General features: G+C 43.0%; 1 protein-coding gene across 1 annotated transcript; it reads left to right on the plus strand.

Annotated features, from left to right (window-relative positions):
* The first annotated feature begins 31138 nt into the window (after positions 1 to 31138).
* LOC118997899 (ferritin heavy chain-like) lies at positions 31139 to 31915 on the plus strand. The gene has a single exon (XM_037061787.1). The coding sequence runs from the start codon at positions 31333 to 31335 to the stop codon at positions 31858 to 31860; it is 528 nt and encodes a 175-aa protein (XP_036917682.1). The 5' UTR covers positions 31139 to 31332; the 3' UTR covers positions 31861 to 31915.
* Positions 31916 to 72089: the final 40174 nt, after the last annotated feature.

Below are 72089 nucleotides of genomic sequence, written 5' to 3' on the forward strand. Positions count from 1 at the left end.
ACAATTTGCAAATTGCTTCTTATTGTTATAGTTATTAAGGAGAGATTCCCATCTTATTTGGGGCTTAATAACAAATGAAAAATAACATCATACAAATTATGTGCTTAGTTGCAAGAATAACAGAAAATGAAAGATGACCAAGATTTGTGAGGAGAACAAAAATGCTTCTTTTATTGTCACAGAAAGTTAAAGAATTAAGAGGTGGAATATCAGTTAGCTGGGAGTATGAAATTCTGGGCAAAGAATTTGATTTCATATACTAGGAAACAGTGATTTGCTTTTTAAAATATTCCTGCATTAGTTATAAAATCTTTGAGAGTATAACTCTCTTCCAAGTGTACATTCATCCATTCAATAAACACTATGGTAGTATGGGGGATCAAAAATAAATAAGAAATAATCCTTGCTCTGCTACAGACTGTGGTCTACTAGAAATGAAATGATGTTTATAGAAAAATCTGTCATAGAAGGTGAACTGTTTTAAATCCCATTGCAGGATTCTGATATGAAGGATTACCTCCAGCTGTGTAGTATCAAGAAAGGCTTCATAGAAGAGGTGACACTTGAGCTAGACATTAGGGGATCGGCAACGTTTTGACACAGGGAGATGGAAAGAAGGACAATTCTAGTGCAGCTAAAGTGTTGGTGGCAGAAAAAAGAGACATATGTATAGAGAATAGAAAATAATCCCGTTTCCCTGGTCTATAAGCTCATTAAGTGGAAAAATAAGGTTGGAAACATAAGTTGGGGTCAGATTTTGGAGAGTCTGTTAGGTTTTAAATGAAGGCGCTTGGACTTTATTTAGTAGATAATGAGGAGCTATCGATGTTTTTTGAGTACCCGGTAGACACTGAACATGTGTTTTATGAGTGCGTGAGGCGTCATCTGATCTGAACCAGGCTATTTCTCTGCACACTCTGAAGTGCCTAACATGGTATTAGGGTGTAATAAAAGTTCAACAATATTTTAATTGGCTATAGAGAAATACATGACCAAGGAAGCCCTCTAAGAAAATTATTGAGAATGCCCGACATGTTCCAGGGAACAGACAAGGAGGGGACCAGATGCTGTGATGGCACTCAGTACTCATATCCACCCAGTCCAGCGTGTTCACTGTGTTACAGGGGCGGGACACTAACAACCACATTTCTCAGGCTCCCTTCCTTCCAGGGTTTCAGGTGCTCCCATGAGATTTGGACGGTGAAATGCAGGTGGAGACCACTTTTGTTTCTACAGCAGTGGCACATTCTGGAAGAAAAAAATTTTGCTGTGGACAGACTTCTTCCGACTGTCAAATGACCAGCTTCATAAATGTGGGATAACTGCGAAATTGGCAACAGTGTCCTGACCTCTGGGTGTTGACAATGATTCTGACCTCTGCCTCCCTGCTAACAGAGTTATAACCTCAAAAACTACAAGTGGCATGATATTTCTAACAGGCCTCACTTACATGTTTCCAGCCCTTCCAATGCTTTGGCAGCACCCAATGCCCTGTACTAAATTGCTTTCTACTTATGGTGCCTTAAATGGTTTCTGTTTCTTTCTCTGAACACTGACAGGAACGGGGGACAAGGAAACTTGCATAGAGGAGGGTGAGAGTTATTCAAGGACAAGTCATTACGGGATGAAAGGCAAGAAACTCAAGTCAGAGGTCTTCCGCACCACTGAGGGCATCCATATGTCTTTCAGTCTGTCTTGGTGCAGGACTTGTTCTCAGTCTTCTCTTTCCTTTACCTTAAAAACACTTTTCCCCAATTACAAAAATAATATATACTCATCGTAGAAAACTCATCCTATCCAGGGGTATGTTCCAAGGCCTTCAGTGGATACTTGAAAAACTGCGGATAGTACCAAACCCTATATATACTGTTCTTTTCTCTATATACATCTCTATGATAAAGTTTAATGTACAGATGAAGCACAGTAAGAGATGAACGACAATAACTGATGATAAAATAAAACAATTATAACAATATACTGAAGTAAAAGTAATGTGATAAATGGCTTTGGAATCATTATTAAGTAAAGTAAGGGTTACTTGAACACAAGCACTATGACAATGTGACTGTTGAGCTAATAACTTAGCCCCTAGGTAACCAATGGGGGGCAGCGGCATACACAAGGTGGATGCTCTGCACAAAGGGGTGATTCAGGGCCCCTGGGTGGGGGTGGGAGTGCATAAAGTGGGACCACATAAAATTTCATAATGCTACTCAGAACCACATGCAATGTAAAACTTATGGAATTTTCCATTTAATATTTTCAGATGGTAGTTGACCATGGGTGACTGAAATCACAGAAGGTGAAACTGGGGATAAGGGAGAACTGCTGTACAGAAAATTAGAAAGAAGGAGATAAAAATCGTCCATAATTCTGCCACTCAGAGATAATTTTTTGAATCAGTGAAGATGAGGTTCGTCTATAAATGCGACAGAAAACTCATTATAGCAGTAACTTAAGTGAAGCGGACATACGTTTCTTTCTTTCATGTGAACAACATTTATGGGAAAGCAAGCCAGACACAGTGTGGTGGTTTCGTGCGCATCAGGAACCCAGGCTCCCCTCTTGTGGTTTTATTTTTGGTACGTGCCTCTACTGCAGTGTTCAAGATGACTGCTCTAGCTCACTCTGTCATATCTGCATTCTAGGCAGTAGGAAGAGAAAAAGAAAAAAAGAGTTGGACCTCTCTCTTTAAGGAAATCACAAGTGACACTGCTTACATTCCTTTGTTCCCAATAGTCACATCTATTTGAAGAGGAAGGTGAGAAACACAATCTGTATTCTGTGTAGCTGTGTACTCAGCTGAAAATGGAAGGTTTCTTCCGAAGGAAGGAGACAAGAACAGATATTGGAAGACAGCTCTTGCTCTGCCACATCACTGTACCCATCCAGGGCCCCTCACGTGGAAGCTTGCAGTTTTCCTTTCCTTGGGCTCTCAGCTCCAACACCACCCCCATCCTGGTAATGCTACTGCTAATATCATTTTTTTGGTCACTTTGCCCTTTTCTTCCTGCCTGGAGTATTTTGCTTGGAGTACTTCTTTTAACATTAGTTATTTTACCTTTAAACATCTTTCTCTATCGGCCTACCCTGGACCACCTGACTTTCCCCCTCTCATCTTATATGTCTACCTGAAAATTTAACTAATGCCTCACTGGGCCCCTCAAGATAAGCCTCTGTATTGCCTCTTGTAAAGGCACCTTGACCTGAATTATAGATGCTTTTCCAGGAGGGTGTCAGGCTGTATTGCCCTTCTCCAGTCAGTAGTTCTTGGAAACAACCTTTGCCTTGAAGTTTTCTAGATCCACTGAGGCCCTTTGTGCATTTCGCATGAAGCTCTGATCAATGTCCCATGCTCTGTGCCTGACCAGGGATGTAGGTCACCTCTTGTTGTATAAACTGCGTCACTTCCGATTTCCAGGCAGGATTCTTTCAGGGTCCTTTTCAGTCTGTGAGTTTTCTCCAACCATATTTTTTCTTTTCCTTTTCTACTTTTTCTTCTTTTACATTAAAACCTTTTCAGGGACTGAAGCCCTCTGGCCACAGAAATATATGAAAATGGACATTTAATTCATGCATCCTGTTGATGAAATTTCTCTCTTCACTCCCTTTAGGTTAAGCAAGACTCAATGAACATCTCGTATTAGGTATTATCTACAACATTTTGGGCTTCCTGAAGCTTAAGGCTTTGAGATGCAGCCATAGACAGTCGACTTACAATGCTACTCTTTAGAGAAATTCCCTGGCTGTGAAAGTTCCTATTGCCTGATAAGGTGGGGATGCTTTCCCAAGGAAGGGGAGGGTCAGTTCAATATAATTCAACATCTACTCTCTGTGAGTGCAGGAGACAAGGAAAGGAGGTCTTCTGGGCCTTCAGCAGTTACAATAGTCTAGCTTAGCTACTACAACAGATTTGAAATCTCACTGGTTTTAAACCGAGAAAGTTGCTTTCTTGGTCATGCTACTTGTCCCTGGTGGGTAGGCAGGTGGACTCTGACATTATAGATGTTGAAAGACTTGGGCTGATGGAGGAGCTTTATCTTAAACACTGGTGGTCTCCAGTTCAGAGAAGAAAGAGAGCTCTGGAGAGTCTTGTGTCAGTAATTCACTAGCCCAGCCAAGAACAGACCCACGTCATTTCTACTCATTGGCTAGAACTAGTCATGTGGTCCTATCAAATCACAAAGAGACCAGGAAGTGCTATCTACCTTGTGCATGAAAGAGTGAAGAACTGGATATATTTAGAGAGCAACACCATTAAAGTTCCTAGAACCTAAGAAAAGTCTAGCCAATTGCGATTGTTAACAAGCCACTATTTCACCCAGCCTAACTTGAGGCAATTGCAGTCCATAGTTCTAAACCTCTTTATATTTTAATCAAAAGAAATCACTCAATATTTTGCCCCCAATTACTCTGTGTCCCTTTCAAATTGTTCTACTTCAAGGTAAGATGTTTTGAGAACCCTGGTTCAAATTCCCAGGCCAGTCTCAGCTTCTTTGCTAACATCATTGGCACTTGGGTTCTCCTTGAGCTTCCTCCCCACCCCCATAGCCAGCCCCAGCCTCACCCCACTTCCCATCACCCTGGGAGCTGCTTGCACGCATCAGTGGATGGCAGCAATACACAAGGGCACCTCATTGTTGGAAAGGAACTGCCTTCTGCCTGCCAAGGACAAATGCAGACACACAAAGCAATATCAAGCAAGACTTCACATCAAAGGGAACCCTGCCTGGGCTTGCCAAGGGCAGGGCTGCCTCTGCATCTCTCTCTTTAGTCTTGTTAGTGTTCTTGGGGCCCAAGGAGCTCACAGAGCTCCTTCCAGTCCTCCTCATTCACCCAGCACTCCTGTTCACTCTGACACCCGAAGTTTACTTAGACTGTCCCTGAATCTGGCCTCAACCACTTGCACAGTGCAGAATGCCAAGGGTTTAAAAATGTTGGGTGATTAGGAAGGAAAATCCACGAGAAACATTTACTCTGTGAACTGTGTTTGAGTTGGAGAGCAGAATACTTTATTCCATTTGTCCAGTGCAACCACACAGAGAGTTAAGAAGTCCATGCTGAAGGCCTCAGGGGAAACAACACAAGCAGGAATACTTAGCTATTGAGTAAGGAAGGATGCTCTGAGAACAGAGGCTGGGGGACTTTAGAACCGAGGCTGGAAAGAGCAGCTGTCCTGGGCATTCAGAGTTGATGGGAGGCGGTGTGCCAAACTGAAGCTCCAGAGAAACTTCAAAGTTCTGCTTTAGAATCAACACAACAATTCTTTTGCTTTAAGGGAAAGAAAGTTTCTAGTTGTGGAAGGAGGACGGGGACATAGGAAGATATAAACTTTATTTTAGAAAATAGGTAAGGTTGGGGGTAGGTAGGGCAGGGGAGAGCAGTGGGGGATAAAGGAGGACAACTGTAATTGAATAACAATAAAAAATTTTAAAACTACTATTTTGATTTTAAATGTAATGTACACACACAGTAAAAATGTATAAACAAATAAATAAACAGGTAGGGCTTTCTATGCTAGATGCTAAAGAACTCTTAGAAAGATACATTAATCATCCAAAGACAATGGATTTTTTTAAAGTTCTCAAGTCAAATATTGTGAAAGTTGTAAGGAGCTGTAGAGATTGTCTTTTTCAAAGTATTTTTTGAGTTAAGGAATTGAGGCTCAGGGCCATCAAAAGGCTTTTTCAAGGTCACACAGCTGGTTAGTGGCAAAGCTGTAGCTAGAACCTGGAGTGCCCTGCCCTCAGGCATGGCCGAGCGGCCCTAGACATGGCTTATGAGCAGGTCTGCAACTTCATCAAGTACAATATTTTTAACACAGTGGCTTCAACCCTTTGACTAAGATCTTCCACTGTGGCCAACCCTACCGCCGTTCCAACAGCTTCCCAGAATGGTAGTAATTAGAGCAAAAAAAGTAATGGATAGGGCCCAGAAAAAATGTCATATTTCTAGAAATGGGAGGAGGTGGAGATAATGCATTTATATAATTTCCTGCTTTCAGGGCTTCATGTAACCTTGGGTCCATGGGGAGAACTCAGGCATGCCATGATGGGGAAAAAAATTACATCTTTTACTAACCTCCCACTGAAAGGCAGCATTTCCTTTGTTATGAAATCACAACAGTATTTGCAGTACTTGGACTTTGTCACTAATAGAAATAATAAATATTCTCATATTATATTAATTGTGGTAAATGTCTTGAAATACTCTCATTACCATTTTGTAGTTGTGGTAGTTTTTATATCTGCCAATAGGTCTTTTATTTCCTGTTTAATAAATAAGCACAGGTATTATTAAGCCACAGATGTTTATAAATATTTTGATAACAAAATGTCAATATAATTAGATTCCTTTATAATTCTATGCATTTTGTTTACACTGTTACAGGCATTATTCTGAGAGGGGGGTTCTGTAGACTTCACCTGGTTTTCAAGGGAGTTCTGGCATGAAGATGAGGAATCCTTGAAGTGTGAGGGAAGAATGAGTGTTGGGTTGCCGATGGATACCCATGTCCCTGTCCCATCCTGTGGGCTGAGTGTGACAGAGATGCTCACTTGTCATTCTGGGTTGGAGAACAGCCAGTGTCTCTTGCTGTAGACAGTGCTGGTAAATCCAGGGTGCACCAGGCTTTGAAAGCTGGTATGACTATAATTACAAAATATGTTAGAAAAAAACCCCATTGTCTGGCATTATTATTAAAATGATGGATGACAGGAATTTTGTGACATTTATGGTAAGAAGGTTGTGTTCACATGTCCCATGGCAGGAGATTCTTCTAAGGGAGTCAGCACTCCAAAGTTCACTCAAAAGACAGTCATTTTTCTCAAGCACGGCAAAGCTGGTTTGGCATGGCAAATAACTGCTCAGAAAAATAAAATGTTAAAATATCAAGACACCATTTTCCACCTCTCAAATGGGCAAAGAGTTTTAAAGATGATAATTCTCAGGATCGGTGAAGAGTAATGACGTATTTTCATAAGCTGCCTACAAGACCAAGAGTTGACATAACTTTCTAGATGGCAGTTTAGGCTCTACATTTATGTGCTTTTCACTCAATAATTTCACTTCTAGGAATTTATGCTACAGAGAGAATTACAAAGATATTATTTTAAGAATATTTGTCATAATGTTATATGTAACAGTAAAAATTGGAAACAACTAAAAATATGAGATTGTTTAAAATAAATTATGCCAAATCTGGAGGACTAATTATTCTGTAGCTCATTTTTTAAAATAGCCATACCAAGAATAATTTAATGACATGGGAAAATACATAAATATAATGTGAGGCTTAAAATGCAGGACATAAATCTGGATGTGTGAAATAATCCTGTTTTTAGTATAAAAAACATTGGTTGTATCTTTGTAATCTTACATGCATATGCACGTAGCCTATGTATGTGTTTTAAAAAAAATTGGAAGAAAATGTATCAAAGTATTGGTAGTCTTTGGGTAGCTGTATTTTAATTTTCTTTTTTATACTTTTTGTATGTTCTGACATTAGGTAAAGCATAAGACGTTGTTCAATAAGCGATGAGCTGGTGCCACACGAGCTGATGGCTGTTTGCAGTGCTTTCTTGCGCCAGAATAAAGTTTGTTTTGCTGGTTGCTACCGAGAGTTATTGTTCTCCTAACCTTTGCGCTCTTTCCCCACCATTGGCTTCCAGATGTCTGATTTTACTAAGTTCAGGGCACTTTACCCATGTGTCTTAGCCCCCCCGAACTTGGATAGAAAATTTAGAAATTATATGAAAGCTGCCAATCTAATAGAGTCAGCACCAATATGTGTCAACCAGACACCTCTTGGCATAATGAAAAATAGTTCAATGGGGAATTTGAAGCTTTGTAAACAAAGCTAACGATCAAGCTTACAATAGGGTGAGAATTTGAGGAGGCATCTGCCCCCTTTTCTCCACCTCTGACTACTTCCTCCTACTTGTGCTTTGTGCCTTTTGGCAGCCTGAAAGGGGGATGAAAAATAATTCTTTCCAAGCCACTTAACTTATTTTTGCTGATATTTGTTTGGAAGCAATGATTATTTAGCATGTTGTGTATAAATTGGCTGAAAAAAATCTGTTCGGGTAGGTGAAAACATTTTTTTTATTGATTTTACCTTGAAAGTGGGAATTGTGAAGGTCGTTTTTTCTATGTGAAAGTTTGTCTGAAGGTTCTATTATTTGCAATGCCATTTTGAATTTTGAAAACACAGAAGTCTATAGCCCATTCCTTCTTTCTTTCTTAAACTTGGATCGATTTTCTCCTGTGTGAAGTTTAAAATAATAAAAGCTGAGAAACCATTTACTCAACGCCTTCTGTTGCATAGCAATCTAAACAAACAAGCCCCTTTCCTCTGTTAAGAACTTTCCAATAAAACAAATCACAAAGGCTGTGTTTTAAAAAGATGATTTCCAAGCCTTCTTTTTTTTTTAGCTTCCTTAAAAAAAATAGAAGCCAAAGATTTCAGGCAAAAAACTCAATTGAGTTTTTAGTGAGTCATTTCTCATGCTACTTCAGGGATCTGAAAACTTTTTTGTTTGCCATGAGGCCGGGGAGCTGAGCCGGACACAAGGAGAACAAGCCAATCAAAGCAGGGAAAACAAAAAAGTAATAATTACCATCCAGTGTTCAGTATCCTCTGTGTGCCAGTCACCATGCCATGTGAATGATCTAATCTCATAACACACCTCTTCTGTTGGATTTCCATTTGCACCCCACAGTATGCCCTCTACTCTTCTTCATCCTGTTCTCTGCTCAGAAACAATGGCCTGTGTGGAGATCGGCAAAGGGCTCTTTTATCCAAGGGCACTGGCAGGAGGGAGGAGGGAAAGAAGGCTATTCACTTTCCAGGCTGCTTATGGCAGGCTGGCTGTGTCCCTCCACCCAGAGTCACAGTTCCTGCCAGATGGCCCTCTTGTCCAGCTCCCCGCCCTGAGTTCAGAAATTGCTCCTCGCCCTCTGCCCCTTCAGGTCTTGAGGTGATAAAAGCTGCCTGCTGTTTCTAGTTCCAGAAGATGACTGTATCCCTGACAGTCAAGAACAGCTGTACCCAGATCTTGGCAAAGATCTTTATTAACCCTCTTCCACCACCGCTTTGGTTTCCTGCTTACCTGTTACTCCTGCTACCACCGTCAAGGACACCACTGATGGTTCTTATAAAGAAGATGACAATAGCCCTCTGACTCTTGTCTTCCAGCTTATTTTAGGCAATATTGCAAAGCAAATCTTTCTAAAGCACTGCTAAGACACTCAGTTGACCCCCACTGCCCACCAGAAAGTATTCAAACCTGCCCATTTCAGACTCCCCTGAGCTCTTAACTTCAGTCAAGACTGCTCCATCTCTCAAGCAGGTAGGCCGTTTTCTGCTTCCTATGAATGCTCACACAGCCAGCCCCACCCTTCCAGTCAGCCTTCTAGCCCTGATGTCCCATGTGGAATGTTGTCCTATGCAATTGTTTGGGAAATACATCAGATGCCACCTTGCCGTACATCCTCTGATGTTTTGGAAACATTATTTTAATTTTAAATGATTTGCTTTTCAAAATCATAGGCTTTGGCACAGAGTAGTTTTGACCTTGACTATAAACTCTGTCAACACTGGAAACTTGCCCAAGTTATTAACCTGGCAGAGGTCCTTTCACTCAAAAATGAAAGGGTAGGATGCTGGCTGGTGTAACTCAGTGGATGGAGCACTGGCCTGCGGATTGAAAGGTTGCCCATGCCAGGCAACTAACTGATGTTTCTCTCCCTCTTTGTCCCTCCTATCCCCTCTCTCTAAACATAAATAAATAAAATCTTTTTAAAAAGAAAAGGGTAATAATAATACTCATCTTACGTGGCATTGTGAGGATTAAGTTAACGTAGATAAAACTCATCACAGGGTATGACAGATTACTATTATTTTACTTTTTTTTTCCCTTCTTCAACTAGGGCTCAAAACTAGCTAACATTTATTGAGTGCTTATTATATGCTGTGTACTGTTCTAAGCATTTTGCACACAATGATTTACAGCAATCTTATGTACTAGCATTCTCTCCATTTTATAAATGAAGATAGATGCCCCAGGCTTACCAGAACATAAGATGGGAACATTAATTCATAACTAGATTGTAGACTTCTCGAGGCAAGTCCCCACTGTATATCAAATTTCTTTCTATCTTTCACAGGGCCTAAAATTATATCTTACATATAATATAGTCAGTGTTGAGTAAATGTTGATTTCATTCCAAGAGGCAGAACCAATTAAGCTAGTGTTGCAATAGGCAGGGGCTAAAATGCACACGGTCAAAGGAGCAGCTGCTTCTTCGAATGAAGCAGTAATGTGTGCAGCTGAGAAAAAGCTAGGATGCAAAGTCCAGGCAACTGAGGAATGCGCTGCTGCCGGATGTCAGCAAGCAGCCAGCTGGGGGAGAGGCAGGAAGAGGAGAACCTGAGCTGGGAGGCCAGCACTGTGCAAAGCCACACACATGAAGCCTGAACTCTCAGCAATCCCCCCGGCTCTGAGGAGATTGTAGATCTCACTCCAGCCTGAGGTTATACCATGCAAGCATCTTTAAAAACACTTAGACTCAAACTGATGGGCCTCTTCCTCTGGCTTTTCTTACCTGAGCCAGCAACCTCAGAGCTATGTGGGATTTCTGTTAAAAATACCCAGACTCCAAGAATCATCTTCCACCGACACAATTGTTGCTCACATCAAGCTTGGGACATATGGCTGAGCATCTGGGAGGGGACAGATTAGCCAGGAGTGCTGGCAAGCTGCACAAGCTTTCGTTGGAAGAGAGGTGTCACAGTAAATCAAGTATATGTTCCCTCCCCTTCTTTCCGCATAGCGAAACATAAAGGAGACAATTACCCAAAGCACAATAATGCTGTTTGAATATGCCGAAGCTTGTGCCTGAGACACTTATGACATTTCCTTAAATATCTGTTTAATATCTTGGCCAGGTCAGGCATACCAATGGCATTACAGAGCTTGCAAATCAATGCCCCAGCTGTTTTGGTTTTTTAATAAAAGTGAATGTGATCTCTTTTAAATGATTGCCTTCCGCCCCCCACCCCACCCCCACCCCTCACCCCCCTCCCTGGCTTTCTGCAGGGCTTTCAGAGAGCGGGGCTGTGGGCAGCCCTGGAGTCAGGACTTGGCTCTGAAAGAGTAGCTGTTCCTTGGGGGTGAAGGGGGGGGTGGGTGTCAGAAATCAAACATTTGCCGGATTATTGTCGTCATCTTTTCCAACCCCCTGCCTCACAAATCTGGTGATCTGTGTGATTCAAAAGGCCAATTTGTGGTTTGTTGCCATTTTATAAAAATGGATTTATTAAACTATCGCTGAACAATTTAAAGGTTTCAACTTCTGAAAAGCACATTGATTTGTTTCTGCATCTGGGATCAGTCCAGCTGATTTACTCATAATTTTATTGGAGATCTTTTTCCAGGGAAATTCTTTGTATCTGATAAAGTAATGGAAATTGCTAGAGGCCCTACCAAAATTTCAATCATATGCATGTGACCTTTGCCCCCTTAAAATGAAATATGTAAAACTATCATCAAAAGTAACCACCTTGGTCACTGGACACCTGAAGTCCCCCAAAACAACAGAAATTCCTCATGCAAATTCTTAGTCCTGTCAAATTTGAGGTCCCAGTAGGGGGAAAAATCCAATATAAGTGCTTAAAAATCAGAATCTAACAATACTAGCTTGACTGCTACTATGCGAGTCATGAATGTGACACCACCATAAAGTTAAGTTCCTTGAAGATGTATTTGAGGACTCTCTTACTGGCTTCAAGAAATTATAGTCCCTCCATCAGAAAAGTCTCAGCTACTTTTGCAACTTATTGATTTTATTGTCTGTAGTTTTGTTCCAGTATTTTGTCTGGGCTGCATTAGTGCAAGTTTGTGCTTTTCCTGGGCCTGCAGAACCACAAGCCAAATTAAGACAAACGGGGAGTTGGAGCCTCAGCTGGGCCCCGGAGAGGCCTCTTCCCACTGCCTCCCCACCCCTGATGGCTCACAAACCAGCTCCCAGTGAACCGAAATTTTCTTTCTTTCTTTCTTTCTTTTTTTTTCCTGACCACAAGCAAAATCTTGTCTCCTTGGTTCTCGAAAAGTTATCCATTCCTGAATTTTACCCTTAACCACAGGGGAGAAAAGGGAATAGCTGAGGTCAGGAAATATGGAAAGAATGCTAACAATTTACCACTAAAATATACATTAAGAATATTTTCAGCAAGTATAATCTCCACGTTGAACTTCTAAATCTAGAATTTGCCTGTCATGTGACCCTTGTCACATTTCCGTGTACCCCTTTCAGCCCTCGGTCCAGTCCTTCCTGAATGAACTCTCTGTGAAAGATAAAACTGATGAAAAATAGACAAATCAGGCTTCCAAACTGCCCTCCTTATTCAGCACTTGGCTACACTGAGTATAAACGTTAAAGTGGTTATGTTAAAATAGTTTTCTTTTGCATGAGCCAGTCCATAAATATTATCAGAGATTTTAATAGGCATAAAAGCAAGTGAAAATATGTCAACAGGTACATGCCTATAGTTGAATAGCTAGATCTGTTAACAGAGACCCAAAATCATAAATATTTTTGCTTTAAGATGATCATAGAATGTTAGCATTAGAGACTTAAAGATCCTTTCATTTAATCTCTCATTTTATATGGGGCACAATGAACAATAATTACCATTGCCAGTGTATATGTATTACTTCATTGAATCCCAACAACCCTAGAATGTGTAATCCCCATTCTGCAGGTGGGAAACAGACTCACAGACACACGAAGTGACTTGCCCAAACTGAAGTGGTAGAGGTAGTTTTCAAATTCAGCCACTCAGGTTCGTTCCTACCTCAAATATCAGGTTGAGAACCTCCAAGGACTTGAATCCTTATCTCAGACAATTGGCTTCTTTTTCCTACTCTGGGACAAGGGGATGGCTGCTACCTGCCTGGCTTTATCTGCTCTTTCCTTTTGACATGACTCTTCTTCATGTTGGTCTCAGGTTGGTCAGGAGCGACTGTCATAATTTGCAGTGAATCTGCCTTTGCCCCAAGAGCTACAGCCAGTTCCTCCCCAGACACGCATGCTGGGCTGCATCTGTCACTAATGGGATTTCCAGATTTCTGCCTCTTCGTGAGCCCCCACTTGGCAACCTTTCGGATCTGTGAGTCTAATGTGTGAGTCGTGCTTCTCAGCTGTTCCAGTTTGGCAGAAAAGTGATGATGTCTGTGGTCAGGTTAACGCTGGGGACAGGCTTACTGTGGAAAAAATGGCCCTCTTAGCAGAGTTTGCATTTCTGAGCCCATCTCCAGGGGCTGAAGCTACCTTGAGAATGCAGCATTCAAGGTCCAGCACTTGTCTTTAGTTTTTAAGTACTTCATATATTATTTCTAAGGAGAGTGAACTTTCCTCAAAGTTATTTTTCCTTTCCCCCTGATTTTTGTTAAGTGATATATCGTAACTTGGATGTCACTGTTGTATTTAACTTCGTTTTCTCTCTATTACATTACCTAGCATAGATGTAAAATATATGAATATATGGTGCAAAAGGTAAAGGGATTAAGAAAGTAAAGCCCTCTTTTCTTATCTGACCTGTGTAGTGGACTTTGGCCTTTCTTCGTTACCCACAATTATTCTATATCCCAACTCAGAGAATTTCCTCCTTCGTGGTGTGAGGCCTTAGTTAATAAGGCCAAGTAACCACTCTGAAAGTTGAAGGGGTAAGTCCCTGTCTCATAGGGTTGTAATGTATGTTTAATGAGTTCATTTAATCCTCACCTGAGAATATTTTTATTGATTTTAGAAAGAGAGGAAAGAGGGGAGAGAGAGGGAAACACTGCTCAGTTGCCTGCCATCCATGCCCTGAGCAGGGATCGGACCCACAGCCTTCTTTTGCTGTACAAGACAGCGCTCCACCTGACTGCGCCACGCAGCCAGGACATTTAATGAGTTCATTTAGAATGGCACCTAAAATACACAGTAACTAAGTATTAGCTCTTCTATTTTTTTATCGCTTTTCTTCATTGTGTTTCTCATTTGCCTTCTCATTTGTGTTATTATTTGATTACTATCTTCCTATGGCCGTCAGGACAAAGGCATTTTTCCTGAATGTGGCCACTCAAACCCTTTCTCCTGGCATATTAAATATTGTATGCTTGCTACAGGACAGAAAATATGTTGGATTTTTAAAAAAAATTTGAAATATAACAATACTTAAGGAAGAGTGCATTAAACTACATGAAATGTTTAAAAATAATTGCAAGTGCCTATGTAGTATCACTGGCAAGATTATTGATCTCATAAAGGCTCCCGTGTGCCCCTCACCGACCCAGAGCCTCTCTCTCACTTAGGGATGTCTTCACGGGTACGGGACCTGAGCAGGGTTGCGTGCTCATGAGTGTCCTGTGTGGTAGGGCCTACCAGTCCCAAGATTCCTGTTTCACAACCCCCAGACATGCCCTGTTTCCTTTTACTATTCTCCCAAAACATTCTGTTTTGCTTAGGTTTGCCAGTGCTGATTTCTGTTACTTGTAACCCAAGAAATATACTGTACAGTCTGTTAGCTAAAAGACTCTTGATAGAGAAAAAGACAGTGTGTGATATTTTGATTTTTTCTTTTCTGCACATATCCCAGTCTTATGAATATTTCATTGTTTGAGATTTATTAAAAAAACAACTAAAACCCAACCTGACAAATTTTTATTTTCTATAGGAAGAAATTGAAACTTGAAGTTGTGAAAGCCATCTCCATATTTAGGAAAATATTATCTTCAGGACAAGCCATGAAGCCCAAAGTACCTGCCAATGACACTTTTTTCTTTCCAGAAAAGTTGCTTTGGGTTGCTAATGGATGACCACTTTCTTGGCTCCTTCCCGCAATATGTCGCTGAGGTAGGGTACCAAACCCCTGCCTACACATTGTATCCCCATCCCTTAACGTCAGTGACGCATGCAGGGATAGGCATGTGACCCCCTCCACACACACACACACACACACACACACACACACAAATAATAATCCTCCAGTAGAAAGATTGAGAACCAAGAACCAAACATAACCAAGAGTTTTTTGCTTGAACTATCAGGGAAGATGATCTCTGGTCTTTGGGGATCCTGGAAAGATGCAGGCTTAAGGGTGCCGAGGTGGGTGGAAAACTTTTCTACAGCAGTGGAGCCTGGGGCCAACACATAAAAGGCTGTAAGCAGAAGCCATGGGGCAGTTGCAGCGATGAGGTATCCTGGGAGTTGGTAGCTGATGGTGGCATAAAAGCAGAAGCAGAGAAATGCTTGCTGCCACACTGCTCTGAGCCTGTTGGCTTACTGGGTGTCTTGAAGAACATTTCAGTGCTCCGTGAAGCTTAGCTTTCTCACGATCAAGATGGTTTCCTCTGCTTCGTACTTCCCCACATGTTCTAAAATAAACTTCCAACACCTGTCTCTCCCTCTGCTATCAGAATTGGTGCCTGGAATGAAGCATGTTTACAAGCCCTTGGTCATTTAAATTGAGACCCTATAAGGAACCCTTCTGCAGACTCTCTGTGCTTCACCAACTATTCATACTAACTGTGGAGCTTCCCTGTGCTCACTCCCTGCAGCTCAGGGGTAAATACACTACCAGCGATGTCAAAATGGTAACCCAATGAAGGGGACCTAGCAAGAACTGCCTGCAGCATCAGAGTACTGACTTGGTGAATCTTATTTTTTTTTCTTCATCTCCCCTCTCTTTACTGTATTTCAGGCTACTAGAACCCTTCACCTGGATCGAGGCTGGCCTCCCGGCTTGCAACCTCTTTTCCCTCAATTCCATTCTCTACAGGGCCAGTACACCAAACATTACAAAATTAATCTTAGTGGCTACTCATTGCTCTCAGGATATGCCTCCAAATTCTTAGTACACATTTCAGATTGTGATCTTGGCCCTTGCTTACTTCTTCATCTGTGTTGCTCTGCCTTTCCCCATCTCTGTCCTATTGCTTGCATTCTCTCCTCCAGAGCCACACCCATCTTCCCTGAACTCCCTTTTTTGACTGCTCACCTTGTACAATGAGTTTCCTCACTTGTCTCCCTTGCTGTTTTCTACTCTTCTTTAAGGTTTTAGCTTAAATGTCCCTTCCTTCAGGAGATTTTTCCTGAGCCCCAAAGACCAGAGTGCACAGCCATGCGCTTATAGAGGCCTTTATTTCAAATTATAACACCCCTTAACTTGTCTGTCTCTAACTTTGGCTGGATGTTCCTCAAGTGTGACTGGCCCATAGTTGGTGCACGAATGAATGTACAAGATCAGGAGAAACAATGGTACACTCCTCCTATCGCCAGGGCCCAAGGCTAAGGTATGGGTGAAGGGAGATGACAGAATTGGATGAGTAGCTGGGACAAAATGTGGCCAGGGTCCCAACAAGTGGTCTAGCCATGAATTACTTGGTAAACTACCTCCTTAATCAGTCTCATTTAAGGCAATTTAGCAAACCCGTCCATCTTGTTTTCTTGCATATTTTAACTGGAAAAATTAATAGCTCTTCTCAGTCAATACTTACATGTCAGACAAATCATCCATTTCGTAATATCTAAACAAGAAAGAAACACATCCCCTTAGAAAACCAGAGAAGGAAAAAATAACTAACCAAAATTACAGTCAGATGAGACTCTCGGCTTGGGAGTCCATTAATTGAAACCGGACTGGTGGAAGGACCAAGTGCAAATGCTTAAGCAGATTTCCTTAAATTCTGCTGAGTTAGGAGGAAAGGTAAGAAAAACCAGAAATGTCACCTCTGTCTTGGCCAGTGTGGAAAGTGTTGATAGGTAGATGACAGTATATTCTGAGTAGATAGGGAATGGTGGGTTTTTTTTTTCTTTCTTTTCAAAGACTTTCTTTAGGAGACCATGATATAAGCAAGCAGAATCCTGGAAGGCAACATCCTGTGCTTAAAATAGAGTTGAACTAAAAATAGGAGCCTGGGTAACTCACCTGACTTCTTGGAGCCCCGGTTTTCTTCATCTGTAAAATGGGAATAATGGTAAACACTCAGCCTTCCCTGCCTGCTGAGAGACACCACAGGAGACAGCATTTCAGAAACAGCTCTATAAAAACCAAAGCCAAAAGCAAGAAAGAATTGATCCTGCTTATGGTGGCTCCAGAGGGAACAAAGCCAGGGAAACTGAAGTGTTTCTGAGCAGAAGTTATGAGATCAAATTTTACGATGATAATAAGCAGGAGGGAAGCACAGGAATCATATTTTCTTTAGTCAAAATATTATTTTAAGTAATTTCCCCCTTCTACCCACACCAATTGTTCTCTAATGTTCCTGGGCATCCCAGGAAGTTTTATATAAGGTCAATTTGTGCTAAATGCTGCTTAATCAATTTAAAACAATAAATTGGCAAAATGCTGCAGTCACTAAAGTTTCCCTTTCTTTCTCCTTAGCACAGAGAAGGGACACAGAAGGAATGTTCAAGAATGTCTTTCTATCTGGGTCTCAATAAAGGTGGTGATTGGTACCAGTTAGGGCTGGACCAGTTAGGGCTGGACTCGGGACAATCAAGGGCATCCTGCAGTTAAATCCTCCCGGTCATACTAGACATCAGCAATCAATCACAGCACCTTTCCTTTCCTTATGCTTGGACAAGGCCTGCTGCAGAACCCTCCCCAACACAGTGGTAACTTGATCAGATCAGGCTGAAATCTATTTGTCATGCCTGGCCTAGGCACTGATTAGAAGCCTGACTCCATTACATGATGCCCTACTGAGAAAATTAAACCAGCAACTTACAGGCTTGTGACTTATTCTTTCATTTCAGAACACTTATTCATTGCCCTTAACTCAAAGCAAAGCAAACACAGTAGCAGAGTTAAACCAAAATGCCTGTATTGTAATAGAAGTTCCTCTCTTCTTCCAGCCACACAGGATATTTGATCCTTCTAATGCCATTAGCTGTTGGCTTCAAACAACTGTGAAGGAGAGGAGGAAACCTGACACTTTAGCTGGATGATGTTTATACAGATGCACCTCATCCTCGGCCTATTCCCTTAGAAGCTCAATGAGCTGGGTGGGGGCTGAATCTCAGGAATGTGTAAATAAAGTGACATTGACGCAGACCTTTAGGACATTTGGGAGCCCCATTCCAACCCCACTTACATCAGAAGTTCTTAATCTTTATTGGGAATGGACCCCTCTGGCAGTCTGGTGAAGTTTACCCACCTCCCCTCTCAGAATGTTGTCTTTAAAGAAGATAATAAAAGAAAACGTACTGGGGTATAAAGAAATCTTGACTATATTGAAATAAGTTATTGGAAAATTTTTAAAAATCTGTGATGTAGTAATATATGTGCTTTTTACTAAGCATTAAATAATAATACCTAACCGCAGGTCAAATAACTACTGTAATGAATAGAGGAAGGCAAATATTTTGAGATATCTGGGACAACTGTAATATTCTATAATATTATCTGTGATTTAGATTTGTGACAAAGCGACAAGTTCTGACTAATGATACTCTGTCTTTGTGATTACATTTAAAATAGAAAAAATGCTAAATTTTACAAAGATATTAGTAAAAATAAAGATAGATTTTTTCCCCTGTATCCAACTAGTTCACAAACCCTCTAAATCATGTCCAGGGATCCCAGGTACAAACCTTGGACTTAGACAAATTTGGACATGGGGGATCTCGAGGCTCTGAGAGACATTATTCCTACTTCTGGTTCTTCATTTAGAGAATACCTTATACAAAAGAAAAGGTTCCTATATGAATTGCTTTGCTTTGGTGAAGCCTGTCAAGGTCTTCTCTTCAAAAACAGGAATCTTCTCAACTTTCAGAGCTTTTCCCATGAGGCTCACATGCGGCTTCAACACGTTCTCTGGAGTAGGAACAGGAACCGTGAGGCCCATTGCAGGGGTGAGGAAATGGGAGGCTGAGCAGGTGAAGTAGCCTGACCTACAGAACTAAACACTGGGCAAGGCCATCGAATCCTGCAGTGGGAATTAAGCTCTGTCACTCATGGTCATTTTCTTTCCCTGGCAAGTTGAAGGATTAAGAAGGCCCAAAGCTCCTTCTACATGTGACTTAACTAGTGGTCCAGGAAAGGAGTCTCTCAAATAATGAGGGACTCCTCCTGGCCTAGTGGGGTTGATGCGACACAGGCTCTAACCTAGAACATTTCTGCAGGCTTCTGCAGGGGAGACTCTAAAGAGCTACGTGAACCCCACAAGACTATCTGGTGTTGGCAGCAACTGCTCTAACAACATATTATCGAAGCATTGTTAGTGCCAGGTACTTCTGGTTTGTGGCTGATTTTATACTAGATCAGGTGAAATCGTGGATGTGTTGGTGGAGCTGGGAGCTGGGTAGGAGGAATCATTTTAGAAAATATTGCCCTTGGGTACAATAGCTTTTGACACATTATAATTTAAATTCATATGAGAATTTAGATGATTTTTATGACAGTAATAAAATTGATTAATGACTTATTTTAATTGCAATTTTATTGCTATATTTATTCATAGGTAATCACATAAAGGTTCTCTAGAATTACTTACTATGGGAAAAATAACTCCCCAGGGTGAATCAAATTAATCGCCCTCTTCTAAAAATATGGAAGCCTGAAAATAAATCTGTTACTCCTAGAATACTAACTAACTTTGATGGTCTCCTTTTGGCTTCATTCATGATGACAATTGTAGAACTGAGTTTCAGGGCCATTGTGGATTTTCTTGGATTTAGGAATACAGAAATTTGCGGCATGAAAGGCATGAACAACGATGACTGTATAGGACTTCTTTAAAGAACTTTGACTTTTTATTCAATTGCTTTTTCACCACTAGAAAATTAATGACAAAAGTGCTATATGCTCAGGTAAAAATATAAATAGTACAGAAGTGAATAAAGATTGAGAGTCCTTTTCCTTTGCCAGTCTCCAATCCCACTCTCCTGTCCAGAAGCTCAGTATTTTTCCAGAACTTTTCTGGGTACTTATGTATGTGTATGTATGTAAATGCATAGAAAATACATAAATGCATATAAAATGTATTTCTTTAAATACATGGGAATATATTATAATTATACATAGTTTTCCATGACTTGTTTTTTTAACACTGTTCCTTAGATCTATCGTATTCTTTCTAACGACTACATGCTACTCCACAATACAGGTGGACATACCTTATTTGTTCAGCCATTTCCCTTTTTATGGACTTTTAGGTTGTTTTCAGGTTGGGTTTATGGTGGTTTATTTAATTGCCACTAAAAACAATACGCCATTATTATTCTACATCCTTAAAATTGCTAAAAACCCTCCTCAGTGTGATTTTTCTTTCTCTCTGAAGGCATGAGTGGGGCCAGCGGGTGTGGAGGGAGAGGAACAAAGGGAGGGGCACAATCCTTTTTCTTCCTGCTGATCACCTCCTTCCCGTCTCCCACCTGACTTCTGCACACAGTAGACAAAAAGAGAGCTCCCTCTGCTGGGAATGCGCCTCCCTTCCCCCCTGTCACCTGGGCAACTTTTCACCCTGTAAGTTACACTCACATTTTGTCTCCCCAAGGCCCCACCCCTCCACCCAGAGGAAGTAGAGGGCCCCCCTCCATGGCCCTGGCCCTTTCTGCATCCCATATTATTTTCCAGTTGCATGTCTATACTTATGGTCCCTGAGGGGTGGAAAGGAGCCTACCCAGCTCAGAATGTATCCTCAGCACCTTGTTCCACCCTGTTACCCACTCAGTGGGTAACAGGGTCCCAGTGACACAACTAGCCACCTGAACTGTAGGGCCTCCAGGTGTGTAGCACCTGACATGTTGTGCACTTGGCCTAGTTACCTTGAAGTCTGTGTTGAAGCCAACAACATTAAATTGGGAATCATCAGGTTGGTATCTGAGCCTGGGACAAGGTGTACAGACTGTAAGAATAGTACTTCAGAAAGGTTAAAATAACACAAATCGTGCTGGCCTTGGCCAGTCCCGGCTCTGGCCTTCCCCTCCCACACATCTCACGTCTATAGGGATCACTCTGATCTTGGCAGCACACTCCGGCAGATTCTATTTTTAATTTTCATTAAAAATTTTAGCTGTGCTTTGCCTGATCTTTCTCAGGCAGGCGGCTCTGGGACAACTGGGGCAGTTATGCCCTTTTTCTGACTGCAGCTCTGCCCAGCCCAGTGCCTCTGCGGGGGTTGGCAGGAGCTGACCGTCTTCCCAAAGCCTTCACACTTCCTCTTACTGATGACTCATAGCTGGGGCCCAAAAGGGATTACGTTGCTCCAGCCTGCTTGACCAGAGAGGGCAGAACAAAAAAGGAGCGAAGGCAAAGGTCACAGACAGGGCTGGAGACAGAGAGTCCACCTGGGGCAGCCAGTGGGCCAGACCCCAGGGTTGAGGTCGACATTTTGAATCCTGAAACCCTAAACTGTAAGGTAGCTTTGGGATCAGCCAGTTGGTGTTAGAGCCAAAGAGGGGCTTAGAGGAGATGGACGCCATCTTACAGAAAGCACAATACATGCTAAGTCCATCTTTTTGCTGGATTGCTGCTCCCCTACTTCAACCTATGTAGAAATTCAGGACTTTATTGGCAATAAGCCACAATTGTCTATTCTGGCTTATATAGCTGGCTAGTAAACTCTGATATCTGCACACTGTCCCCAACTGTGAGGGAAAAGGAAGGGAAGAGAGGGGATGATGGAAAGGAGGTGGGAATTGGCTCTTCTCCCCCTCTTTCATTCTACAGAAAATCAAAGTGACACCCAGCGAGGTGAAGGGTCAGGCCCAAGTCACTCAGCTGGTGAGCCAGTGAAGACCTCTGCGGGAAGTTCAGGTGCCCTCCATGCTGGTCTTGCACTTTGCTCTGCTCTGCATTTTAAGTAGGTAGAACAGGTGTCTGCCACCTCTGGTGAAATGTTTCTCTACATTTCACTTATTCTGTCTAAGGGAGAAACGTACTGTGGCTAAAATATCCCCTCTGCCTAACTTGATAATCCCAAAATATTACTTTTCTTTTTTGACCCAAGTTAGGTCCTTTTCCAGATGCAAATATCCCTGGAAGAGACAATGCAACCTCATTGGGAACAATTTTATGAAATATTTTCTGTAAAACACTTGAGCAAAGTAAGGGCTAGGCTACAGGGATGTGTGTGTTCAAGTTGCCAAAAGGGAAGAGGTGGCTCTGGATTTACTTTTTTTGCCTAGAGACTGTTCTAACATCAGGGGCTTACCCCCTGAAAGTGTTCATGGTCACTTTGGTCACAAAGTGAGATAGAGAGTCACCATAGTTTGCATCCTGAACTGGCTACTCCTACAACCGGAAACTCCCCTGACCCAGATTCTTCTTGGCAGCCCACGAGAAGGTGATTCACACTGATCATTAGATTAGTTCTTCAATGTGGAAGGCTGCCAGTGAGACATGTCAGCAGCTCTCCTTGGTGGCAGAAGATGGGAGAGCTTGTCTTGCCGGCAAGCTGTATCCTGGGCCAATTGCTTGTTCCATGCATGAAATGAGGAGCCCCTGTCTTCCCTCACAGGTGGCTTTCTAAGGTTATTACCTAACTCCCAAAGCAGGGGTGCCTCCAAAGCAGGGGTGCCTCCAAACCCTGACAACTAACTCTGTTCCACTGTCTCTACTTTTAATAGTTATTTTAGGTTTCTCCTAAACTTTGTCTAGCCTCCACATTTGTACTTGTTGTAGGATCCCAGAAAGGGAAACAAGGAACGTGGCACTACAGCCGCTGAGCATGCTGGGTAGACTATTTAAAGCAGTCTGACCCCTCTTTCTCTTTATGTCCCTTGCGAAGATGAATAAAAGAAAGTAATGTATCCGAAGCTCTCTGAGCTCCTTGGGGAGAAGGATTATGAATGCCCAGAATCTGTGGTTTCTGGGCAGGGCATTTAATAATGCCACTAACAGTTAGATTTTCCCCTCCTTGACAGAATTTGATTACGTGAATTTCCCAAAGGTCGTCTCTGAAATAGAATTTTGTAAAAGTCAACAAAAATGGAAAACATTGCCGTCTTCCAATAGTGACTGACCCTAGTCGAGGTTCTGCTAAATCTGGGGGAGGGGCTGCATTTCCTCTGGGATATGGAGAATTCCTCCTCTCTGGAAAGTCGAGGACTGGAGCGGTAATGGGAAACACAAGAGCGAGGTTGACTGCTGAGATTTAATAAGGCCTGACATTTCTATGCTTAATCCTCATATATATTCCATTATGGTGATTTTTCAAGACAGACCACTAAAACCAGGCTGCCTTATGTACAAGACGGGGGTGGGGGGAGGGGCAGGGTGATGGGAGGAAGGATGCGATCGTTATAAACACAAGAGCAATCACGAATAATCCCAACAGAACTTCTGGAAAAATAAACCTTGATTTTTATTTCTCGAAAATATTCTCCCTTTAAGTTATCTGCCAGGCTCCAGTAAAATCCGGAACTAAGTTCTTTCTATTTTTCAAACCTGAAATCCAATGTAAAATGAAACATTTTCAAAACAGATACATGAAATGACATTATGGGAAGCCAGGAGAAAGAAGGTTTGGTAAGTCAACTGTCCGTAGATATTTCAGCCTGCCCGGATCTAGACAAGAGAGGAATTTAGAACTCAGCAGCTCTTTCTGTGGCTGCTCAGACATTCTTCAGTGGCTCTGGTGGTAAAGAAACAAGAAAAGAAAAGAAGAACTTCTTACTTGCTTCAGAAAGACAAGGGGCTCCCATTCGTGACTATGAGAACTCCCAGAAAATTGAGGCTGTATTTACACTGGCCCAATCAGTGAAAGATCACACGTCTCATATAAAGGCTGCAGTGCCATCTACCCTCAAATAGAATGAGTAATTCTGTGCTATTTTTGGATGGTGCGGTTCTTTAAAACAAAGTGATAAATTAAAGTGACCTCAGTAATGCAGCAAAAATGTTAAGCTGTTTTAAGGCAAATGGAAAATGTGGTCTTTGTGTACAAAGAAGGAGTCAGCACATGGAAAGGTTTGAAGTTGGCTCCCAACTGAGTTCAAAAGAATTTCAGCCAGTCATTCAGTCTGGTATTAAACTTTGGAAACTACACTGTGCCCAGTATTGTGCCTGGGTATGAAGAATTATTCAAGAGAAATGATTTTTTTGTTTTGTTTTGTTTCTGAATCTCCAGTTAATGGAGAATTCCTTGAGACAGGCACATCACTTGTTTTTCCATAATACAACCCCAACTTGTCTAACAAAATTCATGTCCCACCTCCTACAGTTATCCCAGGCCTCTCAGAATGGCCTGTTTTTGGTCACTAGTGATATCCATCACCTCTCCCCAGTGCTAAGTCCAGGCTATGTTTCTCTACATTTCACTTAGCTAATTCCTACCCACACATCCTCCAAGGGCCAGTATGAATGCCTCTAGTTCCTTAATGACTTCAGCCTGTGCTGGTGGCTCCTCTCTCCCCTCTTCTATTGGGTTTAGTTTTGGACCACAAAGAGGTGTTTAGATGAGCAGCAGGGAGGAGGAGAACATCTCAGCAATGGCACAGAAAAAGCAGATGGAGTGTGCCCCAGGGACGCCAGTGAACAGGGAGAATGGACAGGAATAGGGGAGAAACGAGGAGAAAGGAGGTGGGTCCAGTTAAAATCCAGGTCCCTCCCGTCGAGCCCAGTAATTTGGAGGAAACAATGTCATGTCTGGGAGCCTCCCATTGCTTGATTCCCAAAGACCTCCCTCAAAAGGCTTTGTGAGTGACTGCCCATAGGATCTGTAAAACAGATAAATGAAATTGTGTTAAACTCATCGAACCTAAGTCAAAGTGGTACACTGTGATAAGGAGGGTATAAGGTAAAGGCCATGTGGGGGAGGCTTTCTGAATTAGGTGCCCCCAGCATGGGCCACACAGTGCAGGTCCTTTTTTTCTGTTGCTGCCCTACCTCATTGAGGCCTGGGGAGGTGGGTTTATGCATGGGTGTCTGGCTGCCTCACTAGGCTGTATGCTCCCAGGGCAGGTGAATGGTATTTGCATTCGCTGTTGTGTCCCCAGGATCCAGTGTAGTGCCTCAACGACTACGTTTGAGGTAAATGAATGAGTTCACCCCCAACGAAGGGTAACATTTTATTGTATTTATTTATTTATTTTTTTACTTTGTTATTGAATTTTATTGAATCTGTCAAACTCCTTAAAGCAATCCCCACACCATTGTTCATGTCCATTGGTTCTTTGGCTATTCCATTTCCTATACTGTATTTTACATCCCTGTGGCTATTCTGTAATGACCTATTTGTACTTCTTAATCCCCTCACATCTTCTCCCGTTCCTCTCTAATAGCTCTCTATATCCATGATTCGGTCTCTGTTCTTTTTGTTTGCTTATTTGTCTTTCAGATTCAATTGTTGGTAGATATGTATTTATTGTCATTTTCTAGTTCACAGTTTTGATCTTCTTTGTCTTAAATAAGACCCTTTAACATTTAATATAATAATGGTTTGGTGATGATGAACTAACTCCTTTAGCTTTTTCTTGTCTGGGAAGCTCTTTATCTGCCTTTTGATTCTAAATGATAGCTTTGTTGGATACAACAATCCTAACAGTAGGCTCACACTTTTCATGATTTTGAATATTTCTTGCCAATCCCTTCTGGCCTGAAAAGTTTTTTTTTTTTAGAAATCAGCTGCTAGTCTTATGGGAACTCCCCTGTAGGTAAATAACTGCTTTTCTCATGCTGCTTTGAGATTCTCTCTTTATCTTTAACCTTAGCATTTTAATTATGATGTATTTTGGAGTGGGTCACTTTGGTCCATCTTGTTTAGGACTCTGTGCTTCCTAAACTTTCATGCCTATTTCCTTCAGCAAATTAGGGAAGTTTTCTTTCATTATTTTTTCAAATAGATTTTCAACTTCTTGCTCTTTTTCTTCTCCTTCTGGAGACCTTATGATGTGAATGTTGGATTGCTTAAAGTTATCCCATAGGCTGCTTACACTATCCTTATTGTTTTGGATTTTATTTTACTTATTGTTGTTCTGATTGGTTGTATTTTTCTTAAGTTCCAAATCATTGATTTGATTCTCAGCTTCATCAAATCTACTGTTGATTCCCTATAAATTGTTCTTTATTTCAATTAGTGTATCCTTTGTTTCTGACTAGATCTTTTTATGCTGTTGAGGTCCTCACTAAGTTCCTTGAGCATCTTTATAATCAGTGTTTTGAACTCTGCATCTAACAGATTACTTATCTCTATTTTGTTTAGTTCTCTTTCTGGAGTTTTGACCTGTTCTTTCATTTGGGCCATTGTGTCCTCATTTTGGCAGCCTCCCTGTGTTTGTTTCTATGTATTAGGTAGAGTTGCTATAAGTCCCAGTCTTGGTAGCATGCCCTAATGTATTAGGTGTTCTGTAAGTTCCAGTGGCACAGCCTACCTTTTCACCCAAGTTGGATACTTGAGGTATGCACTTCATGTAGGCTGAGTACACACCCTCCTCTTGTAGTTGAGCCTTCATTATTGTTAGCAGGTCAATGGGAGAGATTTTCCCAGGCCAGTCAGTTGCAAGGACTGGCTGTGACTACTGACCACAAACCTCTACCCTCCGTAGAGGGTCAACTGTGTAACTGTGTAGGGGAAGGATGGTGGTACTCTGACATGGCCTATAGCTAGCCCCTGGATACCCTGGATCCTAGGGTTTCCCCAGGTGGTACAGGCCAAGGTCAGCCCCCTCCTGTGTTTTGCCTAGGGCCACCCTGCATGAGTGACAAAGCAATCTGCAGATGGCTGCTACTTGTGCTGGTTTTGAAAGTTTCCAGGTGAAACCAGCGGTGAACCTAGGCTGACTGCTGCTAGTGCTGGGCCTGGGGTCACTTAGCAAGAGGTATGGATGGGGTCAGGGGGTTCAGTGAGGCTGGTTGTTGCTTTTTTGAGAGAATTTAGGAAGTTGTCAAACATGAGCCAAACCCAGCCATTCATATGGCAAAGCCATTATTAACAGCTGGAGGCGGGGGTGGGGGGAGCTGTAAATTGAATGGGGCATAGCCTCAGGAATTCACCTGGGTGGAGAAAACAGTGTTATCCAGGTTGATGGAGTCTCAGATTTGGCTGCAGCCTGCTGGCTCTGTGGCTTTGTGGGGGAGGGTTCAGAAACAGAACATTGGCTTCTGCCTGCCCTTCTGTCTGGGAAAAAGCTGTCCTCAGCTCTTGCCTTTATGCCAGATACTTCAGTTCCTCCCTATATGCTGCTGATACCTTTTGAGTTGCTTTCCTGGTGCTGGGGCTCAGAGGGAGTTAGATAAATAAGTCTTTGTGCAGATTCTTTAAGAGAAACTGCTTGGGACTCCAGAAATTTCTTCCACTGACTCAACCATCACTGGTTTTTGCAGCCAGAAGTTATGGGGCTTATCTTTCTGGCACTGGAACCCTGGGCTTGGGTCCTGGTATAGGGCTGAGACCCCTCACTCCTGAAATATCCCTCCCAATTTTTTTCCACCCCACACAGGTATGAAACCAGCCTGTTCTGTGTCTCTGCATCTCTGCCCCTGTTATCAGTCTGGATGGATGTGGCTTCTTTAATTCCATAGTTGTTCAACTTCCATCCAACTCGATTCTTGACAGTTCTGAGTGATGGTTGTTCTATATTTTAGTTGTGATTTTGATGTGGTTGTGTGGGGAAGTGAGTGGGGTTTACCTACACCTCCATCTTGACTGGAAGCCTTCTAAGACTACGTTCTTAATTGACACTTAGTAATCTACTTGGTGCCTGTTTCCATTGAATATCTGTTGAACAACTCATTTAATTAATTGTTTTAAACACATTCTTGACTGTTAGAATGGTTTTCTGGAGAGAGGAAAGATCCTGTCTACCTGGTACAAAATGGGAATTGTATCAGGAGGGGCAGCAGGCTGTGGGTCAGGCAACTTTATTTGATTTTCCATTTCATCTGCAGGTTTCTCAGGGGCTGTGAGGACCACACCTGACCTTTTGAAGAATTCTAATTAATACTTTTGCACCTCTGAGAGGAGCGGCTCAGTTCAGCCCTCCATCCTCAGTGCTGCTCACTCTTCCTCCAGCGAGGCAAGAATGGGGAATGAGAAGCCATGGTGGCCAGGGAGCCCCTGTGACTGGCTCTGTCCCTATCATCAGGGAGTAGGCAGGGGGTGCAGTGCATCCGGAGTTACTCAGAAATAATGTTGATATCTGGAACCCATGTCGAACTTGTATGCAGGAAGAGTAACAATGATTGCAGCTGGGGATTTGCAGGAATTTGTTCCTTTGGGTGGACAGCACCCCAAGCACCACCTTCGAACCTGAGCTTTGGCAGCTGCAGCCGGCTGCAGCCAGCTGAAGTTACCAAGTTACCGTCTCCTGATGGTACTGCCGGCTTGGTGGGATCCCTCCAAGAGGTTACAGTCCACGAGGAACAGGAGGAAAGCGGGCAGTGAAGGAAAGGCGTGAGCAAAATAAGGGAAGTGGGTTATGATTCAGAACTATATGTGGCTGGAAATATGAAGATCTGGAGCAAAGGAAGTAAAAGCCAGGCATTGGCCATTTATAAAGTGTTTACGATTGATAGTCTCATTCAACAGGCATTGGGATGTGACTTCATTATGTCACAGGCTAAGTCTGAGAAGGCCCAAAGCAGGCTGTGGCAGAAAAATGTGGTGTGTATCTCAAAGCTTTTGTGTCATGCATGATACAGAAGGAAAAATTTACAGAGTTTATTTACCTTTTCAGGTTGCAAATGTTTGGCCCACCAAATACTGGTTGTGGTTCCAACGAAGCAGTTCTTCACAGAGGTGCCTCTACGATCCCCTGTAAACCTTTACCCACTATGCTCAGCACGCCACATCTACTAGATGAGATGCCCCATCTGTTTTGTAAGTCTGGAAGTCTTTCTGGTTCATCATGGGTGCCACATGTTGTATATCCTGCAGTGAAACACTCCATTGCAATGACCCATGACACTGCTCATAGGTCGTGTCTGCATGCTGCACAGATCCTCCAGAATGAAAACAGAGGAACAGAATGTTGTTTCAAAGTTCTCTGAACAGGGGAGAACCATCAGTGGATTGTTTGTGGATTGTTGGATTTTATAAGTTCTTTATAAATTTTGGATATTAAGTCTTCATCCGTGCATCATTGGTGAATGTGTTCTTCCATTCAGCGGGCTGTCTTTTTATTGTGTTGATGGTTTCTCTTGCTGTACAAAACTTTTTAGTTTGATATAGTCTCATTTGCTTATTTTTTCTTTCGTTTCTCTTGCCTAAGGCAGTATATCAGAAAAAATATTGCTATGACAAATGTCCAAGATTTTACTTGGACATTTAAATGAAAATGTAAACCCTATATTTTCTTCTAGGGTCTTTATGGTTCTGAGTGTAAAATTTAAGTCTTTAATCCATTTTGAATTTATTCTTGTCTGTGGTATAAGAAGGTGGTCTAGTTTCACTTTTCTGCATGTATCAGTCCAATTTTTCCAACACCATTTTTTAAATAAACTATCTTTAGTCCATTGTGTGTGCTTGCTTCCTCTGTCAAATATTAATTGACCGTGAAATTCAGAGTTTATTTCTGGATCTTCTATTCCAATCCTTTGGTCTATGTTTTTTGTTCTAATACCACACTCTTTTGATTACTATGGTCTTGTAATGTAGTTTTTTGATATTAGGTAGCATGATCCCTCCAACTTTGTTCTTTCTCAAGATTGCTGTGGCTATGCAAAGTCTTTTGTAGTTCTATATAAATTTTTGGAAGTTTTTTTCTACTTCTGTGAAATACACCATTGATATTTTGAAGGAATTCTATAAAATCTATAGATTGCTTTCAACAGTATGGATATTTCAATGATGTGAATTCTTCCTATCCATGATTATAGTATATTTTCACTTATTTGTATCTTATTCAGTTTCTTTCTTCAGTGTCTTATAATTATCTGAGATAATTAAGACAGGTCTTTTACATCCTTGGTTGAATTAACTCCTAGGTATTTTTTGATGCAATTATAAATAAGATGGTTTTCTTAGTTTTTTTTTCTGATAGTTATTGATGTATAAAATGTAACTGACTTCTGGATGTTTTACATTCTACTGCTTTATTGAATTTATTTATTAGTTATAGTAGTTTTTGGTGCAATATTTGGAATTTTATATGTACAGTATCATGTCCTCTGCAAATAATGACAGTTTTACTTCTTCCTTTCCAATGTGGATGCCTTTTACTTCTTGTCTAACCAGACAACCCTTGTCTAACCAGGGTTGCTGTGGCTAGGATTTCCAGTACTATGTCGAATAAGAGACGTGAAAGCAGACATCCCTGTCTTGTTCCTGATCTTAAAGGAAACATTTATAGTTTTTGCCCATTGAGTATGATGTTAGTGGTGAGTTTGTCATATGTGGCCTTGATTATATTGAAGTATGACACCTCTATTCCCACCTTGATGAGAACTTTTATCATAAATGGATTTTGTAAAATGGTTTTCTGAATCTATTAATATGATCATGTGATTTTTATCTTTTATTTTGTTTATGTCATCTATTTATTATAGATGACATAGATGATATATGATGGTATATCATATTTATTGTAGATATTATGCCAACATTATATCCCAAAATAAATTTCATTGGGTCATGGTGCATTATCTTTCTAATGTATTTCTGGATTTGGTTTGCTAATATTTTGTTGAAAATTTTAACTTCTATGTTCACCAAAGATATGGCCTATAATTTTCTTTCTTTGTAGTTTCTTCATCTGATTTTGGAATTACAGTAACCCTGGCCTCCTGAAATGAGCTTGAGAGTCTTCCCTCCTCTGGAAAGGTTGAGAAAAATAGGCATTAGTTCTTTGAATGTTTGATAAAATTCCCCTGTGAAACCATCCAGTCCAGGACTTTTGTTTGCTGGGAGTTTTTTTTATTACTACTTCAGATTTACTAGTTGTAATCTGTTCATCCAGTTTCTCTCATTCATTTTGATTCAGTTTTGGAAGGTTATATTTTTCTGGGAGTTTATCCATTTCATCCAGACTATGCAATTTGTTGGCAGATAGTAGTTTGTAATATTTTCTTACAATCCTTTATATTTCTGTGGTGTCAATTTTTACTTCTCCTCTTTCATTCCTGATTTTATTCAATTGTGTCCTCTCTCTTTTATCCTTGATGAGCCTAGTTAAAGTTTTCTGAATCTTGTTTATCTTTTCAAAGCACCAGCTCTTGACCGTCTTCACCGAGAGTCACTGTGGATTCCTGCTTCAACAGCACTTGGTGGAACCTGGCACTAGACCCCCGTCCCAGCCAGCCACCCAGATCCATCCTTCTGCCAGTCCTCACAGCGCCCTGGGACCACCTGAAGGTTCCCACCATCACTCCAACACTGCAAAGCTACCTGTCTTCAGCTGTCCGTCATGACGACCTCAAAGGTACACCAGAACTACCACCAGGACTCAGAGGCCACCATCAGCTGCCAGATTAACCTGGAGCTCTACACTCTCTACATCTATCTGTCCTTATCTTACTACTTTGACTGTGACACTGTGGCTTTGAAGAACTTTGCCAAATATCTTCTTCAACAATCTCATGAGGAGAGGAAACATGCTGAGAAAATGATGAAGCTGCAGAGCCAACAAGGTGACCAAATCTTTTTTCAGGATATCAAGAGACCAGACCACGATGAGTGGGAGAATGGGCTGAACACAATAGAGTGTATGTTACACTTGGGAAAAAGTATGAATCAGTCACTCCTGGACTTGCACAAACTGGCCACTGAAAAAAGTGACCCTCATTTGTGTTACTCCATGGAGATTTACTACCTGGATGAGCAGGTGAAATCCATCAAAGAATTGGGGGACCAAGCAAACAATTTCTGCAGGTTGGGGGCCCCTGAATCTGGAAGGGCAAAGTTCCTCTTTGACAAGCACACTGAGAGACATTAAAGAGAGTTCAGCCTGAGCTGGTGTGGCTCAGTGGATTGAAGTGCCAGCCTGTGAATCAAGGAGTTGCTGGTTCGATTCCCAGTCTAGGTCACATGCCTGGGTTGCAGGCCAGGTCCCTGGTAGAGGGTGCACAGAGGCAACCACCCATTGATGTTTCTCTTCCTCTCTTTCTCCCCACCTTCCCCTACTCTAAAAATAAATAAATAAAACCTTATAAAGAGAGAGAGGGTTCAACCTTAGGCTGCCTTCCCACAGCCATAGGAGTGACTTTCCTCTTCACACTAAAGCAGTACTGTGTGTTGGAGTTACCTTTACTTTTTCTATAACTTGTATCAAATCATCCACTTATGTACTTCATTTGTAATATCCCTTCCATTAAGGAATTTGATACAACATACACACACATACATACACAATGTAACAGCTCTTTGTTTTCATTGACCTTTCGTATTTTTTTTAGACTATTCTGTTTATTTCTGCCCTGACTTTTATTATGTCCTTGCTTCTACTAATTTTAGGCTGTTTGCCTTTCTTCTCTTAGTTCCTTTAAGTGTAAAGTTAGATGATTTATTTGAATTTTGTCTTTTTTCTTGAGGTAGGCCTATAATGCTATGAATTTCCCTCTTAGTACTGCTGGTCTGTGACCCATAGATTTTGGGTTGTGTTCTTACTTTTATTCACTTCAAGGTATCTTTTTATTTCTTCCTTGGTCTCATTGTTAATCCATTCATTGTTTAGTAACATGTTAGTTAGCCTCCATGTTTTTGCGGGGGTTTTTTTCAGTTTTTTTCTTATGATTGATTTCTTAAACCATTGTGATCAGAGAAAGTGCTTTATATGATTTCAGTTCTCAGATTTAAATTTATTGGGACTGTTTTGTGTCTTAATATGAAATTTATCCAAGAAAATGTTCCATGTGCAATTGAAAAAAAATGTATATTTTGCTGCTTTGGTGTGAAATACCCTGAAGATACCAGTTAGACCCATCTGACCTAATGTGTCATTTAAGGCCACCATTTTCTTGCTGATTTTTTTGTCTAGAAGATATTCCATTGATGTCAATGGGGTGTTAAAAATCCCCTACTATAGTTGTATTATCATCAATTTTTCCCTTTCTTTTCATCAAGATTTGCTTTACTTTATTTAGGTGCTCCTGTGTTGGGTGCATAAATGTTTACAAGGATTATATCCTATTGTTGGATTGCTCTCTTTATCCTTATGTAGTGTCTTTGTTTATCTCTTACTACAGCCTTTGTTTTAAAGTCTGTTTTGTCAGCTATTAGTGTTGCTATCCAGCTTTATTTCCTTTCCAATTGCATGATATACATATCTTTTCCCCTCACTGTACTTTCAGTCTGTGCGTATCTTTTGTTCTATATTGGGTCTCTTGTAGACAGCATATATATGGTTTTGTTATTTTTATCTATTCAGCTCACCTTAGTCTCTTGATTGGAGCATTTATGGCATTTAAATTAAAAAAAATTATTAATAAGTAGGTATTTATTGCTATTTTATTCTTTTAACTAGTTTCCTCCTCCTCCTTTTTCTTCTCCTCCTCCTCCTTCAAGATGTCTCTTTAAGATTTCTTGTAATACTGGCTTAGTGTCAACAAACTCCTTAAGCTTTACTTGTCTAGGATGTTCTTTATTCTCCTTCCATTTTAAGTGATATCCTACTGGGTAATCTTGGCTATAGGTCCTTGCTTTTCTTTACTTTGAATATTTTATGCCAGTTCCTTCTGGCTGAAATATTTCTGTTGAGAAATCAGCAGGCAGTCTTGTGGGAGCTCTCTTGTAGGTAACACTGTCTTTTTCTTGCTGCATGGAAGATTCTCTGTCTTTAACCTTTTTCATTTTCATTATGATGCATCTTTTGTATGGGCCTCTTTCAATTCCTCTTGTTTGGGATTATCTGCACTTTCTGGACTTGTGTGTCTCTTTTCTTCACCAGGTGTGGGAAGTTTCCCATCACAGTTTCTTCAAATAGGTTTTCGATCCCTTGCTAGCTCTCTCTCCTCCTCCTGGTACCCTATGAAACAAATTTTCTTATGCTTCATGTTTTCTCAAGGGTCCCTTAATGTATCCTCATGTTTAATTTTTTTCCTTTTTGCTTCTCTAATTGAGTGTTCTTTTCTACCTTATCTTCCAAATTTCTGAACCAATCCTTTTCTTCATCCAACCTACTGTTTATTCCTTCTGGAATATTCTTTGTGTCAGATATTATACTCTTCATTTCTGACTGTTTTATTTCATTGTTTTTATGTCCCTTTTTATGCTGTTAAGCATTTTTATACCCAATGTTTTGAATAGTATTATGATAAATTGTTTGGTTTCTTTTCATTTAGCTCTTTTTTTCTGGAAATTTCTCCTGTTCCTTTTATTTGGGGGAATATTTCTAAGTCTTTTAATTTTGGCTGCCTCTTTGTGTTTGTTTCTGTGTATCAGGTAGATTTGCTATGACTCCCAGTCATGGTGGCGTGGCCTTATGTAGTAAGTGTCCTGTGGGACAGAGTGGTACAATCTTCTTGATCACTTCAGCCAGATACTTAACAAATGCTCCTCCTGTGGGTTATGTGGGCCCTCCTGTTGTAATTGAGTCTTAATTGCTATTGGCCCATTCACCCATAGGATCGACGGTCAGGCTGACTGACTGTGAATCTCAACTCTGACCACGGCATACAAGCTGTGGTGCAGGTGCTTAACACATGGAATTTGCCTCAGTAGGGTCTGGTGTCTGTCAAGGTGTCTCTTTAAATATGACATTTATGAAGCTTATTGGATCTTGCTCTGATGTTTTTTGAAGCTAGCCATTGGGTGTGTTGGTTCTGAGCCTCTTGGTAAGGACTCTGGTGCAGATCAAGGTGAGATGCTGTCTGTGGCTGGCCTTGGGCAACTGGTTGGAGCTAGAAGTGATCCAAAGTTTGCGGCTGCTTCTGCTGGGCGTGGGTGGTAATGGGAAAGACAAAACTACGCAGCAAGGCCAGCTTTTGCTAGCACTGGGCCTGGAGCTAGGTCAGCAAAGGTCCAAGGCAGCCTAAAATCTGCTTCCACCATCCTCTCCTTGCCAGTCACTGAAAGAGCCTCTGGTGATACTCTAGTTGCATGTAAGTGAGACAACACACTGAGACAGCACCAGCTAGGCGGAAGTGGTGTACACCAGACTGATACAAATTCAAACTCAGTGCCAGTGCTGGGCCTGAGGCCGCTCAACAATTGTCTCAGTGTGTACCAGGTCTAGCTGCCACTCACCAGTATTTGCATAACTTTGTGTTAGGGCCTCATCAGGATGAGGTCATCGGAGTTTATTGGACCCAAACAGACCAATATTCGGCCATGTGAAGGGAGGGCTCTGCTCTGCTCAAGTATGCAAGGGAAAAGTGGTCCCCGTCCTTGAGCCATGCGACGCAATCTATTCCAGATTCTGCAGGGAGGAGACACAGCTCAGTGGGGTGAGGCTGCCAGGAGTCATCAGGATGTGGCTAGTGGCTCTCCCTTGAGCGGGAGGTGTCAGTCAGGCTTCATAGAAGGTGGGGGATATGGCTCCTGCCCCAGATCCATACAACTCAGTCTGTCCCAGATTTCGCCCTGACCTCGGCAGGGCAGAGCCTTTAGGAGTTTCGAGGGTGGGTTTGTCATATCATGGAGGGTGGAGGCAGCAGATCTGTTATCAGGGGGAAGAGCCAGTCATTTTCAAGGAAAGTAGGGAAAGTGACACCTGCCCCAATGTCACACAACTTAGTCACTAACATCCCCCGAGTCTGCCCAGACCTGTACACCCTGGCCAAGGCAGGTTACTCCTCCTCATCAGGGCATCAGCTCTGAAGGATGAGGCAAGAAGGAGCCCACAGGATGGGGCTACTGCATTTCCCCAGCCTGATGCCACATAGAATGGAATGCTCCACCCAAGAAAGATTATGTCTACAGTATGGGAGAGGGGCTCAGCACATTGACCCTAGAAGCTGTCTTTTTGGTTCTCTCCCCCAGAACAACAAACCCAAGGCTGTCCATGAATATCCAGAATGGGCTGAACACAATAGAGTGTATGTTACACTTGGGAAAAAGTATGAATCAGTCACTGGTATGAACAGTCAGTGGTATGAAAAAGTGTGAATCAGTCACAAAGTATGAACTCAAGTCCATTTTGAGCTCCCTCTGCTGGAGCTGAGGGTGAGTGGTCACAGCTAGATTTTATGTGGCTCCAGTGCCCTGGGCTGGAGAACCCTGTTTGAGGCTGAGACCTCACACTTTTCAGGGGAAACATCGGCAGCTGCAATATCCACCCAGGATCTCAGCCCATGGAAGTGGGGCCAGCCCTTTTTCCATCTGCACCCTCCTTGCTAGTCTTGCCATGGCTTCTTCCGTAAATCCTCCATTATAAGACTTCTCTTCAGCTAGTCTTCAGGTGGTTATTCAGGACTAGTGTTTTGTAATTTAGTTGTAATTCCAGTTTGCTCCCGGGTGGAGGTGAGTGAGGCCTCCACCTATTGCATGACCGTCTAAGATCTCCCACAGGTGGTGTCTAACAAACATCTAAGAACGTCCTGGCAAAGGCATGCTGCATAGATTACAGAGGGCGTGGCTCAGACTCAGAGCTTCCATAGCATCTCACCTCGAGAAATTTCTGGGATTTGTTGTGGGCATGTTTTAGTTTTTGCCAGTGAGGGCACCCTTCTTCTCAGTCCTAGCAACAGTTTCTGCACTGTGTACTCACCATCAGGTACCTTCTGAGGGAGCCCTCCGTGCAGCAGTAATTAGATTCCTCAGGCTCAACGTGATGTATCTTGATACCAAGATATATTCAGTGTTTCATGTGTGATTATGCACTGTCCTAAGAAGACAGCATGTATTAGGGTTCTCCAGAGAATCAGAAACAATAGGAGATATACATACATATGTGTAAATAGATTTATTAAAAAGAAGTGGCTTACAGGATTATGAAGGCTCAGAAATCCCAGACCTGCAGTTGGCAACTTGGAGATGCAGGAGAGCTGAGGGTATATATAGTTCTAGTTCTAGTCCAAGTCCAAAGACAGGAGAAGACTAATAACCCAGCTTGAAAATGCTGAGGTAGGGGTGAAGGGAAAGGAGGGGGGAGAGAGAGAGAGGGAGGGAGGGAGGGAGGAAGGGAGGGGATTCTTCCTTACTCAACCTTTTTGTTCCCTCAGGCCTTCAACAAATTGGAAGAGGCCCACCCACACTGGGGAGGGCAATAAACTGTACTCAGTCTGCTGATTCCAGTGTTAATCTCACCTGGCACACCCTCACAGACACACTCAGAAATAATATTTGTTCAAATATCTGGGCAGTCCAAGGTCTAGTCAAGTTGACACATGTGTTAATTCAATGCATCCTCACGACAACACTGTGAGGCTGGAGATGCTGTCACCCTCATTGTTAGGGGGAAAGGATGTCAGCCAGTCTGACTTTGGGGCCGGTGATTTTTCAACAGGACAGTGTAGGGGCTACACTGCTCCGCCCTGCCTTGGAAAAAAGCCCCAGGGCTTCCCTTTACATTTGCAACTGATTTTAATTTTATTGTATTGAATAACATAAATAGCAACATCAAATACAATTTTAAAAGTGGTTTATTATTTTTATGTTACCTCTAATCCTTTTTCATTTTTACATGTAATTTTTTAAAATTGTTGTTCGATTACAGTTGTCCCACCACTTTCCCCATTGCTCTCCCGGCCCCAGCCCCAGCTGATCCCACCCTGCTGTCCACGCCCACGGGTCCTCTACTCATGTTTCTGGACTTGCCCTTGCCCTTCTTGCCCCCATTATGCCTCTCCCCCTCCCCTCTGGTCACTACATTTAATTTTAAGAAGGGCCCTAATGTGCTTCATGTTTACTTGGAAGTGACCATGGCATAAAGAATATCTACCTCACCTGGCCCTGGTCAGTCAGCAAGAACGATAATGATGACAATGATATGACATTATCAATTGGTTGTATTAGTAATTATCACTTAATAAATTTCAATGTATTCCATTCTCCTGGGTTGCATTTTTGCTAAACATAAGCAAAAAAAAAAAAAGGAAAGAAAAGAAAAGAAAGAAATTTATTACTTATTAAAGAAGACATCTACATCAAATTCTCTTTCTAACAAGGAAATACAGGTTGTCAAATGTTGCATTTGAGGAACAGAATCTTGATCTCTTTTCTATTGCCTTTTTAAAAATATCACAATGGAAAAATATAAAATTCACTTTATTTTTTAAACATTCTGGATGATTCCTGCATTAATTAACACAAGACAAAACTGGGCCAAACGTCCCATAAGAAACACTTCCCGTGGCTGCAGGATCTGCAGGGCTGGCCGGCGTGTCACCCCTACTCCAAGGAGCCTGTGGCAGCCACGCTACAGGGCGTGGAGAAGAATCTAAGCCTCCACCACAAAGGAGCCAGAACACAGGGATTCCAGCTGATCCCAACCTGTTACTGATTTCCTCCAAGATCATTAATTATTTCGTGACAGACCAAAGAACAGGCCAGGCTTCCTGATTCCTTGTACCCTTCCTCCTAGTTATATTCCAAGTGAGCTAGCTTTCTGAAATCTTCTTTCTGAAGAGATGTCGTCATCTGTATTTTGTGACTTCCATTAGGCTCATGGGCTCACAGTTATGGGAATGTAAATGTAGTCATTGGTGCAGAGTTAGTCAGAACTTGGTGTGCCCTCACCCTGTTCTGGCCTCCTCCTCACTCGTGGCAGACATCATTAATGGGGCAGAGAACACTCTTCCCCAAGCTCAGCTGTCGTTCAGAGCCTTCCCCGCACAGTGTTCAGGCAGTCACTACAATAGTTGGCTCCAAAGATGAATCTGCTTGCTCTGCCTGGATGAAGTCGTGATGTCAACACTGATCCTTTTTTTCCCTTAGTGTCTGGCCTTGTTTCTTTACCAATCATGGCTACAACCTCACACGTCTTTCTCACTCGGCTTGAGACAACGTACTTAGGATGGAAGCTACTTTCATGCCCAAAGAGGTTCCCAAAACACAAGAGGAGAGGGAATCACGTCTAACCCATTTGTTTTGCATGCTTAGAAAACCTTAAATGACTGGCTCAGGCTCACATGTCTGGGTTCACGACGGCACCGAGACCAGTACCCCACTGCTAGCTGACTCTGGCCAGTGCTCTTTTGACCACTCTGCCTATCTGACTCTGTGCTTTATCACACAGAACAGAGAATATGTTCCTGGGATAGAACACGTGTAAACACTCCTCCATCACGCTGGCCGTGGCAGCTTGCCAAGACAGAAATGAAGCCAAATTTAGTGGGTCCTTCAGCCTGGTGACCCCAGTGGAAACAATCCCCTGATATAGAACAGAGAGAGCCAAGAAAAATGTACTGTCCTACAAAGAACAAAGCCTGGGGTGATTCATTCTTCTGATCCTGGTGGTGATTTATCTCTGCATGCCGGTCACTCATACGTGGCTGTCAACAGCTTTGCAGGAATTCTTATCTGGATGCTTGTCCTGAACACATAATTCCCCACTTACTTCCTCATGGTTCCCAAATGTTCAGAGGTTTCCTGGGCATGCTCCTCTGGCTGCCCTTTTGGTACTTAGCAACAGACCCTTTCAAAAACGGTAAAACGTCTGGGGCCTGGGCAACCCTCTCAGTTTTTCGGGACCTCATCTTTCTCATCCCTAAAAATTGGAAATTGTACTAGTTGGCCTCAAAGATTCCTTTTGGCCCTAAAATTCCATGACAAGATACATTTGAGATACACTTCTAAGTAGGAAAAATTATTTGAGTTTTCTGTCTCTCAATATTGGCTAGTTATGTATATAAGAACGGGACCAGGCAGGGAGGAGGGCTGGGGCAGGGCCGGCCGCAGGCACAGCCTCTGCAGAAGGCCCCACTGGACTCCCAGGCCGCTGTAGTCCGTCTCCCACCACTCTGCGAAAGCTGCTTCTGCTCAGGTCACTCATGATGTCTTGTTGTCAAATTCAGTGAACACTTACAAAGTAAATTATAAAAACACCCAGACTACGTTCTCATGAAAAATCAACAAAGCAGAACATATATAAATAGGAAGTCATGTGAAATTCTATAAGCATTTACAAACATATCTTTTTTAAGGGGACCTATTCTAGGTGTTTTGGCTTAGTTTTGTTTGTATGGAAATGGAATCAAATAAAACACATGACTCTATAACATACTTTTTTCACTTAACAATATATCTTGGAGCTCTTCACCCGTCAGCCCACACAATTTTTCTTGTTAACTGCTGCAGAGGGTCCATGGCATGGATACACCGTGTATCTAACCATTATCTAACCACTTCTTTTTGTTAATCACTTCTCTGTTGATGGAGATGTAGTTTGCTTCTAGGGTATTGTTATTTCAAAAATGCTCCAATAAACTACTGTACTTGTCTACATATTTGATTTCTCTAAGATAAATATATTTAGAAGAAAAACTATTGGGTTTACAAAACTGCATATTTTACATTTTTAAAAATTCTGCCAAGTTGATTAAGATGGTAGTACCAAAGGGAATACTCATTTCCCTGTATTCTCATCAATCTTTCCTCTTTTTTAATGCTTGCATTTTCTTCATTACTGGCAAGGTTGAGCACAATTACATATTTTTTTGGCCATGTATATTTCTTTCACAGATTGTCTATTTATACTGTTTGCCCATTTTTTAGTTAAGTTGCTTTTTTTCTTATCAGTTTGTAAGAGTGTTAAAAATACTTTTACACTTTGTTTGAACTCATATACTCATGACCTAGCTTCAATACTATCAACTCCTGGCCACTATATTCTCCCTTTCACTCTACCCAATGCAAGGATTATTTTGAAGCAAATCCCTAAGACCATACTATTCCATTTACTAATATTTTAGTAAGTAAATCTAAAAGATCAAAGCTTTTTAAAAATATCCATGTTATCACATCTAAAAGGAAAAATAATTCTCATATTATCAAATACCCAGTGTTCATATTACCTCTGTTAGCTCTTAAATTTTTTTAAATGTCTAGTCAGTGTTTAAATTTCCTGCATTGTCTCATAACTCTTTTAAAACAATTTGTTTAAATTCAGATTCAAAGAAAGTCTATAAATGTAACTGGTTAATATGCCTTTTAAGTATTTTTTAATTTATAATTTCCTTCTCCCATTTGTAGAAGAATTGTTCTGATTATTTTTTCTTTGGCATTTCCCACAGCCTGAAATTTGCTGATTGAATCTGAGGATGTGATTTAGCATGCCCCTGTGTCCCATGAATTTCTTGAATATGTCCTTGTAGTTTGAGCTAAGGCTCAATCAGATGGAGACCTGATGTTCTAACAAGAATGTTTCAGAGCGATGATGTGTATTCTCCACGAGGCTGCACAATTCTAGGTGTCCCTTTCTGAGGTCAGCAACCATTCATGATTGTGTTGGTCTGATCTATTCAGGAAGCGGAAACTACACAGTAACTCAAATAGATGATGTTTAGTATCAAGAATTATTAGCTATGATGGGAGAGTAACTAGGAAGATATAAAGAGAACTCTAAAGGGTGTTCTATGTCTAAGGGAGAATACTCAGGGGAAAACAAGCTTGGAAAGAAGGGCTCCTGCCAAGGCTGGGGCTCCAACTTGGTCGGCTGAGATGTGGTGTGGCACACCAGATAGCAGGCTAGTTCATGGGCTACTGGGCCAGAGGTGTTCCACTGACACCAGGCAAGCAAGAAAGAACCCATGGGTGCAGGCAGGCTGAGGCTGGTGGGTTCTTCTATGAGTGGAAGGCCTGGTGTGCATCACTGACATTGGGAGAGGGGAGGCGTAGATTTGGGGCAGAGGCAGGAGGCACGGATTTGGAAACAACATCCTGGGGCCCTAGTCAGCTGACACTGAAGAATGCACTAGAGGAGTTAGGTCTCCATCGCGGGTGAGGCTTGGGGTGCAGTGTCCACATCACAAGTGCTGAGGCAAAGTGGCCACTGGGCCCAGGAAGTGACTCTGAGGTTTCTGAGGAACTGCATATGCTAAGCATGAGGCTGGGGCAGGGCACACAGTGGTGACAGGCCAAGCAGCTGGAGCAAGAAAAAACAAAGCTCAATACACTGGGACAAAGAAAAGTCCCCTTCCTCCTGCAATGTCCCTCTAGCGCCCTCTACTGACAAAGCTTAATATTGCGCTCTTTGTAAGAGAAATGGTTGGAGTCCAATCTATTATCACGGAGCAGGTATTGAAGGGTGGCTTGAGGGCAGAGAGGCAATAAATTGATAACTGACACAACGATCAGTGGCTAGGTGCATTATTTCATTAAGCTTGCAAAATGGTTATATTCTCATTCTAGCTATTTTCATGTAGTAGCTGGAACGACTTTAAGGAAAGAAAGTCCCTGCATCTCTTTGGTTGCCCCAGAGACACAGTGTGCGCAAGAACCAAGCTCTCTCTCCACTGCTACTGTTTTTTCTTTTCTCACATACATTAGGTCCCTAGGGTCCCAGTACTTTTGCTTATGCACCAGGTCCAATCAGCACTCTCTATCTTTGGCCCCAGAATCTCCTCTCTCTGGTCCAATGTCTGACTTCAGATCAAAACTATTTTTTTCCACTTCCTGATTCTTGACTGGCCCATAAATCCCCCAAACAGAATGTGTAGGAAGTGAAATTTTTATTTACAAATTATGTAATCCTCACAAACACCTTACGAAATGAATGCCACTGTCCAGGTTTTACACGTGGAACCTGAGGCTTAGAGACATGAAGCAAGTACTACCATCCAGGTCTCCGGCGGGAAACAGGAGAGCTGGCGATAGAAGTCTGCTTCGCAGTCAGTCATGCCAGCCTGCCAGCCTAGGACTCAAAGCCTTCTGCTTCTTTTTCTTCGGGTAACTTTAAATTCGCTCGTCTCCTGGCTTCTCACCAGTTCTCTATTTTCTTCTAAATTTCCAGGTCATTAAAAATGTTCTCCCAGAATCATCATTTCAAACACTCTTCCAGGATCACCTTCTCCAATATTATCTAATCCAGGTCTTTATTTCCAGGCTGGTGTTTCTTTTCGAACAGTAGCCTGATACCACTTAATTGCATTAACTCCATACAGTTTAACTGCAGTTTATTTTCTCTCGTCTCAGGTTTTCGGGACTGACATCCAAACCCCCTCTAGTGTTGACGATGCTGTTTTACTTCCCCCACCCCAGCCCCTTGCAATACTCACGCAGAAGAGAATGAGGACAGAGGTGAACACTTCTTTCCCCAGAGGAGTTCGGCTACGCGGGGTATTGTCGAGAAGGAAGTACACCGTGCCCGACCTGGCACTGACATTAAAAGCGCTCTCTTCATTCTCCACTCTCAGGAAACCACAAGCCAGCTGTGCAGTCCCGACCATGACCGCTCTGTAGGAACCACTGCAAATCAATGAAAATCTTTCTGCTCCCCTCTTCCTCCTCCAGTTCATACTTCCTCCTTCAACAGCCCACTCACCACTTTTCCTTTTCTTTTGAGTCATCTCCTCCACTGAATAGTTATCATTCCCACCTCCTGGTCCTCCTTCGCCCCCTCCCCTCCATTCCTTCCTTTTGGTCCATGGCCCCCTCTCTTCCTTTCTTTCCTTCCTCCTACCCAAGCTTTACTGGCAAAGGCAAACACAATAACAAAAGGATGGGGAATAAGTAAACAGCTGCCTGCCCTCGCTTGGAAGTCTCTGGAAGCGGCTTCCTTCACCTCCATTGATAGAGAGTCTCCGAGTTTCAAAGCGTTTGGCCCTAATTCAAGGCCAGTCCCATTGGCCATGGAGTCATTGTGTTCAGATGAAGGTAAATCCAGGCAATTTCTATTTCTGGATGCAATTGTGTTTCTGGAAAAGGCTACACAGCACATAATAGGAAATCCTGAGAGTGTGAAGACTGTTTCCTGCCAGTTGAAGGATTGTTGTCTTTGGCAGTTCTGACAATAGCAGAAACCCTTGAGTATGTTGACGAAGGCGGAGGGATTGGGGAGGAGGACCTGGCTGCCTCTGTTAGATGAGACAATGAAATATGGAGTCAGGGAAAGTGGGGATTGTCAAGGAAGGTGATTTAAAATGGTAAGTGAGAGCAAGCAAGTTGTAGAACCCTGATTACTTTGTAAAGATATCTGTGGAAAGGGGATCAGCCTGGGCAAGGCACCGTCTGCTTAGTGTGTGCCATTATAAAAATGGCCCATCATTAAGTGGATAATGCTTGATGGCAATATTTACATTGTCAATGTAAAGGACACCAACACCCAACACCCCCGGCTGAAGCGGAAAGAGCCGGGGGTGTTGGGATAGTTCTGAAGCAGTGCGTCTAATCCTTAAATGTGTGTGAATCATCTGAGGTCTCATTATAATGAAGGTTCTGACCCAGTAAGTGTGGATGAGCCTGGGATTCTGCATTTCTAACAAACTCCCAGGTGAGTTCTGCCAGCTGGTCAATGCATCTAAACTGTTTACATACCAAGGGACTGGGAGAGCATATGTGGGAAAAATAAGGTAATGCCTATTGATACGGGGGCACTCTCTCATGATTAAGGACCTATACTCCTGGGAGGGCACACAGGACACTCTCTTCACTGAAGTAATAAAGAATCCGTTAGTGCTGGTGCTGGTGGTAGGCAGGGGCGGGGAAGCAGCCTCCCTGAGAAAGTGAGCAGCGGCTGTCTTCTGCAGGCTAAGACTGACTGTAGGAGATGTTGTTAGAATTGGGCTCCACAGTCAGTGGGAATGATACTACTCTGGAATACCAAAGGCCGTATTGAGGCATTTAACCAGCAGACACAAAGTAGGAGCAAGGCAGAAAGACAACCCAGGGACCTGGATCTGCAAGGGTCTCTCTGATAGATTATGATGAGTCTAGGGGTGAGGTCAAGGGCATCCAGTGGGGGTACTGCTTGATTTGCGTGACCAAGACAGCCAAAAACGAGTGAACAAAGGCTGGAGTCGGCCATCACAATGAAAAATCATAATCCCTCACTCAGTTTGTAGAAGTGAGTCAGTTCTCAGACCCAGAGCTCCCCGACTGAAAGGGAGGCCGGTTTCCTTTGAGGAACGATCCTGCAATATACCACATCAAATATACTTGGTAGTTTCCCCTAGTTCTCCCCAATGGATTTCCACAGCCACTTACCCCAATCATTCTACAGTGGGGAAGAGAGAACGGCAAGATCTTTTGAGGATCCGAATTGGTACTGATAACAAGAGACCCAAACACCACCATGGCCTCTTTAGAGAGGAGCAAAAAGAACCGTATGACGAATGGCCCAGGTCAGTCTCAAAATGGGTCTCAGTGGGTTCATTGCCCCATTCCCATGGTATGCTGGTAAACCAACTCTCCACAAAGAAGAAGGAGAAGGATGAGAAAGGGAAGACTTAGAGGAGGAGAGAAAGGGGGAAGAAAAGAAAAGAAATTCCTGATCTGGATGTGTGGCATTTGACAATTCTTATGTTGTATGTAGTCCCACACTGGCCAGTTTCACGCACCGCATCACAGGAAGTTGGGGAAAGAAGTTTAAACAGGAAGGACGAGTTGAACCCGGGCGGAACTCAGCGGAGGCTATTAGAACTCAGGCCGGTCTGGTGGCTGTTCTGGTGAATGGTCCCTTTCCTCCACAGCAGGGACACTACTCACCACCTGAGCCTCATGGAGACTTGACCGTAATTATTGGTCTAGGAAGGAGATGCAGAAGCAGATCTTCAGGACAGCAGACACGGTCTAGCAAGGCATCTGGCCCAGGTAGGGCCTTTGTTTAATCCCCAGGTGAGGGAGGCTGCCCTCCAGCAAGATTTCTGCCAGCCCATAGGTTCCAGAGAATCTGAGAGTTGAAGGTTCTCAGAAGCATCACCCCAGAGTTTTCATCTCAGATTTCAGGGTTCCAGTCCTTTCTTACCAGAGCCCTCCCTTCCCCACAGGAGACCTGCTGAGGCTGACTATTTCCTTTGTTACTCCAGCACCCGGACAATTAGCTCCTAGGCCTGGTTTTTCTCTCCAGCAGCACCCCAGCTGCAGGACGTGAAGGTTATAAAGGCTGCCACAGTAGCCTCTCAGCTTCCCACTGTGTTCTAAGTGGACGGTTGGCTGATCTGAGCCTGCCTGTCATGTTCTTCTTTCAGGGTTCCAATCACAGTTCACAACTAACCAGCTCTATGATCTTTGGCTACCGCATTTCAAACATGCCAGAGTTGTTTGCTTAAGCTGGCACATCTCCTCCCAGCAGACTCCATCTCAGTTCACTTCAGGTGAGAATCTTATAGAACTTATCTACCAGATGAGTGGGCTGAAATCTTGTAGAACCTTTAAAACACCACCTAACACCAGCAGTTGGGGCTTGTTACCATTGGGCTGGTAAGTGATCCAATTCCAGCGTCCCATCTCCCGGGTGTGCTTCCCAGGACCAGCACTAGCCTTCTCAGGTTGAGTTCTCCAGAGTCAGGGCTTGACTCCACGATGTCAGTGCACATCGTTTATCTGCGAGGGGATCCCAGGAAGCACCAGTAGAGATGGAGGGGCATGAAGCCAAAAAATGGTGTGCTGTTCAGCAGGAATGCACTGGGGGACACAGGGAAACACTCTGAAACATTCCTCAGAGTCACCCACCTGCCAGAAGGATGAGGAAGTTGATGTGTTTACCCATCCACATCAATTGTCATTGCCTGAGGCCTGCATCTGGGCTGTTAACTCCCTGGCTGCCCAAAACAGCCCTAGGCAGAGAAAAATCAGGTGTTTACAAAATACTGGTGGTATTTGGAGGTGAGGGCCAAGGAGCTGTGGGCAGGCATGTCAGCCTCTGCTTACCTGGTATCAGGGTCACCCTACCCTGGTAGCAGCAGCAATGCCAAAAAAACAAACAAACAAAAATCCAGACTCAGCCCAGACCAAAATGGGGAGGTGCCAGAAACTCTTTGGGAAAGAGAGGCATGGTGGTGGCCAGGTGATCTGGGGCTGGAGCCACTGGGTGATGCAGTATTCAGGAACCACAGTTCCAGCTGGGGAGCTAGAATGCTGCCCTGCTGTGTGCGGTGGGGACTCACCAGGCCCCTTCTCCTGTGAGACTTCCCACTGGTGCCGGGAGATGTGACTCATGGGTGGATTAACCGGACAAAATCCTGCTGCAGGTGAGCACGGTGCCTTCCAGGGAGCACTGCCTGACCCCAGGTAAGAAGGCCCCTTAGAGAGGGACGCTTGGGTGAGAATTTCAGCCACAGGTTGTGGTAAAGCTATTTTGAGGTGCAGTGTTTTGTAGGGCACCTCAATTATACTGAAAATACTAAGAGCACGTGCCTGCATTGGATGGGTGCCTTCACACAGCAATCAGTTGAATCTCATAACAACTTAATGAAGACAAATGAGGGTGGATATTTTTATCCGCATTTTACACATGAGAAAATGGAGACTTAGTGCGGTTAAGTGACTAGCTTGAACATCATGAAGCTGGGGAGTGGTGGAGCAGAGGTGTCATCTCACATCTTTGGATTCTGTGTCCTGGTTCGGGACCGGCACTTCCCGCAGGTGTCTCTCCCATTGGCTGTGGAAGAGTGAGCGCCTTTGTAGCAGGAAGGTCTGGTTTGTTTTGGCAATTCCAGTGCTGGCATACTCTGAGTGTTTAATATCTCTCTGTTCGGCAAATACATGTTTAAATCCCTCCAAAGACTTGTAAAGGGATATAGCAGCTTTTGTCAATTTCCTTTCTTTTCTCTCCTCCCAGCTAGGCTTACACAAGACATGCACACACACACACACACACACACACCCTCACTCCTGCGAGCTATGCTCTTTTGGAAACCCTCACACGCTGTAGAACCTGAGATCGAAGAAACAAGAGAGGAGAAACTTCAGAGGAGCCCTCACATATATGGGGGAGACCAAACTGCTTTCTTGGGACTGCCTTGAGTGTTGGCAGGTAGACTCTTGACTGAGTCCTTACATTGTTAAGAATTGTTCAGCTCCCTAACTGGAGTTTGCTCTCCCCGGTCAGGCCTCCTGGGAGGGACCCGTGGTTCAGTGGTGTGCAGTGACCTTCTAGAGCCACAAGAGGGAACCAGTGGCGCGAGAGCTGCCTGCCGCAGGAATGGGCCCCCCAGAGGCCCGCTGAACCCGCAAAAAGAATCTGGACAGACAGCGGAAGTGGGGGAAGGAGGTGGTCAGGGGAAGCAGAACAGAGAGAACGTGAGAAAAAACAGAACTGTGAAGTGAAACATAGAGAAAAGGGTAAAATTTTACTTGATCGTAACTTACATAAAAAATAAATGGGTGGGGAACTTTCATCTTTTTACTAAGCACTATTTTAATTTTTTGGAGGGGACAAACATACATGATTTTTATAATTAAGAGTGAATAAACATCTATTTAAAAGAAATAGGGAAAATAAAACAAGCAGCGAGCAAAATTTCAAAGTTACTCTGGCATTCTGGGGAAAAACATCAATGTTTCTGGTTCTTTGGGTGGTTCTGAGACACACCTTTATGCCTCCACACCTACACTCGTGTTCGCTGTCCCCACTCATTCTCTATAAATTGCAATTGCTTCCTGAGAACACTCCCTGTCACCTGAAATTCAGGAGAAATTAATTAGTAGCAGATAATAACAATGTTTTACACTGATTCTTAACTGAAGCTATTATCATTTCCTTTGTGAAGGTAAATCCATAAATGACTGATGCTATTAATAAGCTATAAGTTGAATAATTAGATTGTCATTACAAACAAGTAAAAGCTATTTTAGTTGCCTCTTGGAAACATTCATTTAGAATATTTGTTTTGTGTATCCTAAGAGGCACAGCTATAAAGCAATGAGAAGGATTTTCATTAAACATCTCAAACCTTACATATCTAATTGACACATTTCCTGCAAACCGCAGTAACCATTATGAATATTACAGGCATCAAAGCTTTCGGCTTAGGAAATTGCCCTCTGAGTCCATTTAGGAAAAATAAAATAAAATTAATTTATGTCACGGCGCTTTGGGACTCAGAGCTTTTCTGGAAATGAATCTACCCTCAGAGGATAGGACTCGTCACCTCCACTGGAGACTTCCGTGCCAGACGAGGGAGTGAGGGGCGAATAGCCTCTGAAGTTCTTGGTCTGATGGCAGAGGAGGTGACCGCCCTGGCTGTCTTAGTGCAAAGCCCGCTGAGCCTCTCTCTGGGTCCCACCCGGCTGAGAGAAGCCCGGGGCAGCCTCTGCCCTTGTCCACACCCCGAGAGGTGGGTCTAAACTGGAGTTGGCCCCAGTTTAGAACTGGGGAACTGGGGCTTATATTGTCCCAATGCCCCCCCACCATATCACAAATACGCAGAACAGGACTAATATCTGTATAAAAAACTGAACCAAATGCTAGAACTACAGGGCCTCTGGAGACAGCCATATGGGGATTGGTAATGGTAAGTACTGAATCTGTATGAAATGGCCAAATAAAATCTTTTAACATTTTTAGTGACAAGCTTGAATTTCCTTCCATCAACATAATTTTTAAAAATCAGGGTTTATGCTTAAAACGGCTTCTTGAAATAATCCTTCAAGAGTTTCTAAAATAAACTCTAGAGTTTTGAAAGTCACCATCAATGACTTCATTTGCAGAAGGTGATAAAATTTTTATGACTAGCTTTACAACCATTCAGTTACAACATTTGAAATTATAGCAAAAGAGACCCAACTCTTCTTCCTCTTTTCATTGGCAAAAGGAATGTTGTCCATTTCCTGTGATAAGGTGAAAAGATTCTGAATTCAGTGGAATGTTTTCAGATCTGTATTTCACAATAAAAGACTCTGCCTGCATCATCAGAATGCTCACCTTGCAGCAAGTAGCCAGAATTATCCCTGGGATAGGAGGACAGGTCAGGGAGATCTGAAGCCCAGAATTCCTTCTGGGGCTTCCTGCCTCCTCACCCTCTATTGGCCACACCTTGGGCTTGGTTCTTGCTTCTTGGGTCCCTGGAGCTAAAGAGGCCCCTCATCCGGACAGACGCCGCTACCCCTCTACAGAGGCTGTAGCTGTCCAGGTGAGGGGCACCTCCTTTACAGTTCACCCTGTTCAGCCAATGCAGATGTCACTGATGATGCCCCAGGCTCTCCAGCCTGGAAGCCTCAGCAATTCGGGGTCTTGGGGCACAGTGGTGACCCCACTACAAGCCACTGTCGGGGAGCACTCTTCCACAGTGGACTCAGGGAGTCTTCTCTGCTCACATCCCGCTCAGCCAGCTCTTCAGGGAGGGGAGCAGAAGGGGATCTGCGCCCTCACTGATTTTGCATTCAGGGACAAGCCCCCTTGGAACTCACCGGGGTTAGCCACAGGCACATGAAGAAGATGTTTCAGGGTTCCCGTGTTTGGGTATCCGTTACTATTGAGACTGACCAAAAACGTCTTTGCTTTTCAAGATGGAATATCTAAACGTTGTTGCAGATGTGGTTGGAACAAGGGTGTTATTCAAGTAAGTGTACAATCACCCAAGGTGACTACTTTTAAAGAAATAGCACCCATTTGGATATTAAGCTTCTCGTGTTGAAACAGCCTTCCTCTTCCTATCTTATATACATAGTTCTCTTTTATGTACAGGTCAAGAATTTGACTGCATTACAGAGATACTTGTTTAACGCTCAGATGAGTCAGCATGAAACTAGATTTGTAAGTGGGCTTCTTCTCATTTTACTCAGTGGTAGCTTTGTACCTCTCATCTATTTATAGTCCCTCACTAAGTAACAAATTACTCCCAAGTTTAGCAGCTTGAAACAGCAAATACGTACTCTTTCATAGTACTGTGTGTCAGGAACCTCATGGGTCTGGCTGGTGCCTCTGGTTTAAGGCTCCTTATGGGGCTGCAGTTGCCTTTCAGCTGGGGCTGTAGTCTCCTCTGAAGACCAGATGGGGCAGATCAGCCTCTAAAGTCATTACACGGCTCTTACCAGGGTTTAGTTCCTTGTGAGATGTTGGGCTGAGGACCTCAATTCCTGGCTGGCTTTTGGCTAGAGCTCCCCCAGCTCCTTGCCACCCGAGTCTTTCCATAGGGCAGCTTTTGCAACATGGCAGCTGACTTCCCTCAGAGTTAGCGAGCAAGAGAGCAAAAAAACCCCCAAGATAGAAGCCACTAGATTTGTAACCTAATCTTTGGAGGGATGTCCCATTACTTCAGCCATAATCTGTTTCCGTTAGTCCATCCCACAGTCAAAGGGAGGACATTACACAGAGCATGCATAACACTTGGCAAAAGTCTGTGTTGGTCATCATGGAAGCCACCCACCACGCTCTCCCTAATCCCTACACTTGTTCCCTCCTTTGAGGCTCCGTCAGGATTATGCACGGCTTTCTTCATCCTTTTGGAATAGGAGCATTGCATGATTCATCTTAGCATCTCCTTTATACTCATTCATTCACCCTTTTATTCAATGAGTATATGTTAAGGCCTACTCTGGGCCATATTCCACGCTGGGCACTGGAGGGCCAGGGGAAAGAGGCACCATCTACATGCACAGAGTTTCTTTCCTTCAGATCTCTTGCCTAGAATGCTGTGTCCCGTGCAGTCCTCTCAGAGGCAAGCAGGTGCCCAGATGACCCACATGGATTGTCCAGGTCAGAGATGCTCCGTCACCTGTCTGCTGACAGGGCCTTCTTCTGATGCTGCCTCCCCACAGGGGCACCAGCCTGGTCACTTCCCCCTCTTTCCAGCAGCCAGAATTCATTTCTCTGACCTGACTCTTTCCAGTTTAGCTCATCATACCATATTCTGAGTGATGGAACCTCTCCAGGCCTCAGTCTCCTCACAGGATGATGACCCCTATAGTAAACCGAGATAACATAGGAAGCACTGAGAACAGGGCGGGCAACAGTAAACATCTAAACTATGTCCTTCCCAGTGTTGGCTATATTGTTTTCTCCAACTCAATCATCGCTTTGAATCTCTTTTCTTAAAAGCACATCTGATTTCATTACAGAAACCTGGACTTTTCACCAACACTGTTTTTTTTTTTCCTCAGAGGTTCCTGTACTGCCTCCATTCATGGGGTCAGTGCAAAGGCTGTTGGGTCACTAATGGTGGTCAGCTGCCCCACCCCCTGCTCCCCTGGCCCCCTGTGGCCTGGCACCCCAGGGCTGCAGGGTGCTGTGGGCAGAAGCAAGCTGCCAGGATTTTGTTTTCCAGCTCACTAGGGTGGGCTGTCTATATAAGTCACATGGTAAATTGCACACCAGCGATTTGGAAAAAGTAACACAAAAGCCAGCAACAGTATTGAAACTGGGGTTCCCCTCCTTGAGTTATTGAGCTTTAGGGAAGGAAGAAGTGCCCGGAAGGAGTTGGTGAGCCCCACCCCCACCCCATGTTCCCTGACTCTTGGCTTGGATGGCATAAGCATCTAAACTTGAATGGCTAGATGGTCAGTCAGGGCTGCTTCCTGTCCACAAAGCAGGTGTGGCTTGAATAGACTGCAATTTGCCCTCTCTGTCATGTTGAGCTGCCCATATCACTGGCTGCCAAGATTTGGGTTCCGGGGGCCTGGCTCACTTCTTGTGGTAGAAACAAGTGTTTGCCTTCTCATCTTAGCCTCCCATCTGTGGGCTGATGAATAAACAATTAAGGAAGTAAGAATGCCTGTTGCTTACCACAAGCTAAGATTACCATAGCCAGAGAGGAGGGAGCTTATGAGTGATGGCCTGGGGTGCGTTTAGAAGCATTGTCTTTGAAACTGAGTTCTACAGCTCTCTGCTCAATGTGGAGATTCATTGAAGTCTTTCTCCCTCGATCTGGCTACAGCTGCCTTCCCCTTTCTGATATGTGCACATCATCCTCTCAATTCTTTCTTCTTGTCTTCTCACCCCTCACTCTCCTCCCATCATTTCTCCTGGGAGCTCATCTCCTCCTGGAAGGTTCCACCTTCTCAGCCTTAGATCTTCCATCTGAGAGGGAGCGGACGCACCGTCTCATAGCGCAGGTCCTCTGGTCTTCCTTCTCCCACCCACATACCGTTCCTCCTTCCAATCCCAGAACCTCTACTGCAGCTGTGGTTGGGGGTGGAGGGCAGAGAATGTGGATGGCATGTCCCTCCATCCTTGTGTCAGACAGGTTGACAGAGCTTCTGTAGATGAGAGTAACAAGCACTGAGGAGCAGAATGCACTGGGTTTTGTTTTTGTTTTTTTTCCCTTAGTGGGAGCGGGTGACTAGCATGAGAGCAGAGGAGGTGGGTGTGGAGTCACAGGTGATGCCTCAGATACTCCTCATTTCCCACTCTCTCCTGCATCCAATACATGTCTCCCATTAAGGCATGAGTGTCTCCACCTGGATCTCGACACTATGTGACAGGTGAGTGATCGAGGATTAGTAATGATCAGTCAATCTCCAGAATATATAAAGAATTCCCACAGCTCAACAACAAAGAGGCAAAGAACTCAATTAAAAATGGAAAAAGGACTTGAGTAGACATTCCTCCAAAGAGGATATACAAATGGCCCATAGGCATGTACAACCATGCTCAATAACATTACTCATTAAGGAAATGCAAATCCAAACTACAGTGAGCCCTTTATGTCCGTTAGGATGGCTACAATTGAAACAATGAAAAGCAAATGTGGGCAAGGGTGTGGAGAAATTAGAACCCTAGTACATTGCTAGTGGGAATGTAAAATTGAACAGATGCTGTAGAAAACAGTTTGGCAGTTCCTCAAAAAGGTACACATACAATTACCATACGGTCCAGCCATTCCACTTCTAGTTACACACCTCAAAGAATTGAAAACAGGGACTTAAATGGATCCTTGTATGCCAGTGTTAATAGAAATGGAAGCATCATTTACAACAGCCAAAAGGTGGAAACAACCCACGAGTTTATCCACAGATGAAAGGATAAACAAAATATGGTAAAACCCAATACAATAGAATACTCTCCAACCATACAAAGGAATGAAGTTCTGATATTATGCTATAGTATGAATGAACCTTGAAAACATTATGTAACATGAAATAAGTCAGTCACAAAAGGACAAATGGTTTATGGTTCCATGTATGTGAAATGTCTAAAATAGGCAAATTCATAGAGACAGAAAGCAGGTTAGAGGTTACCAGTGGCTGGGGAAAGGGAAGATGGGGAGTTATTGCTTAATGTGTACAGTGTTTCTGCTTGGGTTAATAAAACATTTGTGGAAATAGTGGAAACGATTTCAGCATTTATAAATATGGCTAATGTCACTAAGTTATATGTTTAAAAATGGCAAACTTTGTCATATACGTTTTACCACAATAAAAAAAATTCAAAACAAAAAGAAGACAAAGAGCACTCCAATGGACAGGTATATTAACAAAGGCTCTGGAGGCAGAGGTGGACCGTACGGGCCGTCTACTGAGAGTGTGACCACGGGCCAGCCCTGACACCCTCAGCAAATCCTCCTGAGTCCGGGTTTTCTCATTGACCACACCTGCCTGCCTCCAGCTCCCCTTGATCTGTTCACCCTGTCTGTAAAATGGAGACAATACTATTTACCTCATGGGGGTTCTGTTACGATTGGATGAGTTAGTTGTGTGAAGTTCTTTAAAATAGTGCTTGGTACATGAGAAACAATATTAGATAATATTGTGAAAAGTGGGGTGGAGTGGAGTTGGATTAATTTAGAGGTCTAAGCAATGACATGACTTCAAAAATAAAAATAAAAAGTAGAATAAAACAAAAATTTATATACACTGGCATTATGAAAGCTTTATTCCCCCTAAGTGTTTAGATTTGGCAAATTTCAGAAAAGTTTACTGAAGCTTAACTTTTCCTTCTCTTTCTGTTTTGATCCTGCCAGGCTGGTACCCTAAGCATTTTGTCAGTCAGCCTAAGTGGTCATTCACACTGGCTGTGGGGAGGATGGCCAGAAAAGTGATATCTACCTCAAGAAGTGGTTCTGAGGCTTAAGTAAGATAAATGCATGTGAAAAGTCCAATCCCAGCACCTGGCGTTCTTCAGTCCCCGGACCTCAGATGCCCCTTTGAAAATATATCTTTGTTTACAGATGGTGGCAGGCAGAGTCCTCCCCGCTGAGGTGGATGTAGGTGACATGGCTACACTTCCTCTCTAAGCCCCTCACCTGCGGTGTGGGCAGGACCTGTGAATATGATTGGATGTGGCTCCTACGATTAGGTTACTAAGCAATTGAGTATGAGTTCATAAAAAAGAAGATGGTCCCGAATGGGTTTAACCTTTAGAAGAAGGTTAACTATCGAATGCTATCCTTCTGGCTGGAACGAACAAACTGCCATGTACTGAGTGTGTCTGCAGAAGTAGCCACCTGACTAGATCTGAGAGGGTAGCTTCGGATGCTAAGAGCAACCTTGGCCGATGGCCAACCAGGGAACAGGGCCTCATCCTACTAGCACAGGGAACTGAAGTTTATCAACAAACCAAGTGAGCTTGGAACAGGTTTTCTCTTAGCTGATCCTTCAGATGAGGGCACCTACTTTCATGTCAGCCTTGTGGGGTTCTGAGCAGAGGGCCCAGCAGAAGCTGTCCGTCCTAGACCCTGCCCACAAAACTGGGGAGAAGGAACTGGTGTGGTTTTAAGCCACTAACTTGGTAGTAATTTGTCACACAGTAATTGAAAAGTAAAACTTACCCATTTTCCACCTTTAATAAAATTCACAGATAATGTAGTCTATTTAATTTATACATATAATTTAAAAATTTATGTGTATTGAATGGAACATCCTAGTAATGCCATAACAATATGATAGCAAGTAAAAGGAAGGTAATTTATAAAGGAGAATTATATATACAGGGTGCAGCCCAAATAACACCTCTTTTTTATTATAAAACCTTTTATTACAAGATCATAAGCATGTAATTCTGTAACATGACAATATCACACTCAAACACACCATATGACATTTTAGGTGAAATGTTCAAATGAAAACTATGAATATCACACCCATATTTTTACCCTAACAACCACACTCAAGCAGGCCTTACTTCTGCTGGAATATATATATATATATATAGTATATATATAGTATATATATATATATATATATATATATATATATATATATATATATAGTTCCCAGCTGCAATCATACTAGAAGATACATGAAAGAGGAGCCAAGTGTTTACACCTGTACATAGAACCAACAAGAGTGTCACAGGTATAAATGCAGACTGACCTGGTGTTCAAAAACTATATGTGAGTTTTTTAAAAAAAATAGTGAACAATCCCTGGTAAAATTCTGTACAAAATAAAGTACAATCTTCTGTCCATTTGTATGCTAGTTACACATCCCAATATGTCAGTGTATATTAAAACCTCATTAAAAAATACCTTGTGATCAAGTTAGGTTTCACGCACATATGACTATGTAGACATGCCTCTCATTCACGTGGCTCTCCAGTGAGACATTTGTAAGTCATTCTAGGATGCAGGAAAATTCTTGGTTGGGAGGAGAACTTGTTTACTAAAGGCCAGGCGACCCCACCCCCCATCACAGTATAATCCAAAACTCCCCCGCAAATTTTAAAACGCACCCCAGGGTGCTGCTGCTGCTGCTGAGGTGTCAACTAACATTCAAGGGCCATTGCTACTCTGTGCCCCGCCCCCACAGGCTCTTCAGGATTTGTCTGCTGGGGTTGTCATGCTGAGGAAAGGGACACCGATAAACATCTAAAACGCTTTGGGTATGAATGGGTTTTGTTTGTTTGTTTGTTTTGTTTTCTGCTTGTTTGGCAAGATGACAATGTTGAAATTAAAAATACAAATTCCCCAAGTGGCAATCACCAAGAAACAAGCCACTGCAGAGTGTCCCCTCACCTTGCACCAGGGGCAGCTCCGCAGCAGAGACCGGCTTGCAGGAGAAGCTGTGAGACCCATTGGACTGGGCGTGGGCGCCCTGGGAGCCAGAGGAAGCAGAGAGAGTCGCCTGGAGGGTTCTGCAGCTGGCAGTTGTTGGCGACAGGTTGCCCTGGTTAGTTCACAGGATTGGAGGCTCTGCTTGAAAGGGGTCACTGATACTCATTTCCGCTGCCTTCCGGGGCGAAATGGTAAAATGCAGCTTGTTTCACCGCCAACTGGAACTGAGCTGCACCCCCCCCCCGCCCCCTGCCGCGCCCCCACCCCCGCCCGCCCCGCCCCCCGGCCAGAGGGTGACTGCAGCGACCTGCTGCAGGCAGGAGGACCTTCCTCAGCACCCCCTGAGGGGGCCTGAACGTGGGGAAGGAAGGTCCCTGGTTCGGCCTGGGCACAGCAAAACAGCACGGGAAACGTGGATCCTCTGGGAGAGACTCTAGAAGGAGAAACACTTAGAGGTCACTTGCCTCGTGCCTCCGAGACCAACGACACTAGCGCAGCCACAAGAGGGTTTCCTCCTGGGAATCCCAGCTGCAAGGGCCTCCGCAGGGAGACTGAGAATAGAACTGCTGGCCAGCAAACCCAGAGGCTCCCTGGGCGCCTGGGGACCTCAGAATCCTGAGTGATTTTTAATGAGGTGTTGAAGGAACACAGCGCAGGAAGCCTCGCTGCCTCCCAGGACCACCAGAGTGAGTCCACTCTGTGGATGTGTGTGCTTCCCCGCAGGACGAGAGCCTGCGACGTTCTGTTGATCTGGATGTTACTGTGCGAGCCTGCCTGGGAGAATCGGGGGGTAATGCTGCTTCGGAGCTCAGTCCTGATGTGACCTGCTCTGGGGAGAGTGTGCGGTGTATTGAAGTCCTGTGCTGCTTCCATTCAACAGGAATCGCCTCTCTTCCGTATTTCCAGACCTGGTTTTTTGTCATCTACCTGCAAGGAATCATTTCTGCTTCAAGCTAGGAATGGCAAGGGCCCTGTTTCATTTAAATTCTCTGGTCAGACACAGACAGAGCTCATTATATCTTTTTGCTCAGATAGCAAAAAATAGCACCTTGTTGAAACTTTCTTGAACAATACTTTCATTGCTGAGCAACAAACTTTTCCCTAGCAGGTAGGGATAGCAAAGTGATCTCTGCTCCTATTATCACCACTGAGGAAAGAGGCGTTGTAAATGTGTCTCGGAAAAGGGGCACAGAGGAAGACTGGGGCTTTCAGCTCTAGATGCAGCACCATGGTCTGAAAACACTGGGTTCATCTCCCTCCTGGAGCTGTACCTTGTATTCAAGGCCACTCTGGGCCTCCATTTCTAAACACCCATTTCTTAACATCTTATCCTCTTTCAAATTGGGATATGTCTTGTACATCTGTTACCATTGTGACATTGAGAATGTATTTTTCTTTCACATTACATAAAATAATAGTGTGTCTTATAATGAATAGTATCAAGGAGTCTATGAGATACAACGAAAAGGACAGGGCAGCCCTGGAGAGAACCTTTCCTGAAATCCAGCTCAGTGGGAAATGCACTGTGACGAAATCTTGGGCTGGAACTTTGGATGGGATTATCAGATTACCAATAACAGAAATACTAAACTATTTCTAGCCTGTCAAAGTATACTTACTACCTTAGTCAACTCGGGCTGCTATGACAAACTACCATCAACTGGTTAGCTTAAATGACAGGCATTTATTTCTCACCCTTCCGGAGCCTGGGAATCCCAAGACCAAAGTGCCAGCAGATTTGGTTCTTGGTGAGGGCTCTTTTTCTGGCGTACAGATGGCCGCCTTCTTCTCACTGTGTCCTTGCAGGAGGGAGAGAGTGAGAAAAAATAAAGAGAGGAAGCTCTGGTCTGTTCTTGTAAGAGAATGAATCCCATTGTGAGGACTCTAGCCTCATGGCCTCATCTGAACCTAATTACCTCCTGTCTTAGTCTGTTTCAGGTACTATAACAAAAATGGCTTTAACTGGGTAACAGCTCCCAGTTTGGGAGGCTGGAAGGCCAAGATCAGGGTGCCAGTATGCTTGGGGGGTGGTGAGAGTGCTCTTCTAGGCTGCAGACTGCTGCTTTCCTGCTTTGTTCTCACGTGGTGGGAGGGGAAAGGGAGCTCTCTGGGGCCTCTTTCACGACAGCACTAACCCCATTCATTAGGGCTCTACCCTCACAGCCTAGCCCCCTCCCAAAGGTATCACCTTCTAATATTCCGAACCTTGGGGATCAGGATTTCAATGTATGAATTTTGGGGGACACAAACATTTAAGACATAGCACTTTCCAAAAGTTTCATCTCCAAATATCATCACATTGGGGTTACAGTTTAAACATGTAAATTAGAAGTGGGAGGAGATACAATCTGGTCCACCGCCAATACCATTGCCAGTGATATGGTGTGATTACTTGGATGACAGTTTTCCTAAATCACTTCTAGTTGAACATAGTACATATGATGTAGTGACTCATGTCTGCGTCCAGCCAAGGGTTATTTTCAACATGCCACAAAGCACACAACCTTGGCCCTTTTCTGGTCAATAATCTACCAGTAATTTTAATGAAAACATCATAAGGTTGCTTATGTAATTGTTTATAATTGATTCAAGGCAAGGAAGGAGAACTTATGTCCCATGTGGAAAATAATTCTTGCTGAATGAAATCAGCAAAGTGAAATTTTTTTAAAACTTAAAAAAAATTCTTGCTCAAGTACAACTAAGTGAAATTTAACAAAGCAGAGGAAGATTTCATTTGGGTTCAAAGAATTAAAAGTTTATGTGTAAGGTGAGGGAGAATGGGATAAGACCATTTCTTGCGAAGGGAGGTTTTATTCAATACCAAGTTTGAGCCCTGGCTGATGTGGCTCAGTGGACTGAGCACCAGCCTGCAAACTGACACACTGCCAGTTCCATTCGCAGTCAGGGCACGTTCCTGAGTTGTGGACCAGATGCCCAGCTGAGGGCATGGGAGAGGCAACCGATCGATGTTTCTCTCAAACATTGATGTTTCTCTCCCTCTCTTCCTCCATCCCTTCCTGTGTCTCTAAAAATAAATACATAAAGTCTTTAAAAAAACTAAATTAAAGAAATATGAACTTTGATGTAGAGTATCATGAAAACAGGTAGTAAAATGAATTGGATTTTGGAGAGTCTCCTGACCTTAAAATACCATGGTTCTACGAACTCTGGAAACATGCATGTAAGGCAGAGTTTCTCAATCTTGGCACTGTTGACACTTTGGGTCAGATAACTTTTTGTTGCAAGGGCCGTTGTGTGCAGTATAGGCTATTTAGCAGCATTCCATGCCCCTACCCAGTAGATACCAGGAGCGGCCACCTACCTCCTAAATGGCCCCAAGTCATGACCATCAAAATTGTCTTCAGACATTGCCAAATGTCCTCAGGGCAACAAAAATCATCCCCATGTGAGAACCACTGACATAAAGAGTTACATTCAAATTTTGGAATCACAATTTAAGAAGATAACAGCCAGTTTAGAAAAATAGTCCCTCCGAAGGGCAATGGTTACATTAAAGCATTTATTGCACATGCACGCAATGCTGATGAGGAGCATTCAAAAGCAGAATCCTTGGAGCTCAAGTTTCCATTAAATGCTCCTCATTCAACCACCACCAGTTCCTTAATAACTTTCAATTATTTGAAGAGCTCTCGAATGAAGATGGTAGAGAGCAAGAGCATGAAAGTCCCAGGGAAGTAGATTTCAGTCTACAATGAAAGCCTTCCTTTTAGCTGCTGTTTTTTAAAAATTCAAAGAGTGTATTAAGATACAAAGTAAAAAGAGCTTGTCTCTTTTACCCCAATTTACTCCCCAGAGGTAACCACAGATAATAGTTCAGGAGAGTTCCCAGACCCCCTCAAGTGAAATGCATTAATGTTAGAATGGTCACTAATACCCTCCCTCTCCTGGCTTCTTAAAGAGAACTTTAACTGGAGAAGTCACATGCTCCCCTCCTGCTTCTCTCCCATTTTCCCTCCCACTTTGTAAAGTTTTTCTGCCACACTGGTCCAAGACTTAATTTCTTTTTAATTGTGAAAAACTTTCACAGAATAAAAGAGAAAAATTAAAAACAAAAACCACCCATATTCCCAGAGCCAAGAATACTGATTGTGAAGATTTTGCCACGGTATTTCGTGTATTTTTTTCTTTTCTGAAGTTTTTAAAACAGATCTCAAACATCATGCTATTTCTGTCCCATATACTTTAAAATATTCTTCATTATGTATGTAAAGTCAGAGGATATACAGTAAAGGATAGAGCTAAAAAAAAAAACCACTGGGGGAGGAGGGGATGGCAGTGGGAAGAGAGGGCAGAGGAGAAGAAGGAAAGGCTTTGTCAAAATCTCATAAGCAAGAGCTGCTGGATGAGGGATGAGGAGGAAGGTTGGAGTGAGTTGGCTGAGAGGCTGGGAGACTCTGAGTTTCACCTATAACATGGGAATGGTAATGTCTCACATGTCACAAAGTTATTGGAACTTTAAACAAGGCAGTTCATGTGAAGTCCTGAGAGCAGTGCCTGGCCCATTGTGAGGGAATCTAAAGAAAAACACAAGACAAAAAAATGGCCAAAACAGAAGAACAGATCAAAGCTCCAGAAATAATACAACTAAGCAACCAGGAGATAGCCAACCTATTGGATGCACAGTTCAAACCACTGGTGGCGATCAGGATGCTCACAGAATTGGTTGATTTTGGTCACAAATTAGATGAAGAAAATGAAGGCTACACTAAGTGGAATGATGGAAAATGCACCGGGAACCAATAGTGATGGGAAGAAAACTGGGACTCAAATCAATGGACTAGACCAGAAAGAAGAAAGAAACAACCAAACAGAAAAGAATGAAGAAACAACAACTCAAAAAAAAAAATGAGGAGAGGCTTAGGAACCTCTAGGACATCTTTAAACATTCCAACATCTGAATCATAGGGGTGCCAGAAAGGGAAGAGGAAGAGCAACAAGTGGAAAAGTTATTTGAACAAATAATAAAGAAGAACTTCCCCAATCTGGCAAAGGAAATAGACTTGTAGGAAGTCCAGGAAGCTCAGAGAGTCCAAAGGAGTTGGACCCAAGAAGGAACACACCAAGGCACATCATAATTACATTAGCCAAGATGAAAATGAAGGAGAGAATCCTAGAAGCAGCAAGAGATAAGGAGACAGTTACCTACAAAGGAGTTCCCATCAGACTGTCAGCTGATTTCTCAAAAGAGACCTTACAGGCAAGAAGGGGCTGGAAAGAAGTATTCCAAGTCATGAAATCCAAAGACCTACATCCAAGATTGCTCTATCCAGCAAAGCTTTCATTTAGAATGGAAGGACAGATAAAGTGCTTCTCAGATAAGATCAAATTCAAGGAGTTCATCATCACCAAGCCCTTATTTTATGAAATGTTAAAGGGACTTATCTAAGAAAAAGAAGATAAAAACATGTATACTAAAATGACAGCAAACTCACAATTACTCACAACCACATCTAAAATAAAAACAAACTAAGGAAACAACTAGAACAAGAACAGAACCACAAAAATGGAGATCACATGGAGGGTTAGCAACAGGGAGTGGGAGGAGGAGAAGAGGGGAAAGGAACAGAGAATAAGTAGCATAGACGGTAGGCAGAAAATAGACTGGAGGAGGGCAAGAATAGTATGGGAAATATAAAAGCTAAAGAACTTAAGATACATGGACATGAACTAAATGGGGGGAATGTGAGTGGGAGGGGGTGTGCAGGGTGGAGGGGAATGAAAGGGGGAATGGGACAACTGTAATAGCATAATTAATAAAATATATTTTAAAAATTAAAAAAATAAAATAAATTTAAAAAACAAAAAAGAAAAACACACTTTCTAAGATGCCCTACATATTGAGTGAAAATCATATGCTTTACTTTCCTTATAAGATAAACTAACACATTTAATATACCTTGGTGGAGCCAAGCGCCACATGCTTCAAACTGAGAAGTCACATTTTTAACATTTAAATATGAGAAAACCCTAGGTTTTCAAAATCTAAGTTTTTATTTCAGTTTTTAAAAAACAACTTAAGGTCACTGCTTTGGGGGGCAAAGTCAGGTCTTGAACCCAAGTCTACCTCGATCCGCAGTGGGGCTCTGAACAGCTCATCCAAATAGGGCAAGGAGGCAGCAAATTGTGCAAACCCCCAGCTGTGGGTGGGATGCCCATTGAATAGTGGCACAGAGGCTTCCATGGCTCTGTGCTATTGGAAATGCCACCCCTATATGTGTACACTCCTTTCTTGGGGTCCCACAGGGGTTTCTGTCTTTATTCATTCCTGTAGAAATGTAAATTCTTCCTGAAAAAGCAGAACCAGAAAGGTAGATTCACTGGTCATGGACGTGATGAGCTGGAAGGAAATGGTCTTGGTTTGTTCAGGCTGCTATCACAAATCACCACAGACTGGTAGCTTATAAACAACAAAAAATTATTTCTCATGGTCCTGGAGGCTGAAAGTCCGAGATCAGGGTGCATAGTCGGGATCAGCATAGTCGGGACCTGGCGAGGGCCCTATTCGGGGTTGACTTCTTGCTGCGTCCCACATGAGAGAGCCAGCACATTGGCTCTCTGGGCCTTTTAGGACACCAACACCATTCATGAGGGCTCTGGTATTACCACCTAACCACCCCCAAAGGCTCCACCTCTTAATATTCTCATATTGGAAGTTGGGATTTCAACATAAAAACTTAGGGATGACAGAGACAGCCCTTAGTAGCAACGGAATGATTAGGAGCAGGAACTCTGGTCTCAAGTCCTGCCCCTCTGTTATCAGCTCTGGGACGTTGGACAAATTGTTTAACTTCTCTAGGTCTCATTTTCCTCCTTGGCAAAGTAACAGCATTACATGTTTATGAGGGTTGGAGGCAAGCTAGGGGATAGGGCACCTTGGAACAGTTTATAAGCACTAAGAGGGAAAATAACATGGAACAGCAAAGTGTCAGAAATAAGTTTCACTCCTCAGTCAGTGTGGTTCGGTTGGAGCACCATCCTGTACCAAAATGTTGCAGGTTTGACCCCTGGTCAGTGCATGTACCTAGGGTGCAGGGTCAGTCCTGGTCCGGGTGTGTACAGGAGGTAACCCATCAATGTCTGTCTGTCTCTGTGTCTCTCTTTCTTTCCCCCTCTCTATCTTCGCTCCCCCCACTTCTGTTCTTTAAAGCAATATAAAAAAATACGTTTCACGTGGTAAGCTGATAGTGTTTGCCTTTTTTTCTGCCTATATTGGGGACTTTGAGGAGACTTCAGTCTATGCGCTCAAAGTCTATATTATAGTTTCTGAAGAGCACCCCGGCCATTGATGCCGCCACTTGGGGCTAGACCGTGTGGGTGGAAAACACCTGCTGATGGGTGAAGTGGTGGCCTAGTGCAATTGTGCACGGAGCTAAAACCACCTAATAACAGAACACCTTCATTCAGGCTACTGAAGTGTCGAGGATGAACACCGCCCCCCTGATCATCGTTCAACACTGTAAACCACAGCCAGGCTTACTGCAGCGCTCAGAGAGCAACCAACCACAGAGGGGAGGCTTTCAGGGCTAGAACTGAGACCATCCAGGGCAAACGGGTGACCGGGCGGCACTGCTGGCACAGTTCCCGGGTGATCTTTACAAAGTTGCTTATGCGGATGGCGCCCCCTTGTGCAAGGCACAGTCAACAATCTTTCTGGTTAAAATTAAAATCATTATGCACAGTCCGTATGTATTCTCAGTGATTAAATCCAAATGCCTCCACAGATGAGAAAGAAGTAGAGAAATAAAAAACAAAGTTACATGGACAAAAGGTCAAACTGTTTTGGCTCTAAAAATAAATAACAAAATTACTTGGTCTCCACTTGAAGAATGAGGCCAAATTTCCCCCCCTCAACCATTAATTCTCTGAGCTATTTTATTCCCTCAACATTTTCACACATATGGAAAAAGTGAACTAGTACAATAACCAATGGTATACACCCCACCTAGTTTTTCATAATTGTTAACACATTGCCATATATCCCCTCTTCCTCTCTCTGTCCCTGTTTACCCGTGTGTCAATTTAACTTCTTTCTCTGTGTTTATACATAAAAATATATTTATGTATTTTATTTTCTTTGACTTGAAAGTTACAGGTAATCATGGCCCTTCAGCCTTAAATGCTTCATCACATATCTCCAAATACCATAACTGCACTTGAAAATTAAAATTCCATAAAATTGTTTAATATCAATTTTCCCTGCTGATGCTTTTTGTAGAAAAGTTGCATTATTGACACTCAAGAATGGACTTAATTTTTGCCTGTTTCCTTTCAGTCTTTGCCTTGTTGAATGTTCTTCCCCATAACATCACTAAAACAAAGTGCCAGTGAGACAAAGCTCAGCTGATTGCTTATTGTGGTGAGGGTGAACAATTCCTCTATGGGGTCTGATGGTGTCAGAGAGGAGGAAGGTGTTGGGATACTTGCTGAGGCTTTGAAGTCTGGTTTAAGGTGGGTCTTTCAATGGGAGGTGGATGATTAAAGGATGAGGCCTGGGGTAAGTTTGGGTAACGAAAATAGTTTAAGAGTCATGACTCCAGAAGGTCTCCAAGGTCTAAGACTCTGTGAGTCATTGTGTCATATTTTCTTATCCCAAATCATAAAGCAAAGTCTTCTGGGCCAGCCCCGAATCTGAGGAGGCTGAAAAGCCCACCAATCCCCTGAGTTCCCCAAATTTGCAGTCTCTGGCATCTGTTGGCAATGCCAGCAAAAGGGTTTAACTCGGTGTTTAGGTCTTGATTCCTGCCTTCTTGGACACTGGGACTTCTGCTGGGGGTTTTGAATATATTCAGCTTCTCCTTTCAGCCCATAGATCTTAGACTTCAGTGTGGAAGGGGTAAAGGAAGCAGGCAGCTATGGAGGGAATGCCTCTCCAGGCCACATTCAGACAAAGGAGGAAGGGGATGAGCTCGGAAGTCTTACACCCAAAAAGGGACTTAAAAGGAATTTAAGTTCCAAATTCCATTTTTTAAAAAAAGGAATTTGTAACAAAATCAATATAAAAACCAACTATATTTCTATGCACAAGCAATACATGATCTGAAAATAAAAATTTAAAAACCATTATATTAAGAATAGTTTTGGACTTCCGCCAAGATGGAGGCATAGGTGGAAACACTGTGCCTTCTCCCACAACCAAGTTTGAATACAACAAAGGTTTGGAGAAACAAAGACACAACCAAAGGACAGAAAATTGAATTATACGGAAGTCCGACTACGTCTAACTGTTCAACGGGGATGGTAAGAGGGGCGGAGCCAGCAGCGAGCAGGGTCGGGCAGGACAGGGCCCCCGACCCAGGCGCGCAGGCAGACGGGAACCAGTTGGGGTGCGGGGCAGACCGCGGGCGCATATTCGCGCACAGTGAGACAGACCACGCAGGCCCCAGGGGGCGAGGGCTGACGGTGGTGGCACACTCGAGAGCAGTGGGACGAAACGCGTGGGCCCAGTGACGGCAGCAACTGTGGCACCGGTGAGGGCCGTGGCGGCAGGTGGCGGACAGGACGCCAGAGTCCCTCTTTGACCCCGCCCCCACATACAGCGTCACAACCCAGCGACTTAGTTGCCCTGTAAGACCAGTGAGAGCCATTGTCCCTCTTTGACCCCGCCCCCACCTAAACGTCACAACCCAGCGACTGAGTTGCCCTGTTCTAGTGAACACTTTAGGGCTCTGATCCTGCTACACAACAGGCACCGACAACCCGAAAGATGGCACAAGAAAAACTCAAAGTCCCAGAGCCAATATCTCTAAGTGACCGAGAAATTGCCAGCCTCTCAGAAGCACAATTCAAGACACTGTTTATCAGGATGCTCACAGAACTGGTTGATTATAGTCACAAATTAGAGGAACAAAGTTACAAATTAGAGGAATGTGTGAGGGCTGGACTGATTGAAATGAAGGGAGATGCACAGGAAACCAATAGCGATGGAAAGGAAACGGGGACACAAATCAATGGAATGGACCAGAAGGAAGAACAAAACATCCCACCAGAAAGAAATGAGAATGAAGAAATGAGAATTCAAAAAAATGAGGAGTGGCTTAGGAACCTCCAGGTCATCTTTAAACGTTCCAACATCCGGATTATAGGGGTACCAGAAGGGGGAAAGAAACAGCCACGAGTGGAAAACGTATTTGAACAAATAATAAAGGAGAACTTCCCCAGTCTGGCAAAGGAAATAGACTTCCAGGAAATCCAGGAAGCTCAGAGAGTGCCAAAGAAGTTGGACCCAAGAAGGAACACACCAAGGCACATCATAATTACATTAGCCAAGACTAAAATGAAGGAGAGAATCCTAGAAGCAGCAAGGGATAAGGGGACAGTCACCTACAAAGGAGTACCCATCAGACTGTCAGCGGATTTCTCAAAAGAGACCTTACAGGCAAGAAGGGGCTGGAAAGAAGTATTCCAAGTCATGAAATCCAAAGACCTACAGCCAAGATTGCTTTATCCAGCAAAACTTTCATTTAGAATGGAAGGACAGATAAAGTGCTTCTCAGATAAGGTCAAGTTCAAGGAGTTCATCATCACCAAGCCCTTATTATATGAAATGCTAAAGGGACTTATATAAGAAAAAGAAGATGAAAAAGATGAACAGTGAAAGGACAGCAAACTCACAGTTATTAACAACCACACCTAAAACAAAAGCAAACCAAGAGGACAGCTAGATCAGGAGTGGAACCATAGAAACGGAGATCACATGGAGGGTTAGAAACAGGGGGGTGGGAGGGGGAGAAGGGGGGAGAAGGCACAGAGAATAGCATAGCGGGTAGGCAGAAAATAGATAGGGGGGAGGGCGAGAATACTGGGGGAAATATAGAATCCAAAGAACTTGAGACACGTGGTTATAAACTAAGGGGGGGAGAATGGTGGGGGAGGGAGGGTGTGGGTGGAGGGGATTGAAGGGGGGGAATAGAACAACTGTAAATGGTATAATCAATAAAATATATTTAAAAAAAGAGAGAAAAAAAAAAGAATAGTTTTGCCCTGGCTGGTGTGGCTCAGTGGATTGAGTGCTGACCTGCAAACCAAAGGGTCACTGGTTCTATTCCCAGTCAGGGAACTGGCCTGGGTTATGGGCCAGATCCCCAGATGGGGATGCGCAAGAGGCAACCACACATTGATGTTTCCTTCCCTCTCTTCCTCTCTCCTTCCCCTCTCTCTAAAAATAAATAAATAAAATCTTAAAAAATTTTAGGAGAATAGTTTCAAAAATAATAACAAAAAATCCTATGACTGTTCTTCAGAATAATTAAACATAGAGTACAGCAATTCATGCCAAGGTAAAAACCCAAAGAATTGAAGCAGAAACTCTAACAGATATTTGTATGCAAGTGTTCCTAACACATTATTCACAGTAGCTGAAAGATGGATAAACATTGACAGATAAACAAAATGTGACATACAATACAATGGAATATTATTTGGCAATACAAAGAAATGAAGTGCTGATATATGCTACAATGTAGATGAATCTTGAAAACATAGCAAGCGAAAGGAGCCAGACACAAGGGGCATGTATTACATACTTTTTTTAATACAAAATATAGAGAATTGGAAAATTCATAGAGAAGAAAACCAGATTAGTGGTTGCCAGAGCCTCAGAGGAGGGAGGAATGGGAATGAGTATCAATGGCGTGAAGTACCAATGTTCCAGAATTAGGTAACAGTGACGGTTCCACAGTCCTATGAATATACTAAAAACCACTGAAATATACACTTTAAATGGTGAACCTCATAGTACAGAGTGGAGCAAAAGTAGGTTTACAGGTGTTTGTATAAAAATAATACAATAATTAAAAAAAATAATACAAGAGTAAATTGTGTTTCGTGTACTCACAACTGTAAACCTACTTTTGCTTTACCCTGTATATGAATTATATCTCAATTTTTTTAAATAGAAAGTTAGAATAATAACGTGGCTTCCATTGCCCAAATAATTAGTGGATTGAAGGGAAGTGATGTAAGCTCTCAGGATTAATTCTACTTGAACACAACCTTCATATCTCTTGAGTCAATGTTCAAAGCATCATCCTTAAAATTACCTCTGGATAGGGATTGGCCAATAAGTCATCTCACTGAAGCTGTGAATTCTTCGTATAAATTCCAAGTTGCAAACAAACCTGACATCTGAGGAGGAGGGCTGCTTGGGAAGAGGAGGGACTGCTACTGTCCCACTCTGGGCAGTAAGCTGTGGCCAGGGCAGGGGTCCCTAGGTACAATTATGATTGTCCTGATTATGCACGAGACAGGAGTGGAGGAGGAGAGGAGGGAGCAGGCCCGAGGGGAGCAGACAAAATAATGCCCATATGCTACACAAACGAAATTAGTTTGTGATCTGTATACCCTATATAAATGTTACTATCAGAAGTTTTGAGATGAAAGTTTTAGTTCTCTAGATATTGAAGTGAACCAAGAAGTTAACCCAGCCCTGGCTTACCACTAGCCCTATGGATCTCAATTCTTCCAGAAAGAAAGAAAATACTTCTCTCAACTGTTCAAGATGGAAGAGACAAAAGAAGGAGATCGAACCCTTTCATAAGCTTCCTGCATCCCATCCACCAGCTCTGAACTGGTGATATGAGACCTGTGTTTTCTGCATTATCTTCCTCTGGCACTTTGTAGAGTGTTTCACGCACACAGTAAATAATGCAGCTACTGCTCTTAACATCTATGGGAACCTTTGGTAAAATTTGTAGTAAGATATGCGAAATTCTTTCAAGACTTTTGCTGCAAGGTAACATCCACATGGGTCACTTAGAATTTCATTTGCTGCTACTGATTGAAAACCAAAATGACAGTGGCAAATGCAAATTAGAAACTTGTTTTTTGCACTTAACATAAAACCTAAAGGGCCACAGTCTTGGGTTTGTACGAAGGCTTCACCTTGTCACCAGGGACCTAGCTCCCTCTCTTTCTCTGCTACACCATCCTTAGCACTGGCTTCCATCCTTACACTCGGATGTGATCGCAGGTGGCTGCTTGGACTTCGGGGATCACATCTGCTTTCCATGTATCAGGAAGCAAAGGGGAACAGCAAAAGGGTTAAGAAACTTCCTGAAAGTCCCATCCAGTGGCTTTCAATGACCTCTCATTAATGACCCCAGTTGTAAGAGAGGCTGAGAATTAGAGTATTTTAGTTGCTCTGAATAAGATTCGTTTCAGTTAATGAGGAAGAAGGGGAGAATAAATATTGGAGAGGCAATTGAGAGCCTCAACCAAGTACCTGGTCTTCAGCCTATGTCAAAAAGCAGTGATCTGGGGAAGCCCCAAGGAAACTGAGGGCAGGCAGTATAGTCAGGCCTCATGGGGATGGAGGGCAGGAATCAAGAACCGTAAGATACTGGGAACATGGGAGGCAAGTCTGGGGTCTCTTTCTGGGGCTACGTGGTTTCTAGTCTGTTCTTCCCTCAGCATCATTACCTCCTACTTTTATTCCTCTCCCATCCAGCTCTTTGTGTCTCTATGAACAAGGAAGAAGATGATTGATCACTCCTAGTTCCCAAGTTTTCATGTCTTTTCTTGAGGAGACTGCAGGGCTTTCTTTGAATTCTGACTTCCAACTTGCCAGGAAAGAGAATCCAATTAACCTCCCTTTGGTTAGGGGTTACTCCTGGTCCCATTATCTGTGGTCAAAGGTCTGCTAGGTCAGACCTGTCTGCTAGGCTTGTGTGTGTGTGTGTGTGTGTGTGTGTGTGTGTGTGCACGCGCGAGCACACGCGCACGCAAGTGTATTGGGGGAAGGAGTGATAGACTTCAGTTTATAAAAATACAGATAATCAGAAATTCAAATTTAAAAACATCTCCCTGATAATACGAAATCACCGACATCCTGACAGGCCCTGAAATGCCACCTGAATCACCACATCAAGTGAAGAGTAGATTAGATCAAATATCATCCTTAAATTAAGCACTTTATGTATCAGCCTGAAGTTGTTACAAAAATGTGTCATTTATTCCTGAGTTGTATGGGGATACCCAGCTAACCAAAATATCCCATTCTCTGGTCTGCCAAATAACTGGGGGTTTACTGTCTCCCCTGGCGTCTGGACTGGTTTTGGTCCAACGGGCTCCACATTTCCATGAGTTTTAAGATGCTGAATATCAGCCAGCTCCACCCCACTAAGTGTAATTGTTGACAGCTGTGTCTTGAAAAGGGCTTCGTTTTGTTACTCATCCTGCTGAGTGAGCTGAATTGCTTCATTAACATTTAGGCCATGTTACACGTTCAAGTGTTTGTGAGGTATTTGGTTTTCAGATGAAGTTGTTTTTTTAAAAAAATATTGTTCCATACATGACAAGCCTCCATTTTTGTAATGAGTTTTTGTGTGTATGGGTGCTGTTGAAAGTGAATTTGCATCGTTGTTCATTTGTTATGCAAAGATATACAGAAATGATTGTTATGGGTTGACCTAGTTATTAGGGCCTTTTATATTTGTGAAAAGCAAATTTCAAATCATTCCTTAGAGTAGCTATGTCTATTGGTGCTTCATCGCCTAAGAAGACTGTGTCAGTTCCAATGGGTGCTTGCTGGTGGGGGAGGGGAAGTGTTCCCCTACCAAAATTATAGGCTTCCTCAAGCCATCCCAAATGAGTGTACTGTTTAAGCAAAAAATCGTGAACTTGTCATGAAAGTTTGGCTTCAAGAAAGGTTCCCTCACCTACCCTTCTAAAGAGATTTATGCCCCAAACCACTTCTCTGAAAGGATTCAGGAGCTACAGCTGCAAGCAGTCCCTTCTCAGCTTGAGGCCCCCGGGACAGGAAGGATTCCTGTGGCATACATTCAGTATTCATTGCTTATCCAATACCCATTCTTCCTTGCTCCCAAGACTCCACTTAGTATGAGGGTGACAATGTGCTTTGCCAAAAGTACTTGCCTACTCAGATTTCCCTTGCAGCTACAGGTGCTGCATGTGACCTAAATCTTGTCCATGAAATGTAAGGGAAAGTCACTGAATGAAACCTCCAGAAAAGTTTTTCAAAAGAAGCAGGCTTGCCTGGCAATCTTACAGGCATTTTTGCCTTCCCCACTTTGCTCCAGCCTCTTTTGCTGTCTTGAACATTTCTGCAGTGGCTGCGGGCAGAGTAGTCATCCCCTGTGGTATGGAGCAGGAAGATGGGGAGCCTGGTTTTCCAATGGCGGCCTGGAGAAGCTGCAGTGTTCCAGGCTGCTTAGCTCTGGACTTCTGTTATCTGTTTAAGCCACTAAATAGAGTTTCCTGTTATTTATAGCCAAACATATTCTTAATTGAGACCATCCATTAGGGCATAGAGATGATTTTCTGGATTTACTTGTTTGTTTGTGTTTTGGTTTTTTATTTATTATTTTTTTGTTGGGGCTTATTCTCATTATCTATTGCTACATAACAAATTACTCCAATGCTTATATTTGAAGCAACAACTGTTTTATTATCCATCTTGGTTTTGTGGGTCAGAAATGCAGGCAGTGCCAGCAGAGCAATT

Source organism: Sturnira hondurensis, unplaced genomic scaffold (assembly GCF_014824575.4).
Source record: "Sturnira hondurensis isolate 20B ecotype Veracruz unplaced genomic scaffold, ASM1482457v3 Scaffold0013537, whole genome shotgun sequence".
NCBI lineage: Eukaryota > Metazoa > Chordata > Mammalia > Chiroptera > Phyllostomidae > Sturnira > Sturnira hondurensis.

What these genes read in the sequence shown, in the direction of transcription:
- LOC118997899 (XM_037061787.1), top strand. Translation starts at nt 31,333, where the DNA reads ATGACGACCTCAAAGGTACACCAGAACTACCACCAGGACTCAGAGGCC.